At 34.5% G+C, this 72,089-nt stretch overlaps 2 protein-coding genes and 1 pseudogene across 7 annotated transcripts; 2 read left to right on the top strand and 1 right to left on the bottom strand.

Annotated features, from left to right (window-relative positions):
* The first annotated feature begins 21,910 nt into the window (after positions 1-21,910).
* On the top strand, positions 21,911-31,278 carry LOC101890512 (CLIP-associating protein). Of its 3 annotated transcripts, XM_005189989.4 has the most exons (3): positions 21,911-22,353; positions 22,468-22,778; positions 25,341-31,278. In XM_005189989.4, the coding sequence occupies exon 3, from the start codon at positions 25,393-25,395 to the stop codon at positions 29,872-29,874; it is 4,482 nt and encodes a 1,493-aa protein (XP_005190046.1). In that variant the 5' UTR covers positions 21,911-22,353; positions 22,468-22,778; positions 25,341-25,392; the 3' UTR covers positions 29,875-31,278. The 3 variants fall into 3 exon arrangements, with proteins under 3 accessions (XP_005190046.1, XP_019894644.1, XP_058987862.1); XM_020039085.2 differs by lacking the exon at positions 22,468-22,778; XM_059131879.1 differs by lacking the exons at positions 21,911-22,353; positions 22,468-22,778 and adding an exon at positions 25,179-25,200.
* A 6,419-nt stretch (positions 31,279-37,697) lies between these two features.
* On the bottom strand, positions 37,698-38,845 carry LOC131806840 (KRR1 small subunit processome component homolog; annotated as a pseudogene).
* A 1,957-nt stretch (positions 38,846-40,802) lies between these two features.
* LOC131806824 (uncharacterized) lies at positions 40,803-54,536 on the top strand. Of its 4 annotated transcripts, XR_009344188.1 has the most exons (7): positions 40,803-41,070; positions 41,321-41,513; positions 49,960-50,097; positions 50,152-50,317; positions 50,675-50,817; positions 53,954-54,182; positions 54,236-54,536. XR_009344188.1 is itself a non-coding variant. In XM_059131568.1 (5 exons), exons 1-4 carry the CDS (start codon positions 50,253-50,255, stop codon positions 54,059-54,061), a joined length of 540 nt encoding a protein of 179 aa, XP_058987551.1. In that variant the 5' UTR covers positions 50,159-50,252; the 3' UTR covers positions 54,062-54,182; positions 54,236-54,536. The 4 variants fall into 4 exon arrangements, 2 of the variants coding, with proteins under 2 accessions (XP_058987551.1, XP_058987550.1); XR_009344189.1 differs by lacking the exons at positions 40,803-41,070; positions 41,321-41,513 and adding an exon at positions 43,199-43,218; XM_059131568.1 differs by lacking the exons at positions 40,803-41,070; positions 41,321-41,513; positions 49,960-50,097 and adding an exon at positions 51,318-51,541 and having other exon boundaries at positions 50,159-50,317.
* The last annotated feature ends 17,553 nt before the right edge of the window (positions 54,537-72,089 follow it).

Raw genomic sequence — 72,089 nt, 5'->3', positions numbered from 1 at the left:
ACAATGGTAAATAGTGCCACGCTTAATGAACTCTCTCTCTGATTCAGATAAGTCGTACGTCGGTCATTCGTATTTTCTGTTTATTATAACCCGGAAGCATTGAGTACACTGGTCAACAGAATGAAATGTTCTTCATTTTTTTTTTTTTGTCATATAGTAATTGTCTCTTTTTTGGAAATCTGGCATCATTTAGGTTCTCGTTTTTTAAACCCTACACCACACTGTGGTCAGGGTGTTTCGTCTTTGTGCATTTGTTTGTAACATGGAAAAGGAAGCGAAATAGTTACTTTTGAGGATCATCATAGAATCGCTTTCTGAATCGTTTCATAGATGTAGTCCGTCCGTCTGTCTGTCCAAGTATTTTTGTGTACAAAATGCAGGTTGTATTCATTGTCCGGTTGAGATGAAATTATCCACAAGTCATTTGTTTGGCCCAAGGATGAACCTGATTTAAATTTTTTTGTGCGCCAAATGTGTACTATTCGTCTAAATGGTTTGTATTTCGGCACATCCGACCATGGTACAATGATATCAAGGTAGGGCTATGATACCATATGATTTCAATTTTTTTATTTTCTTGGCTTAATATGTCATCTTTATTTGTTTATGTATGTGTTTTCTTTTCAATAACAAAAAAAATTGTTCAGAAAACATTCAAATTCGGATGTTTTCAAAATGTTTATTTCATCGTATGCATACACAAAATCTAGAGTTTTTGTAGCGAAATAATCCTTTAGAGATATATAGAACCTGGTTTTGAAAAGAACCTTTCATTCAGTTTTCGCGGTTTTCAATTATTTATTCAAAATAAATGCAACAAGTTGTTTGATTTTTTATTGTTTTGATACTAATTCAAGCCAAACAGGTAGACCTCTATACTTGCAATTTTTTCAAAGTTGACCTACCTTCTCTTCATTGTACCATGCATCCGACTGAATTCAACCAAACAAATATTGTAAATCGGTTCAGATATAGTCATAGCTCCCATATATGTATTTCCTCTGATTTGTTATTTAAATCCCTCACATTCGCAATATGCGCCCCACAACAATGATGTTAGGTACCAGATATCAGTTGTAGCTCAGAAATACCTCTGACAAATTTTTTCAAATTGCTTCCATATATATCATCATCCGATTTCGCGGTTATTGTTCACCATATATGCAAGATCAGATCAAACTCAATAGATTTTTTCAAATTCAACTCAATTTTTCCATTTGGCTCCGATATATATTTTTTAAAATAACCCTCTATCAAATTTTGTGAAAATCGATTCAAAATTGGGTATACATTCCATTATACCAATTCTGAAACCAAATTATAACTGCACTAAAGCCATGATAAGCAATTAGAAATGTTCATAGTTGGTCTACTTCACTTTAATTCCCAATATAAACTTTTTGTTGCGGCAGCTCTACCAAACATGCATAGTGGTGCATAGTATAATATAGTCGACCCGATACAAATCCTATTAATCAGAAGAGGGCAACCATTATAGAATAAGTAGCTGAACCCGGCGCGCTTCGTTAACCCTTTGGATTTTGTATGCATAGAAAATTTTATATACGAATATTTGTTGGTTTAAACAAAAAAATGAAACAAAAACGCTGACCATGAGAAAAGGATAAAAACATGCAAAATTTAATCCACGTACACGAAGGGTTTGTCCTTCGGACTTATTAATTTTATAGCAAATGCCAAGTATGCAGAAAACTGGAATCTTTTGAAGTTGAGTGGCATTTTTGTTGCTCTAAGGGAATTAACGGTAGCAACATACTTCCCTTCCCTACTTCAAGGAAATTATGTTAGTCACTACGCTTATAACTCAAGAACCTACATCGTCCTGCTGCTAAAAGTAGATCGAATTGGGAATTTAGTAAGGAAAGGATCCTCCGAAAATTCTTCCGAACCCTTACATTATATTATACTTATTATTATTATTATTATTATTATTATTATTATTATTATTATTATTATTATTATTATTATTATTTTTTTATTATTATAATTATTTTTATTATTATTATTATTATTATTATTATTATTATTATTATTATTATTATTATTATTATTATTATTATTATTATTATTATTATTATTATTATTATTTTTATTATTATAATTATTTTTATTATTATTATTATTATTATTATTATTATTATTATTATTATTATTATTATTATTATTATTTTTATTATTATTATTATTATTATTATTATTATTATTATTATTATTTTTATTATTATGTGGAAATCACAGCAATTTCAAGGCTAAATACAACCTTTAACAATATGTGGTCTAAACCAGATTTTCGATCGCTTATAAGGCAAACAGTTCATAAATATATAGGGTGAGATGAAAAAACTGCAACCAACTTCAGACTGCTGTCATATCTAAGCCACTCGTCCGACAGCTGTTAAAATTATTCCAGTGACAGCTCAGTATATTGTTTACAAGAGAACAAAAGCATTTTGGTGAGAATTTTCCAGAAAAAAAGTCATTCGTGATGGAATTCAAGCGTTATTTCTTTATATTTGGATGGAAAACCGAGTGGCTATCGTTAGAGCACTCCAGCATTTAAATGTGAATAAATCTTTTGTGTCTCTTTACCCCGTGAATGGTAGCGTAACCCGGCGTTAAGAAAGTGGACGGAAGAAAACAGCAACATCAGCAGAAGTGGTTCGAAAAGTTAAGTAGCGACTTGATCGAAATCGCGTCGCAGTGGCCAAAAAATGGCTCGTGAGCTAAACATATCGCAATATTCCATTCGGCAAATATTGAAAAATAAGCTCGGGGTAAAACCATTGCAAAATAGACTCAAAAGAGCTAAATAGTCGCTTCGCTTGGCCGAAAGTGGTGAACTGCCGAATTTGGTTTTCTCCGATGAGAAAACATTCTTAGTCTAGCAGTTTGTAAACAAACAAAAATATCGTGTTTACTTGTCAAAGAGGTCAGCTGAAAATGTGCACCTTCGGTTGGCCATCAGAACTCAAGCGCCGGCCATGGTAATGGTGTGGGCCGCCATAACAGTCGCTCTCCGCTCGTAGTAATCGACCGAATATTAACGCGAAAATATTCTGGAGGGTGTATTAAAGCCTTGGTGTATTAAAGCCTTTTGGTCACAGACATTCCAACAGGACTCCATCACCATCGCACTCAGCACGCGCCACGGAAGAATGGGCAGCGTGTGACGGTTTCATACTTCATACAAAAGGTGATCAATTTGAACAAATCTAAACTTATTCTTAATTTTTTTGCTTTCATTCAATAAAATTAAAAAAAAAAAAAATTAAAAATTATGGCGTGTGACTTTGTTGCAGTTTTTTAATATCACCCTGTATAATTACATAATAATTCACAGATCTGGCTCATGAAAGTGGCATGATCTATTAAAAAGTGTATATCAACTGTTTAAAATAGCCCCATATAAGAGCTCATCTCAATGGGACTTGGGGGGTACTGTTATATAGGGACTATACCAAAATATATACCTATGTTAAAATTTTTCTGTATGATGGTTCACTACCCCAAAAGTAGCCTAAACACAAATTTTTAGTCAAATCGAATGGAAAATGTTTCAAGACCCTAAAAATAGGTAAAATCAGGATGTACCTTTATATGGGCGCTACTTTGAAACATTGCCATTATCTGCGAACCTAAGATGTCAAATAAAGGCCAAATCAACTGAAAATGTGGCCAAGGCACCGGAAATATCTCAAATCAGCGGATAACTTCATTTGATAGTTATAACAAAACGTGGGTCTATACTTATAATATAAAATCTCAAATTACCAAAATTTGAAGAAATTAGTTCGAAAAATATTGATAAAATAAAAAATACGTGAAAGCGGGGTAAATTTTTATATAGGGGCTATATCAAAACGTAGACCGACTGACCCATATTTTGAACAAATGACTCTACATGTAACCCATAGGACTGCATTAAATATAAAACTCTATCGTAACTTTAGCGGAGTATAGAGCAAAATATTTGTGACCCTTTGTGTATTGTAAAGCCTAAATAATGGGCCTTAAAAAGTTTGTCTTAGGAACATAAAATTCTTTTGGGATTTTTATCTATTAACCGAATACTATTCACTTAGAATTTCCCAACGTCAAGATTGCCTGTTGCGCAGTGTAATTACTCACGATAGCGCATAGACCCCGTATAGCGGTGCCTGGAATTTCAGGTATCTATAAGGGTTCGGAAGAATTTTCGGAGGATCATTTCCTTACTAAATTTACAATTCGATCTACTATTTTGTATAGTCCGCATATTACAGTGCCCCTTAATTTCGCATTTTTAGCAGCAGCACGATGTAGGTTCTTGAGTTATAAGCGTAGTGACTACCATAACTTCCTTTAATATATATAGATTGACAAAAAAACAGTAAAAAAAGGAACAGTCGGGCTGGGCCGACTTTATGATACCCTACACCACCGTGCATATATAGTAGAGCTACATATAACAAATAAACGTTTTTTTTTTTTTTTTGAAATTTAGGCAGGCATTTCTTTCTGAGCCGATATCTATTTAAATGATCCTATTAGAGCTGATATTACACTTTTTAAGCACAATAAACGTGAAATCGGATGAAGGTATATATGAAAGCTATATACAAATCTAAACTGATCTCTATAAAATTTTGCTGAAGTATTTCTATGCTGTATCTGATAGTTGGCACCAAATATCGTTGTTGTGGAAAGTATTTTACAAAATCGGATGAAACGTTTGCATGGGACCTATATCTCAACCGATTTTCACCAAATTTGATAAACTTCTGCCAGGCTAAATTAGTTTGTTTGTGCCAAAATCCATTCAATTCGGGCCTATATTTACTGTTTGGTGCACAATAAACTGGAAATCGATGGGAGCTGTATCCAAATCTGAACGGATCTCGATAAAATTTGGCAAAATTATTTCTGAGCTGTATTTGATATACTTCTCCGAATATCGCTGTCAACAAATCAGATGAAGAATATATATGAGAGATATAGCTATTTCTCCACCGATTTCGAAAAAATATGACACACTTGTTTCCAGTTGAAACAATTCTACTAGAAACAATGAACAAATTCTACTAGAAAATTTGGCTTAAATCGACAAAATACCGAATATCGTTAGGTTCCGTTATATGGGGGCTATACGAAAACCAGAATCTACCATCCTAGAACTCGCGACATAGTGCGTCGGTCCGACAAGTCGGACAAAACTACAAACTCTGAGCAGATGTGTCGGACGTCCGACATTTGGTTTGCTGGGATGATTCAAGCACAATCAGAAATAATTATGTGTTAGTAATACCCTTTTTATACCCTCCACCATAGTATGGAGGGTATATATTAAGTTTGTCATTCCATTTGTAACATCTCGAAATATACGTTTTAGACCCCACAAAATATATGATCAGCATAAAATTCTATGCCGATTTAACGATATCCGTCCGTCTGTAGAAATGACTCTAGCTATCGTACGAATTGAAGTAGGTTAATAACATCTTACTTAGATGTGTGTTTGGTCTGCTGGACATTTGGTATTGAAAATGAAGTATATAGGTCAACGTTTTGATATAGCCCGTATATATCAGTACCTCCCTGTATTCGGTACTTTGATGATTTTAACGATATTGCCTAACAGAATTGTTTAAAATTTCGTATTTGCAGTTCGCAATAGGCACATAGTCTGTGACATAAAATTGTCCCTGCTGTTCGTGTTCTCGTATAGCCCCCATATATCGGTACCTCCCTATATTCGGTATTTGGATGATTTTGACGACATTTTTCCGGAATAGTTTCCAAAGTTCCTATTTGCACTTCGTATATAGCTACTATATAGTTTGTTACAGAAAAATGCGCATATGGTCCCCATGTAACGGTACGTCTCTATATTCGGTATTTTGATGATTTTAACGACATTATCTACCGGAGTTGTTTCAAATTTTGTCTGTGACAGAAAACTGCGTATGCAGGTCCACGTCTTCGTATATCCCCCATATAACGGTACGTCCCTATATTCGGTATTTTGATGTTTTGGCGCATTATTCCCCGGAATTGTTTTAGTTTCGTATTTGAATATTGTAATGCCCCATGACAAAACTTGCCTATGCTGGTCCACGTCTTCGTATAGATATAACGGTAACACAATATGTTCCACATTTTTATGATTTTAGCAGTATTCTTCAACGTAGTTTATTTATTTTGGAAATTTCCAACTTCATTCTAAACGGTGGAGGACTTGGTTGTTTTTACTGTTTTACTTGTTTTTAAAAACCTCTATAATTTATACAGCTTTTCTACAAATAGTGGGATAACGATACGGGCATGTAAAGTAAATAAAAGAATCGCCCTGTAACGATTGTGTAACTTATCAATGACACAAACCTTGTCATCTTCTTTGTGACAACGATGTACAAGGTTGGGACACTGCATTGTTGTTTTGTATTGCTAGATGGCGTTGGGGTATAACAAATTAATTCTCACTGTAACTTCGTTCCTTAACTTTCAATACCTTCCACCATTTAATGGTGATTATATCAAATTTGTCATGTCGTTTGGCACACCGCAAAGTATTTATAACAGGGATGGTTTTTTTTTTTGGGTATTTTAAGAAAAGCTAATTTTCTCACATTGTGAAGGATATAAAAAGCTCGGACCTACCGCGGGATCTTACTTTTAAGGACGGAAAAGAACCACCTTTACTTCAAAATGCGGCTGCGTAAATGGGCCGAAACTATATAACCTTATAATACTTAAAAATCGACAAATCAGTCAAAAAGTTGACAATCATGCTACTATTTCCTTAATTCAACAGAGAAAGTATAATATAAGAACAACTCTGCGGGATTCTAGGGCTGGATCTAGAATTTTGAAATTTGTCACGAGGGTTACTTATGGTGTGAAGGTGTGTGGTATGACTGGATTTTGGAAATTATGTTCAATTAACGCAAAAACGTCAGACGGGTTAATTTTTCAACTCTACAAAAAATGCAATACGTCTTGTAAAAATAAATATGAAATAAATTTTAAAATTAATAGAAAATATTTCACTATAATTATAATTGCGGAATTGGCAAATGAGATTACCGCTTTAATATTGCACTTGTATACAGCAAGGTGTATTTAATTAAGAACCGATTGCACATGTTAAATTCATATGTAAAGTGACTTTTCCACAATTATCTGTAGCATTTGCATAAATCTGAAAAGAAACCATTTATATTATTGTAAAAATTGATATGTTATAAAGTATAGTATACAGTTAATATGATATAATTTTTTTCTTGTAATGTATATTATAAAAAGTTAAGCTATAAAATATCAAAAAGTTACTTTACTGTTGATGGTGATATGTCTAAATTACTATCAGCCATAAGGATTTTACTACCCATAGGCTTTGACGAAAGATGATGGCTGATTATACGCCACACCATATGGTTACCATATGGTTTTAATGGAATAACTGTGTCGTGTGGGCCACACTTTATGTACAATATTCTATATATGAATATTATTAGATCCGGTGAGTTAATCTTGAGTGTTTAGATCAGGGGTAGGCAAAGACCATCCCATGGGATGTCTGTGTGTTTACCAACACAATTGAAAACAAGTAAAAAAGCAGCTAAGTTCAGCCGGGCCGAACTTTTTATGCCCTCCACCATTTCGAAGGAAATTGAAAAATTTCAAAAAAAAAAAAAAACTACCAGTTATATGGGGACTATACGAAGACGTGGACCTGCATACGAAATTGTTTGTCATAGGCTGTAGTGCCCATTACGAACATCAAATATGAAAGATCTTACAATACGAAATTTGAAACGATTCCGGTCAATAACGTTGCTGAAATCGACAAAATACCGACTATCAGGAGGTACCGTTATATGGGGGCTATACTAAGACGTGGACCAGCATATAAAAATTGATGTGATAGACTGTAGTACCCGTTACGAACTTAAAATACGAAATACGAAATAATTCCGGTAAATAATGTCTCTGAAATCATCAAAATACAGAATATCGGGAGGTACCGTTATATGGGGGCTATACGAAGACTTGGACCTGCATACAAAAATGTTTGTCATATGCTGTAGTACCCATGGACCAGCGTAGACAATTTTCTGTCATAGGCTGTAGCATCCATTACGAACTTCAAATATGACATTTCAATCATTTTCGGCGAGTATTGTACCTAAATTCATCAAAAAACCGAATATAGGGAGGTACTAGTATATGAGGCCTATACGAAGACCTGGACCTGCATAGACAATTTTCTGTCACAGACTGTAGTTTCCATTACGAACTCTAAATGCGTAATTTCAAACAATTCCGGTGAATAATGTCGGTGAAATCATCAAAATACAGAATATCGGGAGGTACCGTTATATGGGGGCTATACGAAGACGTAGACCTGCACAGACGATTTTCTGTCTTAGGCTGTAGTATCCATTTCGAACTTCAAATACCAAATTAGAAACAATTCCGGCGAATAATGTCGGTGAAATCATCAAAATACCGAATATCGGGAGGTACCGTTAAATGGGGGCTATATGAAAACGTGGACCTACATGGCCCATTTACGAACTTAACCTGCCTACTGAAAAAATAAACATGTGTGCATGTTTATTATTTATTATTTTATCTTTCATTCGAAAGATTACAACAGACAGACGGACAGACAGACGGACATCGCTATATCGACTTAGAATTTTAAGCTGATCAAGAATATATATACTTTGTTGGGTCGGACATGAGTATTTCGAGGAGTTACAAACGGAATGACGAAGGGTGAATCCAACAGCACTGGAGGTGGTATTTTTAAGCAACTGATTTGTCGCTTTTGGGGGAGTCATTCGCGAATGTAATGCTGTTTCAAAAGTTACTGAATTACTTGGAGTAAAAAATACGGAAAACATAAGTGTAACAGACGTTATAGATCATGAAAATGAGCCAGTGGACAATGCTGTTAACGAGACCGATGAAACTACTATCCAAGCTTCTCTATCGCCCAGAAAAAACAATCGGCCCTATTATGGTTATCGTCGGCGTCGCAAAATGAAGTCGAGGCGACAATAATGATATTAGGGTTGACGTTTTTTGTCGATAGCGACAAATGGTTGCCATTATCATTGTCGATACAACAGTCGACGTGAAGTCGATTTTTGAGAATATCTGTCGCCGTAAAAAATTGTGACGACATAGTACTTTTTAGTCGACGTTGATATTGTAAGCATTTTGTATTTGATATTTGACCATGAAAATAACAACAGCAAAACAATTTGAACTTTTGGTTTCCGAATTGATTGAGGATTTACCAGCAAATTTTAATTCACATTGGGAATCCATTACTACAAAATTAAATGTAAACGGGCCTCCGATTAGAGACTCCGATGGCTGGCAAAAAGTATGTAAAAATTAAAATTATTTTTGTATGTTTTTATTAGTTGGTTTTCTAAAATTCTTCTAGGTTTGGAAAGATTAAACCAGCAGCAATGGAGGTGGCATTTTTAAGCAAATGAGTTTGTCGCCTTTGGAGGAGTCTGTCGCGAATATAATGAAGTTTCAAAAGTTATGGAATCCACCAGGTCGTGCACTTGGAATAGAAGATAAGAAAACATAAGTGTAATAGACGTTATAGTTCATGAAAATGAGCAAGTGGACAATGCTGAAAAGACAATGTTAAAAAGTCACCAAGGAAAGCAGAAACTATTGAACTCTTGAAAGAGCGGCGTAAACTTTTGGAACAACACAATCAAGAGCCAGGCAATGCAAATATGTTTGTTGGCTGCCTTAACACTCGCCGCTGCACTACAAATACATTCTTCTCTTCATCCTCACTTGAACTTTTTCCGAAAGAGTCCAAATTAGAATTCAAAATACCAAAAAAAATATATTTTTTTGTCAATAACAAGGAAGTGTTGCCAACGTTTTTTTTAATTGTTGCCAACTTTTATTTTAAACTGTCGATGTCGCTTCTATGCCTTACCATAATACCATTTTTGAATCGAAGCGACGGCGAGGGCGACTCGCACATAAAGTCGATGACGACTATAGTAACGACAACCGTAATTGGGCCGAATGATAAAAAGTCATCAAGGAAAGAAGTAACTATTGAACTCTTGAAAGAGCATCATAAACATTTTGAACAACACAATCAAGAGTCAGGCAATGCAAATATGTTTGTTTGCTGCCTTAGCACTCGCCGCTGCACTACTAATACATTCTCCACTTCATCCTCATTTGAACTTAAGATATGTAACGCATTTATAATATCCATTTTTTCACTATATTTTTTTATTTTTCCGAAAGAGAAGAAATTAGAATTCAAAATACAAACTAATTTTTTTCTTTTTTTTTTTTTGGATTTTGGTTGATTGTTGGATAGGTACCCGTAGTACCTATGTACCAAGGCTGGTTATTTTGGTTATGTGAGTATTACAAAATGAGTAATCATGTTGGTTCACTTTGTGAATATATTGATTGAAGATTTGAGAAGAGCGATGACGTATTGGTTTGTTTACAATTCTAAATGTGCTGAGTGGATAAAGTTGCAAAGTTCGTTGATACTATTTTTGGTGAGGTTTTTCAGAAGATCAGGTAAGTTGTTGTAATTGTTGAAAAAATTGAATTCACTTCTCAGGTGGTCATATTTCTTGCATATAAATATTGAATGATTTTCCGTTTCAGTCAGCTGCTTTTATTTGGTGAAGGTATACTTTTGAGTATGTGTGACCAGCAAGTAAGCGATTAATTAGTTTTATTTCTCCAGGTTCTAAGTGCCAATCAGAATGCCAGTGCCTTTTGGGAGGCGATGGAAAAAATTGCGCAAAGTAAGTGCCTTTTGAATTTGATAGTAATCTGTATTTGTTAACCCATTCATTCCATAGGGCATCGTAAATTGTCGAACAGGCGTCTTTGATAGCTAGACTAGATGGAATAACACATCCAACATCAGCGGCTTGCTTGGCAAAGTAATCAGCACGCTCATTTGAGGAGATTCCAACGTGTGATGGGACCCACACCAAGGTAAGATGATTTAAGTTTGAGGAGTTAACTTTTTTGTTGATTATGTTGACTAAGTAATTGTGTGATGTGTTGTTCTTTAGTAGCAAACAGGCATTTTTACTGTCGGTGAAGATTACTGCTTTTTGTATGCCGTCTTCAATCATGAGGTCAACGGCTTTGTTAATGGCGTTAAGCTCACCCATCAGGGAGGAACATTTAGAGTTTATTTTGAAAAGAAAGTTTTCATTGGATGAAATGTTGCAAACTCCGCAGCCAGTTTTGTTGCCAATGACCGAGGCATCGGTTGCCCAAACTGATGTTCCATTTGATTTGAATTGGCTGAGATGTTGAAGATATATGCTATTGAAGAACTCTTTAGCTTGTGATTGTTTTGGGGCATTAAACATGTTCATAACAAATGAAACTTTCTCCCCTGGGGATTCGGACGGACATATCATAGTATTGTCAAACACGTTTTTGAATTTGTTGTATATCATACCAAGACTAGATTTATTCGATGGGTTTGACGTGAATTTTTGATATGTTTCCTGTTGAAATATTTTGAATTTGGCGGCAAGGTATTGCGAGCGAAATTCTGGAGGCAGAACAATTGCCAAGGCGTATATTACATGAATAGGTGTTGAAGGCGTTAATCCTAGGCTTTTCCTTAAAATTTGGTTTTGACATATTTTCAGTTTTTTATTGACATGATTAGGCATGTGTGCCATAGATGAAATAGAGTATTCCAATTTAGAGAAGAGGAGTGATTTTGCCAGATTTATTGATATTTTGGGATGAATTCCACCTTTGAGAGAATTTATCATTTTTAGAGCATTTAAAGTTGTGTTGCAAGACTTGATTACTTCATCGTAATGATTTTTAATAGTCAGACTATTTTTGATGTGTCTTCCTAAAAATTTTATCTTTTCCACTGCGTTTATTAAAGTCCCTTGAAGTGTAATTTTTGGTATTTTTCTAGCACCCTTAGCAATATACATTACCGCTGTTTTATCGATGTTGACTGAAAGATTTAACTTGTTAAGAATACCACAAAATTCATCCATTTTTATCTGAAGGTTATCATTGGCGATATTAAAATCTTTATGTGTTGACAGAATTATAAAGTCATCTGCAAACTGGAATGTTTTCGTATGTTGATTGCTTATGCCATGTAAACCGAGTGTGTATATATTAAAGAGTGTGGGACTTAGACAGCTGCCTTGAGGGAGACCATTGTAAATTTCCAGACTTTCTTTGCCCATGACTAGAGTCCTTTGTTTTAGAAAATTTATAATCCACATAGAAATTTCTTTAGGACAGGAGAGCTCATTTAAAATTCGGAAAAGTAATTCTATTTTGACACACTCATACGCCTTGTTGATGTCTAATGATACAATGATGACTTTATCACCTTGCTCTTTTTGACAGTTAATTGTATGTAACAAATCGTTTATGCACATAGAGGCAGATAGGTTTTTTCTATATGCATATGTGTTTTGTGGATAAATTCTGTTTTGGTCTAGAAAATCCTGAAGTCTTTCCTTCACCATCAGGTTAATAATTTTGGCGAAAACCGATATCAATGCAATTGGCCTGTAGTTTGTAAAGATTTCCAAGTCTTTACCTCTTTTTGGGATAGGAACAATTTTGATTTTCCTCCATTCCATCATAAAATTGCACTTTTTCCACGCATTGTTCATGGCTTTTAGCAAATTTTTTTTGGCCATTTCCGACAAATTGTTGATCATTTCATATGTTACCCCGTCTGTGCCTGCTGCAGATGGTTTCTTCTTTTTGTTTAGAACATTGTTAAATTCATCATAGGAAAAAGAGTCCGGTGTATTGGAACTGGTAAGCGGGAGCAGTATAGGGGAATTATTTGGGACTTGGTCCCTTAGATGTATTAAGAATTGTTTATCATTATCGGAGGACCATTTGGTTTGATAGAGTGTTGTTGAAGAGTTTTTGCATCCTCTAACAAATTTAAAGAGTGATTTTGAATCTGGTTCCCTGTTGAGATCATGAATTCTCGTTTTGAATGCTTTGTTTTTGGCAAATTTAACAGCATTTTGAAAGGCTTTTTTTGCGTTAATGAGATTTGAGGCGTTGATGTTGTTGTTGAACATGTCATACGTCTTTTGTGCTGCAACTTGAAGTCTGTGTGTTTTTTCCACAATGGGATCCCACCACACTTTGGGTGATTTATTGGAATTTATGATGTACGTAGATTTCTTAATTTCATCATTGAAAGTTGCGTGTATTTCATCAAATGAGTCGGTAAAAGTAATATTATTGAGCGATTTTAACAGTTTCTTTTTAGCTAGAAACTTTTGATTTTTGACCTTACTATTGCCAATACTTATGACTATGGGGTAATGGTGGCTACCCCCAATAGTGTACGGTTGTACTTTCCAAGTGGTATCTAAAGCCGTGTTTGTGAAGGACAGGTCCAGCACAGAACCAGTGTTATCATTGAGACGTTTTTTAAAAGTAAAATGTCCATTATTGAGATGATAGAAGTTAGATGGATCAAAGAAACTTTTTACGATGTTACCTCGATATGAGTCAAAAGAATCGCCATAAAATGTGTGTCTTGCATTAAAATCGCCGCAAATTAGTACATCAGATCGTGATTCAAGAAATGATAGCAGTTTTTCAAGTTCATGTTTTATTTCGCTGGCTTTAATGGAATGAGGGAAATATACAGACGCTATTGTCAAATTGTTTGAGATATTTGTTGTTTGGCAGATAAGTATATCCAATGGTGTTTGAAATTTTATTTTTTTGAACTTGATGTTCTTTTTAAAAAGGATGGCAACTCCACCGTAGTTGTCTGTTCTCTTTTTTGACACTATATTATAATTATATATATTTGTGTTGTTTGAGATTCATCTATGTTGAAAATTTCACTTAAGACACAGATATCTATATTGAATTTCTTTAAATAAAATTCAAGGTAATGCTTGTTCTTATTAAGGCTCTGTATATTATATTGTAAGATATTCATGAATGCTTTTTATAGTTTTAGTTTTGTAAGGAAGAGCTTGATATTGGGATTTCACTGTTTTCATGATCATTGTTTATCTTTTTTATATTTTTTTCAGTACGAGATAAGACTGTTTTTCTGAAGGTTTCTAGGATGTCTAAACCTTCCGCGCAGTTTAAAGAGGTGAGTAGTTGAGACATTTGGTTTGTAAATGCTGACATAGCTTTTTCCAGCTCAGACACTTTAGAGAAGGATGGCTGTTCATACACTGGAACTGAAGGCGTAATGGTAATGGGACTAGCAACCGGATGATTAGATTTGATCCGAGGAGCAGCTACTTTACTGTATTTAATTTTTGTGATCCTTTTGTTTATTTCATCATTAAAATTTATTTTTGATTGATTAGCAGCTTTTCTTAATGGAGGAAAATCTGAATTATACTTCTTATCTGCCAAAATTGCGTAAAAGTTTTGGGTTTCGGGATACTTTTGTATAACTTATTTCCTACTCAAATTAGAAAGAGTCATAATTGATTTAATACTCCTTTCGGTTTTCCATCTTGGACATATTTTGTCGTCCATAGCGTTGTGATCAACACTATTGCATAAAATGCATTTAGTTGAATCACATACTTCTTTGCATTTAATCGTAGAAAGGCATTCCTTACATTTTTGCTCCTTGCATTGATTTGGGCAAATAATTAACTTGCCACAGTCAAGGCAACGTTTGGTAGACTTGCAACGCACAGCAATGTGACCAAGACGACCACAATTTTTGCACAGACGTACAGGGGGAACATATAGATCGGGTATGACTCTAGTACCACACATAAAAATGTACTGAGGAACACCATCGCATATGATTCCTACTTTTATGGTTTCAGTTTCTTCGATTAAATCATTTTCGTTTTTTCTGGTGAATCGGTAGACCGATATCACATCTATATCATTATTCTCTTCAATAGAATTTTTAATGGTTATACCATCAATTGACTTAGGAACATTTTTGATTACGTAAAATTTTTGGATAAATCTCTCAGGAATTTCGGCTTTCAGGCCAACTTCTTGCAGTCTTTTGTTTTGTGCAAATGAATTTGCCAAATTGCAGTTGTTGAAGGTAAGACGGAAAGTATTGTAGCCAACGTTTTTGCAAACATATGTAGTTGGCATATTAATTTTTTGCAAAAGGACATATAAATGTAGTTCACAGTTTTTCCTCCTGGAACTTATAGGAGTCTCTGACGTGACCATAACGTAAAAAGGCCCTGGGTGGTGTTGTGGGTAAAAAGTGTTTGCCTTCATGGCATTGTAGTTTGATTCAAACTTTTGGGAAGATTCCGACTCATTGGACGAAGCCTGAGACATGTTTGTACTAATAGGTTCACCATCATTGTTTATAAATTTTTTGTTTAGATTTGCAATTATATTTGCACGGCGTTTGTTGGGGTCCCAAAGTGGTTTTGGTTGGGGTGGCGGATCCCCATCCGCATCCATTTTTGAAGCACTATATATTTAAATGGCTTTTAAATTAGTTTCCAATGAGAAAAAAAAAAAGATTTTAAAATGTCGTATATTCAGCAAAACAAAAGTGTGTTTGTGTTCGTTTTGTTGATATGTTTTTGTGTATATGTTGTTTTTGCAACGCAAAGCGAAACGAAAGTAAAAGCGCAGTCTAGCATCAACAGTTGTTGAGTAGCGACTGAATTTTTTTCTTATTTTGTCAATAACAAGTGAGTGTTGCCAACGCTTTTTTAATTGTTGCCAACTTTTATTTTAAACTGTCGATGTGGATTTCATGCCTTATGGTAATACCATTTTTGAATCGAAGCGACGGTGAGGGCGACTTGCACATAAAGTCGACGACGACTATAAAAACGACAACCGTAATTGGGCCGATTGTCGGTACAACAGTCGACGTGAAGTCGTTTTTAGAGAATATCTGTGGCCGTAAAAATTGTGACGTCATTGTTTAGTCGACGTTGATATTTTAACCATATTGTATTTTATATTTGACCATGAAAATAACAACAGCAAAACAATTTGGAAATATTGAAGTCATTTCCGACATTGGTCTAATAAGATCATAGCGCAAAGTGAGTTAAATCGATTTCTTGGAATTTTTTTCAGATGAATATGAAAACGTTTTCGGATGGTTGTTTCGAAGAACCTTTAGACACTTGGTCAGCCTAAAAGCTTTCGAATAATAGAGCCAGCTAGGTATTCAATGGCATCCTCTTTGAAGTCATCAATGCCGTCCAGGTACTCATATTGAAATTGGAAAAAGTAGGCAGGTTAAGTTCGTAAATGGGTCATGTAGGTCCACGTCTTCGTAAAGCTCCCATATAACGGTACCTCCCAATATCCGGTATTTTGAAGTTTTTTTGCGTCATTATTCGCCGCTGTAGTTTCCAATTACGTATTTAGAGTTCGTAATGGGAACTACAGTCTGTGACAGAAAATTGTGTATTCAGGTCCACGCTGACTATTTCGTTAACGCTGATTTCGTTGAAGAATGTCTGTATCTCATATAGATGCGTTTCAGTCAAAAATCAATAATAAATGTTAATCTTTTGCCACTTCTGAGAGATTATACATCTTTGGGAAATATTGGTTCCAGATCTAGGAAGACCATTTAAGTGCAACATCTACCAATAAATAGGAAATGAGCAAATTAGTTTAAGTTGATATTATTCGAAGATTAGAGAACGAAACCTGATGGTTTTCTTTTATTATTTGTCACAATATCTTGTGGAATTCTTTCGAGTATCTCGCCTATATAAACTGTATCATTTATTATAGTGTTGTAGGGTATTCAACGGTCGGCCCCGCTCGACTGTAGCCTTTGCCTACTTGTTTTATCATAGTATAATGCAATGACGATTAAACACATGTTCGGTCCAGTGTGTAATGAGGGCCAGTTTGACATTTCAGAGTTTATTTCATATAGACGTACATCCAAAATCTACTTTCCCAACCAATGTTCTCTTGGGGGTTACAAATTCAATAGAATACACAATTTTCTTTTCTGACCACACATTGGTTGGCGTACACTAATGTGGGGACTATACTTAAATAAATGCCTACGTGGACAATTATCTATAAGTTGGTTCTCTACCCCAGAATATCTTAAATACTATTATTTACCCAAATCAATTGATGAATGTGGTCAAGACTGAGATGGGCCCTACTTCGAAAATTGAAAATTTTATGCGAATAGGTTTTCTACCCCCTTGGAAAGAAAAATGTCAAAAAAAAAAAATAAATAAATAAATAAAGTGGCCAAGACCCCGAAAATAGCTTAAACCATATGATGGTTATATTACCAACATTTACCGAAATTAGTATGAAAAATATGCTTAAAACGTAAAATATATTTGAAATCGGTTTGTACCCTCATCCGGGGGTTATGACCCATATCATGACCTGCAAGAGCGATTTAAGGTATCTTAAAAGTTTAGGAAGAAATCCATTTCATACTAAATGTCCAATTCGCTCTACTATTTTGCACAACTTATATTCGGCATTTTACTGATTGCAGTCACAACTTCGTTTGTTTAAATGTGTTCGCATTTTCCAGCTGAAGCACGATGTAGGTCCTAGAGATCGCCATTTAATATCGTATTGCGTACCATCCGAAATTTAATGAATTCTTAAAATCCGTCAAACCGTTGTTGAGTTATAAGCGTAGAAACTGACATAATTTTCTTTTATATGGCGAAAATAATTCTTTATTTTGTTCACAAAAAAATGATTGAATTCAATATGATAAACTGAAATCGTACATTGACAAAAAAAAGAAAAGCAAATTGAAAAAAGAAAAAAATCTTCAACTTGTTCGCTGATTTTTTACAGCAAATGTAAAAAGGTCCTTACGAAGTTTTTCAATGGAATGTACAATTATTTTGAAATTCGATCCAATTAAAATTTTTTCCGATTTTTTCCCGATTTCAGAATTTTTGCGATGAGAAAGTCTTTTTTTCGTGATTTTTTAGCGATTTTAAAAAAGTAATTTAAATATTGATTTTTGTGTTCATAGATTATTATCTTCTAAAAAATCTATAAATAACAGTTTTGTCAGTTGTCGTTTAATACTCCCCATGGTACAATGAAGAGAAGGTAGGCCAACTTTGAAAAAATTGCAAGTATAGAGCTCTACCTTTTTGGCTTGTAATGTCAGAATTAGTAACAAAATAAAAAATCAAACAACTTGTTGCATTTATTTTGAATAAATAATTGAATGAAAGGTCAACACTTATTTCTAAAATCATGTACTATATATCACTAAAGGATTATTTCGCTACAAAAACTCTAGATTTTGTCGATGCATACGTTGAAATAAAGATTTTGAAAACACCCGAATTTGAATATTTTCTAGGCAATTTTTTTGTTATTGAAAAGAAAACACATAAACAAATAAAGATGACATATTAAGCCAAGAAAATAAAAAAATTAAAATCATATGGTATCATAGCCCTACCTTGATATTATTGTACCATGATACTCCCCAAAAAGACTACAAATCATGGTACAATGAAGAGAAGGTAGGCCAACTTTGAAAAAAATGCCTGTTTGGCTTGTAATGTCAGAATTACTATCAAAACGATAAAAAATCAAACAACTTGTTGCATTTATTTTGAATAAATAATTGAAAAACGCGATAACTGAATGAAAGGTCAGAACTTCTTTTCAAAATCATGTACTATATATCCCTAAAGGATTATTTCGCTACAAAAACTCTAGATTTTGTCGATGCATACGTTGAAATAAAGATTTTGAAAACACCCGAATTTGAATATTTTCTGAACAATGATGATTTTGTTATTGAAAAGAAAACACATAAACAAATAAAGATGACATATTAAGCCAAGAAAATAAAAAAAATTGAAATCATATGGTAGTTCTGCCCTACCTTGAATTCCTTGTACCATGCTACAAATCATATTAGAATTAAAAAAAAAAACTACAAATATACAATCGAAAATAGTAAGTCAAAATGGAAAAAAATCATGCAATATAAAACATTACTATTGTACATTTCAAAAGTCAAAATGAAAAAATTTCATGTTTCACATTTTCCGCGATTTTTTTGGTTTTTTTCCTTTTCTGCCAAGAGACAATTCCGAATTTGTTTGGATCGCTAAAATCAGTTAAGCGGTTCTTAAGTTATAAGCGTAGTAACTAACACAACTTTCTTTTGAATGTATAGATATATTTAGACCAAAAAGTAGGCGGGGTTAGTTTCTCAGCCGCCAAATAAATTCGCAGGGTTGGATGGAATAATTTTCAAACCGATATCTTCCTTATTTTGGCAAGTATAAGGATTTTAGATAAATCGAAATAGCGAGCGTAAAATTAGGCGTGGTTAATATTTTTTTCTTTAAAAACCTAACTCGGGGTATGACGAACGTTTGTACAAAAAATTATGCAAATCGGTCCAGCCGTTCTCAACTGATTCCATTACCAACGAACAACAATTGATTTTTATATATATAGAAGAAGATTCAGAACAATACACACACATACACAAAATGTGTATATGTTTGACATAATAAGGGCCGCGGTAAAAGAAATGCAACATCGCTTAGGAATATTGATATGTCAAATTTTTTTAAATGTTTCTTCAAAAATAAGTAGATTTTTATGTTTCCTTATACGACTCCAATCAGAGTTTGTTATGATATGCATTTTACAACAGTTTTAACGAATTTGACTAAATTTTCATTTTTAAAATTGGTTTTTGCAGTTCATTGTCCCAGCAGCTGTGTCGATGCGACTATATATATTCTTCTACCATGTTAAGGGCACCAAAAAAAAAAAAATTATATTTGGGGGTACCTAAATTCAACTATTTCAAGAAGTTTTATATTACTTTTTTTATGTCCTCTAAAAGGAATGAAAATGCCAGAATATTTGATCGGAAATTAGTGAAATTTATTTCCAACCGTGCGTCTATATTTAAGAATGAACTACAAAATATAAATTCGACAATTAAGAAACATTATATGAAAAAATTAATGTATGATGCATGAGATTACCTGGTAATTATCAAGCATGTCACAATATCGTATCGAAATGGTTTGAATTTCGCAATTCAAAATCGTACAATTTTGTTTTACCTTCTTCAGATTTCGTACGATTTAGTGAACTACGAATTCAGTGTAAATATGGCAACATTATATATTCAATTTGGTAACAATAGGGGAATGAGAGAACGAATGAATGAGGAATCAAAACAAAGTACATGATTAGAAACATTGTAGAAGTGTAACTTGTGAAAAATATTCTGTTAATGAGAGTTTTTTGTGCAAAAATAAAGTTTATTTCATTATTTTTTACGCAATGACGGGAGTTTCGATTGTTTCTGTAATTGAGGCGCAAAGTAATGAACACAATACTGAAGAATACCCCGTAGAAATTTAAGAGATGCTTCGGACCGAATTCCTGTGCCTGCCCCTAAAATATTAATTAATGATTAATTGATTAAACGGCATTCCACAATACATATTTCACATACTTTAAGATTCATTTTTGTACAAAATTCTTTAATAATGATTTTTGTTGACGAAAAAAGTGATTTGGCAAAACTTTGTTAATAATTGCTTTCGTCAATTGAGAAACCATTAAAATTTGCCAATTATTTTGAATAAAATGATTAAAAATGTAAATTTAATTGTGTATATGTCATTAAGACAACATTTTTATTACTTAAAAGTATTTTGAGAGTGTTTCAAAGTCAAAATTTTCCATAAAAATACAATTTCACTTGCAAAAACAAAAGTGGTTTTAGATCGAAAAAATGTTGCGATTTACATTTTCTGAAGAAGCTAAATACGAAATTAAAACCACTTTTGTACCGAATTCATTCTTGTGACATGCCTGTATATCATGCAAGAGTTGAGTTACCGTCAAAAACCGATAGCTTTGAAACCCATTATTATGATAAAAAAAATAAGTTAAAGTTGACAACAATGGGTTAGAAAATTTCCCTACTAGATACAATTTTTCATTTTGGTAGTCTTATAGTACGTTTATATATATGAGGGTTAACCCACTGGATTTGGATTTAAATTGTCATACCCATTACTTTTACTTCAAATAAATCCTCTCAAAGTAGGTTAACCCTTCAAAAAGTTCTAACGTAAACATGGCATTATAATGTCATAACATGTATACAACTTCAGAGTTGTTTTTTTTTTCAAATTTAATCGTTCTGCCCTACTTTAGCTGTAGGTATAAATCTCTCACCACTTCAACAATCGCAAGAAAATCGCGGAAAAACAATGTCCTTTTCAAATTAAAACTAAATTGCATGTACATATACATAAAGTATCCTACTTTTTGCAATATTAGAAAGCATTATATATATATAATATTTATATATTATTTGGCAAAAATATTTTTAATATGACATTTTATTTAAAAAATTGTATACCTATTGCATATCAAGAAATGAAATGAAATCATAAAACGTCAAATCGAATTTGACACTAGTATTACTATAGAGTAGCTGGGGTTTGCCGCTACCTGTAATAATTATATCATGGGGTTAACCTATGGTAAAATTAAGAAGATAAAGCCATTTCAAATAAGCATACCCATCTCTGCATTTTCTGTAATTTACCTTGTCAAATTTCAATGCATAAAAACCAGATTTCCATCTCTGATTTGTGGGTATACAATGGATTTGTAAATATAAATTTTGACAATGAGATGTAGTCAAGTTAATAATTTTGAAACAAAATCGTACACATATGATTCCATGGCTTTACCTTCTTAATTCTACCATTAAAAAAGTACGTGTAAATTGAGTCTTATCCGTGTTATCATTTTTCAGTGATTAGCAGGGAACCCGTTGCTGCAAGGTAGATCTACCTTGCGTTGCTGCAATGATCTGTGAATTAATATCCCGATTTGGACAAAGGCATTTTGACAAACAAAATGACATAATTCCATTAGTATCTACGAGCAATTTTTTCCACACAACACACGCAGCGTAAAGTTAAAATCATATTGCAAATTGTATTAAGAAATTCATAAAAATGTTGGTGAAAAAGACCTATTTGCGAAAAATTGTTTAGTTTTCGTTTTCATTTAATGGATTCGCGACTAGCAACACAAAAATGAATTGAAATTATCGGATACATTTTGCAGCGTCGGAAAAGTTGGTGTCACACCAGCGAGGAAAAAAATACGAAAACGATTAAAGAGAAACACAAAAAAATCGAGAAGAACGCGAACGAAAGAAAGTGCAAAAAACAGTTGACAATAAATAACAGTTAGAAAGAAATACACGGAGTGAATCGCTCGCCCAAGAAAAGAAGAATTGGAAAAGGAGTACGATAAGAATAGTTTGGAATTTTTATAAATATTGTGAGTATTGAAGACAGAGAGTGTCCACGGCTTATGGAAGTGAAGAAATAACGGCACACATATGGTTTAGTACAAAACTATTGTCCAAGTCTGAGGGAGTCTTATTATTTGCAGGAAAAAATCAAGTGGAATTTCGATGAAAGTCACTCTCTTCTGTAGTTAATGTAACAGTGCTGACAGGAAAATCAATTTGCATACGGTCTCAGAAAAGCTGCACTGCTCTGCAGCGTAAAACGCTTGGTCGTTTTGCTTGAGGCAGACACACAAACAAGAAGTTAGCTGTCACAAAGTTTGCCAACTAACTGCCATCGGTGGAAAAATTCAATCGACCCAGTTGTAGCCCTTGCGACTCCTTACACCCATTGGCTCACATGTTCAAACCGGCCAAAAAGAGTGCAGACCATCCGAAATAACACTTTGCTGAGGTAAGTTTCAGAAGCAGGAAGTAATTATATATCAGTCGCCTCGTAGTTTCATAGTTCATGCATATTCGCAATCGTTTGCCGGTCTTCTTCGGTGGATGTATTCTGCCGAAAATTGATTAGCGTGCCAATTGCTGTACGTGCGTTTGTGTGATGTTGTTTTTGATATATAGTCTTGGTTGCTGTTTTATTTTAACGTACGAATTTTTGTTTTTATTTCGATTTTGGCTAATTCGCCAAATGACATCTTCCTAATGCCGTCGACTCGAAAACCATTGATCAACTGTGGGGCGAAGCAGCAGCAGTTGCTGCTGCTTTCTACCAGCAGCGGCCAGATTCTTTTGACGCAGAGTGACATTTATTTACGGCAAACGATAACAACGTCATTGTTCCCCTTGTCTATTGGCTGAATCCACTCGACTTTCTGATTAGTTTTCCATACGAACTCGTGCGAACCGAAAACCGATGGAGTATTTTTATACATTACTTGATACCTACAAAAGCAAATTTATCTTTGCATGACCAAAGAAAAGTCGACATAATCGTCTCCGCCATGGGTGAAATTTTCTCTCATTAAAGGCAGAGGTAATCCCCTCTTGATAACATGACAAATATTTTCTACCTACTGACATCATCTGTGCGTGAATTTTGTTTACCAATTAATAATATCCACATACGGGTCGTTGCTAAAATGAGATTGCCTGATGTACCGCATAACTGGGACATCTATGGTGTGGCCCCAAAGGGAAACAATACATGTACTTGCGTGCATAATGTTGGACATTGCCTTATTTTATTACAACAAGTGCAAGCTTAGTTTGCTAAAATGATTTTTCGTGTGTTTCTTTCAAGTAGTTATAACATTGTCGTCATAAACATATGAGGGAGTTGCTTGACGGCCTTTCTTACTATTAGTTTCTCTTTTTCTTGTTCTTTTGTTTTTATTTTTATATTCATATTTGTCAAAAGATGATTCACATACTCCTAACCACTGACATTCGCACAAATACTCTTATAAAACAACACTGGAGAGATCTATAAAGCAGCGACTAGCTATGGATTTCAATAACACATAGACGGACGTAGCAGTCGTTCTCTGTTTATAGCAGATACTGGTGTGTTGGTGTTTTCTACCGTTTGTTGTCACACTTTGTACGATGCTGTCACTTGGACGCTGTTGTCACTCCTAACCTTGCGCACACACCCACCCATTGTTGCCATACTTTCTTTGGTTTTTCGTTTTCTCGCAACGTATCTCTCTTTCTCTGTCTTTTCTTTACAACGACTAACCCCCTCCTCGTATAAAGTCAGTAATGGAATGTCTACATGAAACTCACAGAAGAGTGAATCATGAGTAATGGGTCACTATATTTCTCTATTTCACTCTCCATCTGTTATCCTTTGGACTGTAATTTCAGGATGTATGTTTACGAACAGTGCGCAATGTGAGAATAATGAGTTGAAAAGAACGTTTAAGAATATTCCAAACTCTGTGTGTCATCAGGGAAACTGAAACTATTATTGAAGTTGAGATTTCAAAGCAACAATGTGAACGAGGAGTTTCATTTTTAAATACCTCGTCACATTGCGTTTGGATAAGATTTTAGAAAAGTGCTATGGAAATGACTATCGATGGTTGATATGTTGATCTTTTCGGAAACCACGTATTGGTCTGTAAATTGCTTCTTAAGCACGTGAATACCCAATAGGCCCATTGCGGGGCAATGAAAACAATATAAAAAATTAAATTATACGCTCTAGTCCACCCAAAAAGTATCGTTTTGGATCCAAAGATATTAGATTCACTTATATAGCTTGGAGAAAAGTCGAGTTTTGTGTCGTATAAAAGGCTTAGTTTTCTAGCACTCCATAAAAAGCTTTCAGAGATGAAAACCTCTATATCTTCACTTTTATGACGATAAACTAAATGCGATATGCACACATAATGCCCCCTTTTTGCAAAAAGGCAAGGGTGTGTAATTATTATTTAGCTCCTACTCCCACATAGTAGGCTCATTTTCAAATTCTGGTGGATTTTCAAAAATAGTCCAAAATAAAAATATAGATTTTCTTGTATTAATTCTGAACCGCTTATATCAAATGCTACCCATATTGTATTTTTCGGTTCGTTTATGTTGAAAGTTCTCGCTCAGGATGTTAGTTTGTCTACCCCATCCATTTCTTCATGCAAGCAGATCATATTTTCTCTATTCTGTCTTAGTTTGGAAAATTAATTGATTTTTGTTTAAATGAAAGTTTCTTAGTATTTACTTTCAATTCGATAATTGCGAAAATATGTTAGGCTTTCGGAGTCAAGATTGTTCATCCTTAAGAGAGGTGTCGATTGGAGAAGAAAATAAGGAAAACCATTTGGCTTTTGTACATGTTGGTCTGGTTCGCCGGTTACACGTTCGTGATTTGAGAGGTAGATTGTAGCACAAATGAGGAAAAAGATCGATCATGTCATCAAATAAAAAAAATTGCATTATTTGCTATTTGTAAAAATCTTTTACATTATTAACTTTTATCTAACAGAATATCTTTGCTCCCACTATCTATTTTTAGATCTATTATTTTTTCACCTCCAGACATTCGCAAGGATTAATTTAAACCCAACATGGCGTATCGGAAACCAAGTGATTTAGATGGCTTTATTCAGCTGATGCCAAAAGCAGATATGCGAGTCAAAGGACAGTTAGCGGAAGATCTCGTTACATTCCTGAGCGACGATACAAATTCCATCGTTTGTATGGATATGGGCCTTCTGGTTGACGGCCTTATGCCTTGGTTAACAGGAAGTCATTTTAAAATTGCACAAAAATCTTTGGAGGCTTTTACGGAACTCATCAAACGGTTGGGCCCTGATTTTAATGCCTATACGTCGACAGTATTGCCGCATGTTATAGACCGCCTAGGGGACAGCAAAGACACAGTACGGGAGAAGGCGCAGCTGCTGCTCCAGACTTTAATGGAACATAAGGTTCTTACCCCGCAGGTCTTGCTCGACAAGTTGGCAGCTAGCTGCTTTAAGCACAAGAATGCAAAAGTCCGAGAAGAATTTTTACAGACCATTGTGAACACGCTCAGTGTCTACGGAACATCGCAACTTAGTGTACGGAATTACATACAATCCATCTGCGTTCTGTTGGGAGATCCCACAGTGTCGGTACGTGACTCAGCCATACAAACCTTAGTGGAAATATATAAACACGTAGGTGATCGCTTGCGGCCCGATTTAAGACGGCGAGATGATTTACCAGCTTCCAAATTGGCCATACTAGAGCAGAAGTTTGATCAAATAAAAAACGATGGACTTTTACTAAAGTCGGCGCAACTATCCACACAAACACACAACAACAACAATGGCCACGATGAGGCAGACAACATAGCGGCTCGAGACAGACCTACAAAAATTGTAAAACGAACTGTTTCGGCCACGATGAGAAGCAAAAACAATATTGCGGCGGACAGTGCGGCCGATGCAGGCGCTGTAACAATGGAAATTTTTGAGGCCTCTTTTGAAGCCGTACCTCATCTAAATATTTTTCATCCAAAGGACATGGACGACATTTATAAAAATATATTAGCTATCATAAGTGACAAAAATGCCGATTGGGATAAACGCGTTGATGCGCTAAAGAAAATACGCTCTTTGCTTCTACTAAATATACAGTCACAACCCCAATTCGTGACAGTTCAGTTGAAGGAGTTGTCGATATCATTCCTAGACATACTGAAGGAGGAATTACGTTCGCAGGTTATCAGAGAGGCTTGCATTACCATAGCGTACATGTCAAAGGTACTGCAACAGAAGTTGGACAAATTTTGCGAGTACATTATGGAACAGTTAATACTATTGATTCAGAACTCTGCAAAAGTCATTGCTTCTGCTTCGACGTTAGCTGTGAAATACATTATAAAGTACACGCATGCGCCAAAGTTGGTAAAAATTATAGCAGATATGCTGCAGACGTCCAAATCCAAAGATATTCGTGCTGCTTTGTGCGAAATTGTCTGCCTGTTGTGCGAGGAGTGGCCCACAAAAGCTATCGAAAAGAGTGCTCCGCTTTTGCGCGACACCTTAAAGAAATCCATTTCCGATGCTGATAGTGAAGCTCGACGGCATTCTAGACGCGCTTATTGGGTATACAGACGCCATTTCCCTGACTTGGCCGATCAAATATATGGCACTCTCGATATAGCAGCCCAAAAGGCTTTAGAGAGAGAAAGAGATGGTGGGACAAGTGGCGGTGGAACAGATGAGCGACGAGCAACAGTAGCAACTGCTCGCATTCAACGTTCTCCAGGCTCTATTCAGAAGCCCACACCGGGAATGCGAAGTGTTTCTGCAGTGGATACAGCTGCAGCAAATCGAGCAAAGGCAAGAGCTCAATATGCGTTCCTTGCACGCAAAAAGGCTGCAAATACCGCTAGCACAGCAAATTCTACACCCAGTAGTGCAACTGGATCTTTACCACGTTCAAGACTGGGAACTGGATCACAACCACAAAGTTCTCAACAGCCAGCTGCGACAAATAACAGCAGTGTTTCTCCCAGGGTTCGTGGTCGAGCAGGTGTCTCACAATCACAACCCGGGTCCAGGTCCACATCACCAAGCTCCAAACTACGGGAACAGCATGGTATTGCCTCATATTACAGGCCTACTGGCACCATACCCAAGAAAGCATCAGGCATTCCCAGATCTCTGGCCAGTTCTCGGGAAACCAGTCCCACGAGGGGTGGAGGTGGAGTGATTATGAAACGCAGCATGTACGCAACTGGAAACTCGCGTCGGACGCCGGAGCGCAATCAACCCACGCGACAATTGGCAGCAGCTCGTTTGCTTCAACAGAGTCGGGATGCCGAAAATGCTCTTGCGGACGCTTTATCCCCCGACGGCAGTGGTGGAGATTACGCTTCCATGGGTGACTATAGTCGAGATCGTGGTTACTCTGCTGGTGCTCGATTGAGCAGAAAGCTAATGAATCGTGATGAATCGGATGATTCTGAAGCTTCATCGGTTTGTTCCGAAAGATCCTTTGACTCGTCGTACACAAGAGGCAACAACTCAAATTATTCCCTGTCAGGCTCGAGAAATCGTTTGGACTGGAGTTTCCTTAGGCCTCCATTCGAAGATATAGATACTATTATTCAGTACTGTGCTTCGACTCACTGGTCTGAACGCAAAGATGGTCTCATTAGCCTGACGCATTACTTGGCCGACGGCAAGGAACTTACACCACAGCAGCTGCAATTGGTATTGGATACGTTCCGTAAGATGTTCATGGATACGCACACCAAAGTATACTCGCTTTTCCTGGAAACAGTAACAGAATTGATATTGGCCTACTCTAACGATCTGCATGATTGGTTGTTTATCTTACTGACTCGCCTTTTTAATAAGTTGGGCACTGAATTGCTGAACTCAATGCATGGTAAAATCTGGAAGACACTGCAAGTGGTTCATGAATATTTTCCGACAGATCTCCAAATGAAAGACGTCTTCCGTATTCTGTCTGACACGGCCCAGACTCCATGTACCAAAACTCGTATTGCAATTTTGAAGTTTCTTACCAGCCTGGCAAATACCTACTGTAAAAATACCGACTTTCCAGGATCAGATGATGGCACTGTTTTGCCAATCGTCGAAAAGGCCCTTCTGAAAATCGTTCAAATGGCTGGCGATCAAAAAAGCCTCGAGCTGAGGAATCAAGCACGACATTGCTTGATTGCCTTATACAATCTGAACACTCCACAAATGACAAGGGTGTTGTCAACCCTGCCCAAGGCGTGCCAAGACTCGGCCAAGGTTTGTATTCAGACACACTTGCGACGCAGTAGTACATCTGGCACAAATTCTCCTTCATCTTCGCCTCTATCGAGCTCAAGTCCGAAGCCATTGCAAAGTCCCAACGTGAGTGGCCCATTTTCCTCACTACAGCCACAATTTACTAGTCCTAGATCGCGCCAGTCCTCTGTCACCGACAATGACTTATTGGGTTATTCAGAAGTCGACGTACAACAGAATATCCAGAAGACAACAGAAGAAATTCGAAATTGCTTTGGTGGCTTCGACACACAATATAATTCTTTGGCCAACAATTCCAACGGCGGGGCGGGCTACAATGGCCACGCGAGCGAGGCGATCGACTCTTGTGCGTCGTCCAATTCCAAGACTCAATCGGCAACCACAACCGAATCTAATACTCCGGAAAGCACCACAATGCGTCTGGACGGAAACCTTCTCGAACAGCATCACAAAATGACAACTAGTGCTCTAGGCTCAGCTTTAGCCCAAACAAATTCTTCGTCAAATTACGTAGAATTTAAGTTTGCCGACAATGGTGAAATAATCTTGCAGAATGGCGTTCAAGAAAGTGAAATAATTAAAATAGCTCTTAGTCTCACGCCCGACATGCCTGCCCAACAGGTCCAGTCGTCATTGTACAACCTGTCTGTCTGCATCAAAGGCGGAAATTGTGAATTGCCAAACAAACACTTCCGGGCGATCATGAAGATGCTGCTTAATATGTTGGATGCCACTTCTAACGAAGTGGTTGTGGAGGCCCTTCACGTTCTCAGCAAGATCTTGCGTCGTCCTCATATGAAGCCTAACTGGATTAATTTCGTTGAGCTGATACTCCTGAAAATTATTAACTGTTACCCTAAGAGCAAAGAGACAATGCGGGAGCTAGACATGATAATACCACGAATCGTGCCAGCGCTTCCACTTAATCTAACCATAAACATCGTTAATCCTGTGATTGCCACAGGTACGTATCCAGTGAATCTGTGTGCCTTGAAATTGCTTACCGAGTTGGCAGATCGCCATGGCTCCGAGTTGACAGAAACCCAACTGGAAATGGTGTTTCCACATTTGGCCCGACTTACAGACGATTATCAGTCAATGGTACGCAAAGCAGCCGTATTTTGCATCGTCAAGTTGTACATTGTGATGGGCGAGGAGAAAGTAAAGCCAAAGTTGACCATGCTGAATCCAAGCAAAGTTCGTCTACTCAACGTCTATATTGAAAAGCAACGCGGGATAACTAGCGGTGGCGGCAGTTCAACAAAGAATTCTTCAGCATCTTCCTCATGATTGTCGCGCGCCCTCCAACAACAGCAGCAAATGGATATAGGCGACGTTAGATACTAAATCGTGTTTTATTTTCTAGGTAGAAACAACAGTAGTTGGCGAATGTCAGACACACAATCAATACGTACGGAACTGTTTCCTTTCAACAGTCTGAGGCTGAGTACACGGATGCGTTTTAAGAGATTCCATCGACGACCACAATTGCTTTGCTGTGGCCCCCTGTTTTCTTTTTCATCTGGGCCCTGCCAATAACTGTGCATCAATTTAAATTGTTATCGGTTCTAAACCATCCTAAAATCACAAAAAACGACGTGTTTTTGTTGTCACTGCAACGGAAAATAATAACGTAACCATTATTGGCATTAGGCGGCAAGAGACGTCGTCAGTCAGCAACTCTATCTACCTTAGTAACAATTCACCACAACTCTCGGTTAAGTGCATTTTGTTTTAGTTACTCGCTACTAAGTTTTAACTTCTTTTTATACAGACTTCTTTACTTTATTTAACTTTTTTGTTCTCTGCTCTTTTGTCTTTCCTAATTTTTACGTTTAACTTCCCTAAATCATATTTATATATGTTTTATTTTTTTATTATAAGTGAAAAATCCTACAATAATGCACCTCTTTATGTTCGTCATATAACAAATTTATACGTTTTCTTCATATGCCTACAACTCGAAACCCTACTACGAAAATAACAACTCAGACCTTTGTAATTAATTTTGTCTAAATTTATTTTAATTCCTTTTTTAATTTAAGTTATACATCTAATGGTAAATACATACATAGTATAATATTAATAATATAATAAAGAAAAAAATTATTAATAATAAAAAATCTCAAATAATATTTATAGTGAAGAAAAAACGAAAACCAACAACAAATTATGAAACTACTTCATTTTAAATGTTTGAATCATTCATATCGTATCGTTCATATATCAGACGAAGTTGCAAATAAGTTCAAATTCAGCTGGATGGATAAAGACGCCTGTACATTCGAATTGTCAGACCGATATCTAGTTGTCTTGTACGCAAAACATTTACATGATTTTTAGATATTTCATTAAGGAATTGTATACATTTGGAAATTGTTTTGATTTTTTGTGTTTATCCGTCTTCGATGCGTACGGCTGCAGTTCATATATAGGAAAAGCTTGCATTTGTGCTTTAGTCATTACAATTGCTTGTGCAGTGGATAGATCATCGGACCAGTTTCTCCCCAACATCATATGATACGAAAAACGTCAATGGTTGAATCATCCAACGGTGATGACGATCCAAAGTTTCATAAGTTAGCTTTTTGCATTATTTATTTAAAATTTATGAATTAATAACATATATGTCCTGTAGGTTAGCAATGCAAATATATAAACCTAAAACTTACTATGTAAACACATGCAAACGAATATTGTTTTATTTGATTTTTTATTGATTTTATTAACCAATTTCTTCTTCAAACTAATGCTAATGTAAATGTCAAACAATAAAAGAACAAAACAGTTTAGCAAAACGAATAACCGTTACAAATTTATAATAATAACCAATGGAAAATATATTTAATTAACTGAAATACAATTTATAGCTGTTAAATGAATAGTAATTTCCTTAGATTTTTTTTCCATAATTTTAAGAAACTATTCGCACGAGCGATTAATTTTTATATCATATATTCTTCCGTTAACAAAATAAATCTGAGATCGTTTGTCGTAAGTAAGTTAGTGGTCTTGTCATCCATGTTAGGTTAAAGGGCATGAGGTTAACATTATAAACTATCAGGGCACGTCGGGCCAGTTTCGCTACGTCGGTACGATATTTAATGCGAAAGCACTTGCATTTGCTTTCAAATTGATACAAAGAAACTCCATAATAGAGGTTCGGAGCCTCTTTGTTAAATGGGTTTGTCCTTAAGGATACTGGCTGACTTTCAACTTATTTTGCATGTAATCAGTCTTGCCAGCTGGTACAACGAACTGTCAAAAAAAAAAAGAATTCAAACTTTTGAATGAAGATATATTTAAAAAATAGTTACATTTTTTGAAAATAATTTGTTCTACCTTCTGTAATTGTGCCATGGATAGTACCATGGCAGAAGACTACAGGTAAATGCATCAACGCTTGGGAGCATTTGTATGTCAAAAAATGTAAATGTTTTTCAAATATAAGTAGATTTTTATATGCTTTCTTATACTACGTCATTCGGAGGCTATTATAATTCGCATTTTCAACAATTTTTACAAATTTAAATAATTTTTCATTCAACATTTTCAAATTCAAAATTGGTTTGACAGTTCATTGTCCAAGCAGCTGTGTCGACGCGTCTGCCTATATTCTTCTACCATGGATAGTACATGGTACAATGAAATAAAGGAAACCTCATTTCAAATTTACTTTGTAAAATTTCAATGCATAAAAAAACAGTTTCCTCTGATTTTTTGTGTATACAATGGATTTATGAATATAGATTTTGACAATGAGATGTCAAATGCATTGTAAAATTAAGAAGGTAAAGTCATTTCAAATAAACATATCCATCTCTGCATTTTCTCTAATTTACAATTTCAAATTTCACTAAATAAAAAAAGAGGTTCCCATCTCTGATTTCTGTGTATACAATGAATTTATAAATATAAATTTTGACAGTGAGATGTTGTGAAACGAATAATTACTTTACCTTCTTAGTTCTACCATGGTACTAATACTAAAAACAATAAAATGTTCACTATGTTCATATTTCGTGCCATTACCTGCGGCATTCGAGACGGCTCGTACCGCAGTTGTTATTAACTTTTGACTAGAAATACATTTGAAATAAATTTATATTTAGTGCTTGAGTTTAAAATCGACAATGGTGGCCCTACCTACTTTCATAAAAGTGCTTCCATGGCTCAATAAGAAAGGTTTCTCAACTTAAAAAAAAACTAGAAAAATGAAAATCTGTGTTGGAGTCTTGTGTCAAAGAGACCTTCGAATATGCAACAGTTGGTTTTCATTTCATTTTTTAACAAATTTATTATATTGGGGAAAACCTGCGAAACAAGAATTTAATTTTGGGGTTATTCCACAAGATTGAATCTAAAATAGAAAAAAATTGTATTTTTGCGGCTTCTGCCAAATTTAAATATTTTATTTTTTTTCGTCATTCGAGAAAGAATGGGTCTGTTCCAGAACTGCAAGAATGTAAAAGTTTTCACTACGATAACAGTTTTTCCTTTATGATATCGAAAATGCTAGTAAATTCTTGCAGGTTCTGGAACAATATGTGCCCTGTTAATTTCACGCCTTTTAGAGGGTATAAAAGTCAAAGAAGAATAAAACTTAAAATAGGAAACTAAAATATTGGTCTGATAAGACATGACAACTTAATTATGGAAAAGTTGCATTTGGGTTCGCTTAGTATTCCTTGTATTCAATATTACGCCTTGTATTCCAAAATACTACTAAAAGATTGTCATCTCTTTTTTCAGTTATTGGCATTAAATTTGTTACAGAAATAATCAGCGTAAGGTTTCGTTCTCGTTCCATATAGCGGGTATTGTGAAGATTTTAGCAACAATTTTCAGCTGGTAAATCTGGTGGTTTAATCCTTAAGGCGGACCTAAAGTAAAACGTCATTCGAAACCTACACAAGAACGAACATCACCGAAAACGTTGTTTTTTATATGTTTAATTCCAAGAACAGACAAATAAACGTAATATTCCTAAGATATGGAATGTATATGTTTTTATGTGATAAGATTATTAATTATTTTTGTAAAATCTGCCACTCGCATACGAAAATATTTTAGATATGAAAATTGATTTTATTTTAAAAATGACAAGGTCGAGTTCGCCAGAAAAGGGTTGCCATATTAAATTTAACAATTGACTTTTAAATATGCAACAATTGGTTTTATTGTTTTAAATTTTTGAAACAGAATTCTTATATCGGGGAAAAACCACAAAGTAGGGAACTATACTCAAATCTGGACCGATCTTGATCAAATTTGGCAGAGGTATTTCAGTGCTGTATCTGGTACTAAATATCATTCTTGTGGAGTGCATATTACGAATGTGGTATGGTAAAATTACAAGAAAACCGAACGATTATGTCCAATTTTCTCAGGTTTTTTGGTTAAGAGATATATTTAGATATAGCAAGTTGAAAGGAATCACAGACTTGTATCGCGAGTTATGACAAATAAAAGTAATTAAAATTGTGACGGGTGAGTTACCATGTTCATCAAAATAACGGTTTTAAACGCTAGGTCTCTCCATGGTATAACGAAATGGTAAGGTAGACCTAAACGCTGATTACCATTTTTTTTAAGTGTACACGTCTTCTGCCAAGTTTGTGTATGTATTTATTGTTCTGAAACATAAAAACAAAATATTTTCAAAATTAATGATTGGAAGAAAAATACATTGCGGGACGCGCATTAAAGCTATTCGCCAATTTTGCCATGGATTTGAAGTATCAGACTGCTTAGATTATATTTTTGAAAGAAAATCCAGACATTTAATTCATTTTTCGCGCTATTTATCTCTTTTTAAAAATGAAGAAAAATATAGAATAAATAGAGAAACTTGTTGCATGCAAATTTGATAGGAAGCGGACATGGCCTCAGGTGTGTATTTCTGTAGTTTAGCGAAACTTTTCTACCTCCTTATTAAACCATGCCAAAACCGTTTGAGGACATTTGGAGTCGATCTTCCGATGTCCGTCGGTGTGGCTGGCGGATGCCCACGATAACCCTTGAAGCGGGTATACGATTTGGGCAAAACTTGGTAAATCGTAATATATCGGTCCACTCCTTCTGGTACTCCCCCACAAAAGGTTAAATATTAATATATATATATATATATATATATATATATATATATGTCCAGCGATAGTTCTGGGGACATGTTTTCGATACAATGATATTTTTAGGGACATTTTAGTTTTTTGGGGACAGTCCCCGATAAATTATAGATCTAGCGGAAGTTTTGGGGACATTCAACTTTTGGGGACATTTTATATACAAATTGAGTTTGATTGCTTTTTAGGAATATCTGCTTAATATTATTCCTTATGTAAAAGAAATACCTTTATATACATCGGTAATATCAATTTTTTTATAAAATTAAATATTTTATGTTGGGCAGAGTTGCCGTGTTTCGGAAAATTTTCCGAGGCCACTAACACCGTTCTCAAACGATGCTAACGCCGTTATCAAACAAACTAGCGCCGTTATCAAACAATACAAACGAGCTTTGCCATACATGTTTACATTATGTTAAAAAGTAGTAAATAAACATCAAAGTCCCTAAGTTTGACATGAAATTGCATAGATTGCCGATATATGTGATGTATATTGGTCAAGGTTTGTTTATATGGTTTGCCGGTAAGGCCAGCTGTAGTCTTCATTGAATGTCAAAATTAATTTTTCGAAGAATAAATATACGAAAAATATATTTATTCCAACAAAAGTATACGTGCACAATAATACTATTGTGATATTCCGAAAGATATTTTGTATTTTTACCTTGTTATGGTTGATTTTTCGCGATGTAAACGCTTGACAGCACAGGAAAACTAAGGCATGAATTCGCCTCCCGGTAGACCTTATATATAGGCAATGAATCAAAGCAAAAATAAATGAAATATTTTTCAAAACATCGGAACTGTTTAGTCGTAAGTCACTCGAATAAGAATCTCTTTATGAGTCGATTTACGCATGTCCCTCTGTCCATGTATTATTGTAAACCAAATGCAGGTCGCATTTATGATCTGAATGAGATGAAATTTGGCACAGCTCATTTATTTGGTCCAAGGACGAACCCTATTGAAATTGGTGGAAATAGGTTCAGATTTAAATATAGCTCCCCTATATATTTTCGTCCGATTTCCCTAAATGGTGCACTAAAGGCCCAATCTTTCTCCGGTTACGAATTTTTGCACAACATACCAAATTGAGCCTATAATGACGTGTGTTTAGTTTTGTTGAAATCGGTTTAGATTTTGATATAGCTCCCATATATATTTTCGGCCAATTTCTCCTAAATGATGCACTAATTAACGCAAATTTTTCCCGATTGCGACGAAATTTTGCACAACGTATCAAATTCAGCATATAATGACATGTGTTAAGTTTTGTTGAAATCGTTTCCAATTTTGATATACCTCCCATATATATCTTCGGTCGATTTCTCCTAAATGGTGCACTAAGGCCCAATGTTTGTCGGATTAAGTCGAAATTGTTCACAACGTATAAAATTGAGCCTATAATGAATCGAACTAGCTTTGGAAGTTGGGTTTACCATTTATATCAAATCGGACAAAAATGTGTATGAGTGGTATATCTAGATCGGAACTGATTTTGTCCAATTTCCTAGTTCCGGGGTCAAACAAATAAGCTTTACCAAATTTAATCTCAATCGAATCATAAATTAGACCTGTACTTTTTTTACAATTTAACAAGGACGGACAGAAGACAAACGTATTCTATGTATATTCTTAAAAGTAACTAAACATTATCTTGTTAACTTTTGCTTGTTACAAACATATGCAAAAAGACATAATACCTCTTACCACAAAAAGTGGACCAATATCTATAATTTTGAAGGAGGATTTGCCCAACACCTGTATTATACAACTCTTACATACATTTTAGACTGATTTCATCTAAATGGTGTACCAGATACCTAGTTTTTTTGTGATTGAAACGAAAATGTACACAGCTACACAATTGAACCACATGTTTTAAATTTGTTCTAATATAAATGGTCATATACATACCAAACCATTTAATATAGCTTTGTTGAAATCGGTTGAAATCAGTTCCGATTTAAATAAATTTTAATCGAACAAACTTTGGATGTTGGTTGGGTTTACCATTTATACCATATCGTTCGAAAATGTATATGAGTGGTATATCTGAACTGATTTTCTCCAATTTCAACGAACGAACCCTAGTTCTTGGGTCAAATAAATGAGCTTTACCAAATTGCATATCAATCGGATCATAATTTTGCCCTGTACTTTGCACGAAATTTGGCACAATGTACTGAATTAAGCCTAGAATGAGGTGTACAAATTTTCGTGTTAATAGGACAAAAATATACGTGGGGGCTTTATCTAAATCTGAACCGATTTTTTTAGCACACTAGCACACATCATTCTAGACTCAATTCCTTAGCACACATCTAGACTCAATTCAGTACGGATGAAAATATATATGGGGGCTATATCTAAATCTGAACCGCTTTTCACGAAACATAGCACACATCATTCTAGGCTGAATTCAGTACGATGTGCCAAATTTCGTGCAAATCGAAAGATATTTAGGAACTTTGGTGCACCATTTACCTTAAATCGGACGAATATATATATATATAGGAGCTATATCTAAATCTGAACCTATTTTCACGAAATTTCGCACACCTCATAGGCTTAATTAAGTACGTTGTGCCATATATGGGAGCTATTTCTAAATCTGAACCGATTTTTCCCAATTTCAATAGGGTTCGTCCTTGGGCCAAATGACTGAGCTGTGCCAAATTTCATACAATTCGAATAATAAATGCGACCTGTACTTTGTTTACAATTTAACATGGACAGACAGACGGACGGACATGCATAAATCGACTTAGACGTGATTCTATGCATATTCTCAAAAGGAACCATGTGTCTATCTCGTTTCCTTTTGCCTGTTACAAACATATGCACAAAGACAATACCCTGTACCACAGTGTGGTGAAGGGTATAAAAATAATCAATCATTCCATATACGAAGCCAATTTTTACAAAAATTACAATATTTCCAATTTCTATCTACTATCCTTCTTCAAATAAAATTCACCTCAATCACAATTCTTTACACAAACAGTAAAAAATCTCTATTATTTATTTTCCACTAAAGTACATGTAATAAGAAAGGTATAAAACTTAAATACTACGATTACAAAGAAATCCTTTTGAAAAGCTTAATTATACTACGCCTTTTTCATTTTCTTATTAGCGTTGGCCAACTTGGCTTTAAGCGCCTTAACTTCCAACTTATTATCATGCCCATCGGCGGAACGTTTCTTTGCCGCTGACGACGGTGAATCTTCTGTAGGCGGGATAAACTATTTTTGACGTTTCTCTTCTTGTTTCTTCGCAGCCTCAGATCGTTTGGCATTACTCTCCTCCTCTTGCTTGCGTTGTTGTTTCTGTTCTTTGCTAAGGAAATATTCAGCCGAAGCCGAAGAATTGTTTATCGATTTTGCTTTCGGGTTGTGCCGGTGGGAATGGTGTGTATTCCTTCTTTTGTTTCTTAACCTTGGTTTGTTTACGTTTGCTGATATTCTTGTTCTAGAATTTGGGCAGGAAACGCGACCAATCCTCATTGGCCAATTTTGGATATTTTATAAGTTCCCGTTTGATCATGATTGCCTTGGTGTTGTAAATGGGATGCACATTGTTCATGGTATCGATGACAATATCACGAACCTGTTGTAGACCCTTATAGGGACCCAATGTCGAGACCGTGTTACCTTGAACCAAAACATAACAATCAGTTAAAAGTTCAATGGATTTCGAAGTGGCACCACTGGGACCAATTAAACGTTGATGTCTTTTGAAGAATTTTTCTTTCTACCAATCTCGTCCAGTAGCACACGTTTGGCCTGTTCAAAGGGTACACTATGAGCCATTAGCTTAATCATATCACGTGCCTTGATGACAATGTAGGGATCCCAGGTTTTACGTGTTGTCTTCACCACCATACTGCCTTCAATTAAATCCAGTTCAGCTTTCAGATAATATTCAGCAACAGCTTGTTGTACCAATGGCCAGACTTGTTTCAAATACCTCTCACGATATTTCGGGAATAGTGTGGCAAATTAACTCTCCTCCACCAGTCCATTTGGATTATCCACTGGCTTGAAGGCTGGTATTTTCATGGCCCAAGCATTTTCGAAGGGTTCATTTGTTTGCTTAAGCTCCTTTGATTCACTGCCACACCCTAATCGTCACTTCACTTTAAGTACCTTCGTTATTGTCAAGTTTTTCTTCTTCCTCCTTTGTAGCAGTTGGAACGTTTTTAATTTTGATTTGCCATTTGCAAACATCAAAGACATAGAAACGTAAAGACTTGACAAAATGCATTTTGGAAAAATAGTTTATCGAAACATATGTAGGGGGCACCTTTTCCCTCTTATTCGCGTTTTTATTATTTACATGCCTCTGTTATGCCAGAAGCCCCCTACATATGTTTCGATAAACTATTTTTCCAAAATGCATTTTGTCAAGTCTTTACGTTTCTATGTCTTTGATGTTTGCAAATGGCAAATCAAAATTAAAAACGTTTGAAGATTTTTGGTAAGTCTTTGAAGCGAGAATTATAAATGTTCATCTACTTTATAAGATAGCCCGAATTGACTTTCAATCGAATTGATTGTAATTCGGTATTTTGAATTTAGATAGGGTTGCAAATCTTCCCACAAAAAATATCATATAAAAATTTACGACAGCCCCAATATAGCGGTACCGGTATTTTGAGGATTATGGCCCCGTTTTTTATGCAAATTGGCTGTAACTTCGTTCTCGCCGTGTGTCAAATCGTCCTATCAAAAAATTACCATGGCACAACCAACGATATATATAAAAGTACCGATCGATTACATGTACTTTTAATGTCCAGATCATGGTGGCGAGTTAATAAGTTCGGCTCGGCTGAACTTAACGGCGTTTTTACTTGTTTGATTTTAAATGACGATTTCTTATGGATTGGATGTAAACGAAAAAATTGTTTTGTAAAAAAATATGTGCATTTTTTTCTTTGTAGGCTTGTAGCGTAAATTTACATAAATTCCTCGCTGCAGCCATAAAATGAAAAACAAAATATAATTTTTGTCGTTGCTTTTTGTGATTTAATAAATGACATTATCGATATGACTATCCAAATGATGATTAAATGACGATTAATCATTAAACACGTTGGGTATAAATGCTGCAATGGTTTAGCTAATAAATATATTGGCTATTTTTTTCTTTTTGTCACACTAAAACAGAATGTACATTAGAACTTTTTTAAAACCCACTGAATTTTCTAAATCCAGAACAATGTAAATGCCCTCTAAAGTAATTTCATGATAAAGTAGGCGACCTTACATCGAGTTCAGCACTACATTAATTTAAAAAAAATGTTCAGCTGAGGAACTCGATCTAAGAACTCATAATTTCGTGTAATTTGTTTCATGAAATCACTTTAGTGTGGCATTCGACTTTACAAGGCATATAAACGGTTCATATTTTGTATATTAATCGGCACTTACAAGGTAATCCTTTGCCAACATACGAATACAATTTTTTCATAAATTTGACTTTGACAACATTCTGCTTTCAAAATGTAAATGGAAATATTCTTCTTCGAAATGTACGCACAACATGTGCTCAGTGGCAAGAAGTATTTTTGTTACAAATTTTGAATTTCATGATCATTATATAATAATATACATATGTATATATGTAATAAGCATAAGTATTTGTAATTTTAAAATGGTTTATCCAAGAAAAAGTACGCGGAACTGTTAGACAATATTATGTTTCAAATATATTAAAAATATGCCACTGGTCGTGCACAAAAGTTTATGGTAATATTTTTTAATTTATTTGAAAATGATAGATGATTTCCAAATTTAAAAAGCGCTGCCAATACCGATATCTTTAATGAAACTACCTTCTATAATTATGCCATGGTTTTAACCTACATTATGGGGATTTATTTGGCATATAACAATTTAAACCCACTTGGTTACGGAATCCGGTACAATGTAAACGTACTATTAAATTTTTTGGACTGGTGGTAAATATACAAATTGTTTTATAATAAGTAATGTTAATTTATATATCTTCTTTGCAAATATAAGAAATAAATTTACATAATTTTTATCGTTGCGTTTTGTGATTTTGTAAATATTCTTTTCGATAGAGGGGGTGATTTATCCTCACTAGAAAACTTGAACAATTCCAACAAGATAAATCGATACAGTGCTTCATATTATGAAGCTTTAATGTGTAAATGATTACAGGTTATTAGTCGAAAGTAGTCACAATCGTAAATGGCTACCGGTTAATAAAATCAATTGACCTGCATCAACAATCATTTTGAATTCAAGCAGCAACGATACAATTCAAGCATCAACGGCGTACCTTTCTATTTTGTGCTATTAGCATTTTTTTTTCTTTTTACAAGGTAAGTAAACGTTTTATATTTTATATTATATTTTGTATTGAAAATGTTGACGACATTTTGACGGCTGGTGGTAAACAAACAAATTGTTTTGTAAAAATTATGTCAATTTATAACTTTGCATATGTATATATATATTTGCAAAGTTACAAGCCTACAAAGAGGAGACATACATTTAAAGCAGCCATAAAATAAAAAAATACACAATTTTTGTCGTTGCTTTTTGTGATTTAATCAATTTTCTTTTTGATAGGACGAGATTTATCCTCACTAGAAAACCTGACAAATTCTAACAAGATTAGAAAGATTACATGTCTGGCACATCCATAAAATTGGATTTTTAACTTCGCAGACAAATTAGCGGACCTTTGAAAATTTTTCTTTGAATTTAATCAAGTCAAGCATCAACTATCGGCGTACCATTGGTATTTTGTTCTTTATACAAGGTGAGTAAAATATTTTATATTATTGGCCTCTTCCCGTACTGCAAGAATGTACTATGTTTTACTATTTTTGATGTCATAAAGGAAAAATTCTTATCGTAGTAAAACATTTTACATTCTTTCAGGTTCTGGAACAGACATATATATTATATTTGTATAACTTTGTAAATTTGTCATTCTGTTTGCAACACCTTCAAATATTCTCCAAAGACCCCATAAGGTATATATTCCGTCTGTTAAAATCACGATATCGCTCGCAAGATTAAAGAAAGAACATATATACTACTCCTGGGATGTTTGGTATTGAAAAAGGTTTTTTTGGGTCCACGATTTGGTAAAGCTGCATATAGCGGTAGCCCCAAATTTTCGGTATTTTTGGAAGTTTGTTCAACCGAATTTGTTTTTGGTTTCTTGTTGGGCCGCAATTATCACTATCAAAAATTATCATAATGGTTCACTCTTTAGACGCCTACGTTGAAAAAACATTAAAAAAAACACGTATATGATGAAAAAATAAATTAATAAATCCACGCCTAAGTTGAAAAAATATAGACCAAAATATTCTCTTCTTACATGACCTCAAGGCTCATATAACAGATCATGTAAGAAGCGAATATTTTCTTCCATTTTGATTGAAATACCCCCGTAATGTAAAATTCGTTGTTTACGCTTTCAAACGATTAATTTAAAATAGAACGCATTTTGACAGCACTGATGAAATCATCTGGTCTTACTGTTTGACCTTATAAATGGGCCTTACATGACCTGTTAAATGGGCTATGTGTCTGACAAACCAAGAGAGTAATCCCCCGCTCTATTCAATTTCAAAGAGATCACACAATTGATAGTAACAGCCTGTGTTTACATAAAGTTGTAGATAAAATATCTGTGTGTAAAAGAATTCTTAAACAAACAAAAACACATTTAATATTTCTATTAAATTACAAAAATAACTTGAATTGCATCCGGATAATATTAAAGCATTTGAAAATCTTTAAGTGTAAACAAAGAAACCCAGCGAAGAAGAAATGCATAAATTTGATGAAAATGCACCGCTCAAAATCAGCAGCAGTGGTGGATGTGCTGGTGCCAATAAATCCAATTCAGCAAATGGAAAACCAAATCCTAACCATCCAACATATTGAACTGTACCGAAAATTTTCCATGAACCCTAAGGCAAAACCTACGCAAAAACGTCACAAGAACTGCTGGATAATGAGGAATTGAATACGTTGTGGTCGATATTGGAAAAATATTGTGCACAAGTGACACCAATGGGTCAGCAATTGATTAGTTACAACGACTACTTGAAAGTTGTGCAAGCTGCCACTGCCAATGTCGCCTGTTTGCCAAAGTGCAATGCCATTCCGGTTACCCCCTATTCAGTTCAGAGTTTCTAAGTTTGTACGGTGGTATAGTCTTTTGATGAATGTCGTACCTTTGATGGTGAATACCTTCCTAGATTTCGTTCTGTGTTTGCATAATCGTCATGAACTACAATCGTTACATTATTTGTTTCGCATATTAGATGTCCAGCACAATGGCTATTTGACTGTCCAAACATTACATTATTTCTTTAGTGGTATTCTTGAACAAATTCGGGCATGTAATGCTGTGGCGGTCAATTTTGAAGATTTAAAATATGAAATATTTGATATGGCAAATCAAAGGATCCGTATAAAATTACGCTGCAAGATTTACTGAATTGGTAAGTGAGAGATGGAACTTTGACAATGATATAGTTATACCCTACACAACTAGGTTGTATAATAGCTTTGTGCGGCCCCAAAAGTTTGTAACGCCGCGAAATATTGGTCCTAGGCCCACCTTTTGGCATATCGATCGTCATATCTCGGCTAGCTGAGTCGATCTAGACATGTGTGTCCGTCCGTCCGTCTGTCTATTATAATTTGTAAACACGATACAGACCACAGTTATGGACCAATCATCACGAAATTTAATATGTATTTCCGGTATTGGCTAAAGAAGACCCCTACTGTTTTTGGTAATGATGGGTTAATGTTTTGGGGTTCAAATGGACCAAAAAGTTTATTTTTGTCTATTTTTCTGGTCGCTCCAGAGGCCACAATTATGACCCAAACATAACGGAATTTTACTCGGAGAAGGGGATATGGTCAACGAATAAGTATAGCTGAATTCATGATGATCGGTCAATATTTAGCGGGTCCAATTGACCTCGACTTATGTGTGAAAAATAACATTTGCATTCTATGGCGTATATATTTACTCCAAAAATATTTTTTCAGCGACTATCTAATGCCTACAATTTGTTAATACTATCTGTTTAATCGACTTCCAGAGGCCTAGAATTGTTTAAGAATATTTTTTATAGATTACCGGAGGCATATAATTGTTAAATAATATTTTTCCGCTACTACCAGATACTTTCAATTTTTTAAAAATATTTTTTATGGACTACAACATTCTAAGAATGTTTTTTTTAGTTCCTTCCAGATATCTACAAATTTGTAAGAATATTTCTCATCGACTACTAGGAGCCTATTAAATTTTTAGGAATATTTTATCAGAGACTACCAGAGACGTCAGTTTTTATACCCTCAGCCTTAAGGCTTATGAGGGTATATACACTTTATTACGACAAAAATGTGCCTCATTGAAATATTGGTTTAAGACCCCATGTTCCTTTGGACCAAATCCGTTTCAGACAATTTGGAGTCGATTTACAAATGCCCGTCCGTCTGTGTGCCTGTCCGGCTGGCTGGTGCGCACGATAACTCTCGAAGGCAGTAACCACTTTCATCCAAACTTTGCACATCGTAATATTTCTTCCAAACTTGAATCAAGTTCAAAGATGGGGAATATCGGTCCACTCCTGGTACCTCCCACACACAAAAAGTCACAATTTTGCTGAATATGAATTTTATAACATCATGCGAAAGGGTTATCCGATTTGAACCAAACTTTGCGCAAGCTAATATTTTAACCAAACTAGTATAATGTGGGAAGATGGGACATATCGGCCCACTTTTCCAGTACCTTCCCCACAAAGGGTCAATATTTTGGAAACTTATAAATCTTATATGAAGCGAACGGAATATCCAAATGCGTCCAAATTTTGTACTTCGCAATTTTTTTAACAATTTTGAAAATTTGTTAATCGAATATCAAGCCTTAACCCGAGATTTAGTGCAATTATTGGGTATATATGTCAGTCATATCTGGTAAGTTTGAAAAATTATAAATTTAAACAAAAAATACTTTTGTATGTTACAAACATATGCACAAAGACATAATACTCTGTACCACAGTGTGGTGTAGGGTATAAAAATATTTTGTCATCATCTACATGCTTCCTGCAATATGTTAATATATTTTTTCAATGTATACCAGATATCTACAATTTGTTTAAGAAATTTTGATCATTGACTACCGGAATCAAGAAAATTTGTCATCGACTTCTTGACAGAACCTTTCGTCCAATATAGGTTCATAAGATTTTTTAAATAGCTAAAATCTATTCATACCATTAAAATTTGGATTTTTTAAGATTTCTAATGGAGGAGGGTACAATCAGTTATACCAGGCCTGCCTCATTGACATTTTTACACCCTACACCACACTGTGGTACAGGCTATTATGTCTTTGTGCATTTGTATGTAACATGCAAAAATATACGAGATAGACCCATAGTTACTTTTGAGGATATACGTAGAATCACTTTCTAAGTCGATTTATGCATGTCCGTACGTCCGTCCGTCTGTCCATGTATTATTGTTAACAAAATGCAGGTCGCATTTATGATCCGAATGAGATGAAATTTGGCACAGTTTATTTATTTGGCCCAAGGACGAACCCTATTGAAATTGGTGAAAATCGGTTTAGATTTAGATATAGCTCCCATATATATTTTCGTCCGATTTTACGATAGTGTACCAAGGACCCAATGTTCGTCAGATTGCCTCGTAATTTTGCACAGAGTATCGAATTTTAATATAGAATAACGTGAAATAAATTTTGTTTGTGCGATTTTGCAGAACGGATGAAATTGGGCCTAGAATGACCTGTGTTAAGTTTTGTTGGAATCGGTTCAGATTTCGATATACCTCCCATATATATTTTCGACCGATTTCATCTAAATGGTGCACCACAGACCTAATATTTATCCGATTGCGACAACATTTTGCTCCACGTACCAAATTGAGTATATTATAACATATGTTAAGTTTTGCTGAAATCTATTCAGACTTTATCTAAATCTAAATCCATATATTTTCGCCCGATTATACCTAAAAGGTGTACCAATGCCTAAAAACTTTGTCCGATTACGACGACATTTTGCATAACACTAGTTTTAGCCTTGAATGACGTATGTTAAAAGTTGTTGAAATCGGTTCACATTTAGATATAGCTCCCATATATATTTACGGCCGATTTCTCCTAAGTGGTGCACCACAGAGCCAAGGCGTGGATTTTTTTTTTAATTTATTCATTATTATTTCATTATTTATTCAAATAATATACAATAAATATACGCCTTCAGTTTGCCATTGAAAATCAGGACCCAGTCGTAATTAGGACCCCATGTGATAAAAATTTAAAAACCATCCTCGAGGGGCCTAAACTAGACTAAGGCCATTTTCTTCAATAAATCCACGCCTCAGTCGATCCTTGAAAAATATTCTTCAATAAATCCACGCCTTGTTTTGTATCAGAAATTTATTTTCATTTTCCAGACAAAAAAAAAATTAATAAATAACGCAGGATTTATTTGTTTTACATATATGTATAAATATATACATACATAAATAGGGCGGCCCCTAAACCAAAAAATTACATGTGTTGTGATATCGTTTTAACGGATGGAATTCTTGGTGTGGGCTTCATCTATTGTAGAATAAAATTCAGGAATAAAAAAATCACAACGGCAGCACAATGCCCATTCATATAAAATTTACTTCTATTCCCTACTGGGAACGTTTGAAGCAACAAATCCCATTTCATTGAACTATTGCCGATTACCAGCATTTTGGTAAGATTTGCACATATCGCTGGAAATGTCCTAATCAGAGGAATGACGGTGAAGCTACAGAATTACGAATTTTTAAGATTTTCATTCATGTTTTTAAATTTTATTGTGTAAATGCCAAAAATATATGTTTTTAAAATAAATAAAATTTTTGATATTTTGTGTATTTTGTTTGCATTTTACGACATATCAAACTGACACTAGCTTTGCATACAAAAACAATTTTCTATGTGTTTGTTTTTGTAATATTTTGTCTGGAAAAGTATTTTCTCCCTTACTCTCTCAAATGAAGTTACTGAGTAAATATTACTGGAAAAGTACCCAGACATACCTATTCTATACGAACTTATTCGAGTGCCTTACGACCAAACTCATTGGATTTGAAATATGTGTCATTTAATTTTGCTTTGAATCGAAATACATTTTTCTGCAATACTATTTTCAAGTACCAACTGAAGGCGTAGATTTTTTAAAGAATAATTTCAAGAGCTAACTGAAGGCGTGGATTTATTAACTAATATGTTCCAAGGACCAACTAAGGCTTGTACTTTTTATGAATATTTACCGAGGACCAACTAAGGCTTGTATTCTTTTATGAATATTTTCCAGGGACAAACTGAGGCGTGTATTTTTTAAAGAATAATTTCAAGGACTAGCAGAAGGCGTGGATATATTAACGAATAAGTTTCAAGAACCAACACTTAATTTATTTAATATTTATTCAAGCATCAACAGAAACCGAACATTTTTAAAGAATAGTTTTCAAGGACAAACTGAAAGCGTATCTTTTTTTAACGAATATTTTTCAAGGATCAACTGAGGCGAGTATTTTTTAAAAATATTTTTCAAGCATTAACGTAAATTTTTTATGAATTTTTTAAAAATTATTATTTAATGCTTGTATTTTTTAATGATTTCAAGATTTAAAAATATTTGTAAGAATCCTTCGACAAATATTGTGTAATAAATCCTTGCCTTCAGTTGGTCCTTGAAAAATATTCTTATATAAATCCTCGCTTCAGTTGGTCCTTGAAAAATATTCTTATATAAATCCTCGTCTTCAGTTAGTCCCTGAAAATAATTTTTAATAAATCCACGCCCTTGAAAATATTATTTAATAAATCCACGTCCTTGAAAATATTATTTAATAAATCTACGCCCTTGAAAATATTATTTAATAAATCCACGTCTTTGAAAATATTCTTCAATAAATCCACGTCCTTGAAAACATTTTTTTAAAAAAATCAACGGCTTCTGTTGATGTTTGCTTCTTAAATTTTTAAAAAAGTTCACGCCTTCTGTTGATGCTTGATTTGTATACCTTACACCACACTGTGGTACAGGGTATTATGTCTTTGTGCATTTGTAAGTAACATGCACAAATAGACGAGATAGACCCATAGGTGCTTTTACAGATTTACTTAGAATCACGTTTTAAGTCGATTTATGCATGTCCGTCCGTCTGTCCATGTATTATTGTGAACTGATGCAGGTCGCATTTATTGTCCGAATGAGTTGAAATTTGGCGAGCCTGCTTATTTGGCCCAAGGACGAACCCTATTGAAATTGATAGTATACCAAAGATCCAATGTTTTTCCGATTGCGACGCAATTTTTCACAGCGAATCAAATTTTAATCTAGAATGACGTGAATTATTTTCTTTTGAAATCGGTTCAGATTTAGATATAGCTCCCATATATATTTTCGGACGATTTTATCTAAACGGTGCACCACATACCCAATATTTAACATATGTTAAGTTTTGTTGAAATCGGTTCAGATTTAGATATAGCTCCCATATATATTTTCGCCCGATTTTAACTAAATGGTGCACCACATACCCAATATTTATCGGATGGTCCAAAATATCCAAAAAATTTGTCCGATTGCGAGGAAATTTTGTATAACCCACTAGATTGAGCCTTGAATAACGTATGTTAAAAGTTGTTAAAATCGGTTCAAATTTGGATATAGCTCCCATATATATTTTCGCCCGATTTCATCTAAATGGTGCACCACACCCCCAATATTTATCCAATTGCGACAAAATTTTGCTCAACGTACCAAATTGAGTATATTTTAACATATGTTAAGTTTTGTTGACATCGGTTCAGATTTAGATATAGCTCTCATATCTATTTTCGGCCGATTTCATCTATATAGTGCACGAAAACCCAATGTGTGTCAGATTGCAACGACATTTTGCACAGGCTACTGAATTTAGTCCAAATTGCATTAAGTTTAGTTTGTTTTTAGTTTATGTTTTTATTTGAGTTTATGTTGTTCCAATAGCACCTCCTGCATATACACAGAGTGGTGTAGGGTATCATATAGTCAGGCCCGTCCGACTTTCGTCCTTTCCTTACTGGTTTTATTTAAAAAAAGATTTTTTTAAATATTTTTTGATACGTATATTTTTTTAAGAAGATTTTTCAAGGAATACGTAAAAATATTTGTGAAAAAATATTTTTCAAGCATCAACGTAGATTTTTTAAGAATTTTTTAAAAACTATTTTTTGATGCTAGAATTTTTTAAAGATTTCAAGAATTAAAAATATTTATAAGAATCCTTCGACAAATGTTGTGTAATAAATCCTCGCCTTCAGTTGGCCTTGAAAAATATTCTTATATAAACCCTCGCCTTCAGTTAGTCCTTGAAAATAATTTTTAATAAATCCACGTCCTTGAAAATAGTTTTTAATAAATCCACGCCCTTGAAAACCATTTTTAATAAATCCACGTCCTTGAAAATATTATTTAATAAATCCACGCTCTTGAACATATTATTTAATAAATCCACGTCTTTGAAAATATTTTTGCTTCTTAAATTTTTAAAAAAAAGTTCACGCTTGATTTTTTTATTAAAAAAAAAGGATTTTTTTCAATATTGTTTGATGCGTATATTTTTTTAAGAAGATTTTTCAAGGAATACGTAAAAATATTTGTGAAAAAATCTTGTAAAAATATTCCTAAAGAAATGCACGACTTTTGTTGATGCTTGAACAAATATTCTCAAAAAAAACATCTATTTTGTTGATGCTTGAACAAATATTCTTAAAAAAAATCCAAGTCAATGGATTTATTAAATATTTTTTAAGGACAAGGAGAAGGCTTGGATTTATTAAAACTACTTTTCAAGAACCAATACAAAGGATGGATTGTTTTAAAAATATATTATAAAATATATAAAACCAACACAAGGCGTAGGTTTTTTTAAAATAATTTTCAAAAAACAACACAAGACGTGGATTCTTTAAAAAAATTTTCAAGCATCGACAGAAGGCGAAAATTTTTAAAGAATATGTTTTCAAGCATCAGGAGAAGCCGAAAATCAACCTAAAACATAAATTTTTTGAAAATATTTTAGTTTGGTTCTCACATCAATATTAACAGCATTATTATCGCTTTTCGATTATATTTTTATTTTTTGTTTTTATATAGTATGTTTTCATTAGTGTCATATAATTATGGCGAGTTTTGTGTCGTAGACACAAAAAAAAACCAAACCATTTGACGGGGACGGATATATTTTTAAATACAAAGGCGGATCCTATCTGGGAACGATAATAGCAAAAAGCGGTAAATTAATGTAAGAGGTGTATTTAAAGTTATATTGACAGTTTCATTTCCTAGACAACAAGGAAGAACTTTCTAATTTAAAGAATATAAAAGAAGACGAAGCCAAAAGGCAAGAAACACAGCCAAAACAAAAGAATACTTATTCATCACAAGCGATGGAAACTGTAAGGGATTCTATACAAAATATGTCATCGTCCATAAATAATGAAATGTTACAAAGGTAAGTTAGTATATATATTTTTACAAGAACCTGCACAATTTTTCAGTTAAAATAAATTATATTCGATTTAGTTATAAATTTGCACGAATTGGTATAGATATGCAATAAGTTTAGATCAAATTGGTTCATATATAGATTCCAAATATGTGTAGTTCTTCTCTTGTTTAATACATATAAGAGATATTTGAAAAGAAAAAGAAGTAGTTTTTATTTACCTTCTTATTCTAAATAAAATAATCAAACAAGAACCACCTGATTATAAAACCTTACTTGGAATATGTTATATAACCCATATCTATGCCTACCCATGATGTAACTGTTGTTGCGTAGTTTTATTAACATTTTCATTGTTTACAGCCTAAAAACTTTTAGCTTGGTTGCTTACGACACTGATGATTATTTTGTTATTAACTCAAAAACTATAACACAACTCCAAGGCAGTGATTGTGTTGTGAAATATAGAGGTGGTTTTTATTCTGCAAAACTAATTGCATCTTATGGTGAGTTCGTCAATCAATATATGGATTTTGTATATTACTTTTAAAAAATAAGACATATACACTATTGAACAAAAACATATATTGCTTCCCAAACAGTTATTTAGCGTAGACATATTCGACACAATGATGATAATTTTAATTCACAACTAATCATTTTACTATATTTGGAAGTACCATGACGTTATCGTTTTGGAATTTAATTTACACTACACATGTTTTACATACACATATGATTACTTCAAAAATATAAATACAAGGTGTCTGAGATTGTCATTAATATACAGAAAAATGATAAAACATTTATAAATTTATATATAATTTTCCACATTTCATAATATAAATTTGTTATGAAGAAAACACTACTTTGAAAATAATTTTTTAATTGCATACTAGCGCATAACCCTTTTGTTGTTATTGACGATCTTAAACATTTAAAGTATTTGAATATCTGATGTAAACAAATTATATACGAGCAAAAATAAAAAAAAGTTTTTCTATAGATGACAAAAAGAAACTTCTGGAATTAAAGCGAATGAAAAGAAGACAAAGTCACTCAAAACATGTAGACCAAAAGCCTACATATGAAGTAAATAAATGTATACCAAATTCTACAACAAATGTCCAGAAGAGTTCAGAACCAGAAATTATAAATGACAATTCAATGGAACTACAAAATAAAAACCATCACGAAACATCGGGAGAAGATTCAAATTATTCATCATATGTAAGAAATCACGAAATAATATATAATTCTGGTAGTGAATGTTCTTTAAATGCTTTTGACGTAAGTTTGGCAAAAAAACAAGGGCATCTTAAGAACTCTACAGTCTTACAAAAAAGCACGATGAACTCGAAAGATTATAATCCCTCTAAAAGTAACAAAAATGACACACTACTAGACGAATCGGAGCCTGTTATAACGAAAGTGACTGGTATTGAAATTCCTTCATCTGAAAATCATTCCAAACAAAGTGATCATATATTGTCGGACACTTCAGAGTCAACGTGGGATGAAACTTCATCAAGTGGCGAATCTGTTTCTTTTAAAAATGCAGTGCTTAAAACCCAACGACTAAAAAATTCTACTGCTATTAAATCATCAGGTAATAGAAGTACGTTGGCTACAGAAAGTTTTGATTCCTCTATGCCATATAATGACAAATCTGTGTCAGAATACCTACCGGATTCATCTTTACAAAATACAACAGTAAATACAAGTTCCATTGTAGAAGTTAACACCGCTCCAATTCAGATAGATTCGTTAAGAGTTCCGTTTTCAAAATCAAAACTAAAAAGACATTTTTGCATGTATTGCAAAACATTGCAGTGCAAAATTGCTCGACATTTATTCTTAAAACATAAAAACGAAAATCTAGTTAAACAAGCAATGGCACTTCCCAAATTGAGCAAAGAACGTTTAAAATTAATTGAAGACATTCGAAAACAAGGAGATTTCATACACAATACATGCAGTGATCAGAACACTGGTATTTTAATTGTATCTAGACGACAACAACAAAAAACAAACCGAAAAGCCGACGACTATATATGCTGTCCAAAATGTAAAGGATTTTATACAAAATTTGCATCACGACAACACAGTAGGAAATGTGTTCAAAAACACAACTCCAGATCAAATTTTATTGAAGGGCGAAAATTAACTCAATATATACACCATGTTGCGAGTCCTGCAATGAAAACAACGATATTTCCTGTTCTCCGAAATGATAACATAACCAAAGCAATACGTTTCGACGAATTAATTATCCGATATGGTAACAGATTATCCGAAAAACTTTCTCAAAGTCACCACCATGATCAAATCCGAGCAAACATGCGCCTTTTGGGTAGATTTAAAATAGAATTTATGAAAATTGTGCCGGAGATATCCGAATTGAAAGATATATTCAAACCATATTTGTTCGATAATGCTATTGAGGCACTTCGAAAAACAGCAAAGTGGACCTTTGATAAAGGATTCGCAACGCCAGCTGTTGCCACATCCTTGTCATCTTTAATAAAAAAATGCGCACGGATACAACGAAATGAATTTATTAAATGTCAAAATGAAGATTCTAAATGTAACTTAGACAATTTTATTTCTCTTTGGGTAGAGGAAACACCCGTACAAATCAACAAAAAAGCTCTGGAAGATCTCGAAAATCGGAAAAGGACAAAAACTAATGACTTGCCAAGTAAAAACGATATCAAAATTTTGTATGATTATTTAAGAACTATAATGCTTGATTCCTTCGCCGAATTATGCTTAAACTACAATTTCATTTCCTGGAAAAAACTTTTGGAATCTACATTAATATTTATCCAAGTATTCAATCGACGAAGAGCTGGGGAAATTGAAAGGTTAACAATTGAAAACTTTAATAAAAAGGAACAAATAACTGATTGTGTAGAAGCTGGCATGTTGGAAAATATCTCTAAACAATCCATTAATTTCGCCAAACAATTCGTTCGAATCACGTTACGGGGAAAGTTAGGAAGAACCGTGAGCGTTTTGCTCGACCCACTGTGTATTAAGTCCATTAACATTATTCTTAAATTCAGAGAAAAGGCTGGCATTTCCAAGACAAATCCATATATATTTAGTGCGCCTGGTAAGTCCAGCTTAGCAAAAAGTTACTGCAGAGCATGTCCTTTGCTGAGAAAATTTGCATCAGAGTGTGGAGCATTGATTCCCGATACACTTAGAGGCACAAAACTGCGAAAACACATAGCAACATATACCTCATTGCTGAACGTGCAAGAATCGACGGTTGATAGACTTGCTAACTTTTTAGGCCACCACAAAGACATCCACAAAAGCATATATAGGGTACCGGTGCCAGTAGCCGAAATTACAAGCGTGTCAAAAATTTTATTATCGGCTGCTGGGTGCAATTTGCAAAATAGTATCGAAACTAGTAATTCTAATAGAAATATAGTTTCTGATAACGAAGGGAGTATGCAATATGAAGGTTTGGAGGAAAACTCTGAAGATTCAGAAACAGATATGGTAAAACCGAAGAGACGTAGTAGTAAGTAAAAATTGTAGAAACTATAATTCTTAATATTTTTGATTACTTAGCTGTATTTTAACCAACTTAGTACTACACAAATAACAATATTTTCAATATTTTAGCATCCCCTTTCGGACGGACAATACGCAAGAGGTGGAGCAGTGCTGAAATTGATTCCGTTAAAGAAACATTTGGAGATATTTTGGCCTTGGAGAAGTTGCCTTCCATAAAGCAATGTGCAGCAGCTATAGAAAAAAATATCTGCCTATGTAAAAGAACACCGGCTCAATTAAAAACATGGATAGACAACCAGCGAAAAAAAGTTGCCGTTCGAGGAAATTAAACAATTTGGTAACAAGTTTTAGTATTAATTTATAATCTGTTTCTAACAGCTTGTTTTTCAGATTTCCCCACTTTCAACACACAGTCACCGCCACAACATTCCACGGACCCAGTGTTTTCTTACTTTTTTTAGTGATATAAGCTTTTCATGCATATGAAATACTCTTGCCCATGTATGGGATATGTTCACACACACGCACACACAATTACAATAATTTTATTTCAAAATATTTTTATCATGTTTTATTAATTCTATGAATGCTGTAAAATTTTTATTGACGATTAATTTAAATTTAAAGCCTATTCTTTAATAAGTATTGAAAACGTGTTTTTTTATGAATAAAAATATTCATTATTAATTTATTTTGGCTTATGTTATTATTATAGTACTTATATATATTTTTTTATAAAATACATCTTTAGCCGTTTTCGTGTACTCATTTCATTTAATTTGTCATTTCTTAATTCACTTCATGGTAATATAAAACCGACCGAAAACTTATAATAACTAAATACAGTACCCAAAAAATACTTACTTATTTACAATAACTTAAAGAAATTAATACTTATGAGCACTAAATGGTACTATATTTGGTACAATTTGATTTTTAGGTGAACTAATAGAGCTAGAATCATTAAATTTGGTGTCAGGATCACTGTTGAGGTGTAAGCTTGAGATATGTAAAAGATTTAGAAATTTGTATTAATGTGTACTAAATTTGGTACAATTTGAATTATGAGTGAACCGATAGAGTTGAAATTCTGAAACTTGAATTTGGGATCACTGTGGGGTTGGGTATGTAAGAAGTTTTAGAATTTTGTACTAAGTGTACCAAATTTGGTACAATTTAAATTGAGAGTGAAGCGATAGAGTTGGAATGTTGAAATTTTGAGGTGTAGGATTGGGGTATGTAGGAAGGTTTGGAAATTGGTACTACTATGTACTAAATTTAGTACAATTTGATTTGTGGGTGAACAGATAGAGTTGGAATCCTGAAATTTTGATTTAGGAACACTGTGGAGGTGTATTATTGGGGTATGTAGGAAGGTTTAGAAGTTGGTACTACTGTGTTCTAAATTTGGTACAATTTGAATTGTGGGTGAACATATAGATTTGGAATCAGAAACCTGGATTTTGTTTCACTGTGGAGGTGTAGGATTGGGGTATGTAGAAAGTTTTGGAAATTGGTACTACTGTGTACTAAATTTGGTACAATTTGAATTGTGGGTGAACCGATATAGCTGGAATCCTGAAACTTGGATTTAAGATCACTGTGGAGTGTAGGATTGGAGTATGTAGGAAGTTTTGGAAATTGGTACTACTGTGTTCTACATTTTGTACAATTTGAATGGTGGGTGAACAGAACAGAGTTGGAATCCTGAAATTTTGATTTAGGAACACCGTGGGGGTTTAGGATTGGGGTATGTAGGAAGGTTTGGAAATTGGTACTACTGTGTACTAAATTTGGTACAATTTGAATTGTGGGTGAACCTATAGAGTTGGAATCAGAAACATGGATTTTGGGTCACTGTGGAGGTGTAGGATTGGGGTATGTAGGAAATTTTGGAAATTGGTACTATTGTGTAGTAAATTTGGTACAATTTGAATTGTGGGTGAACCAATAGATTTGAAATTCTCAAATTTGGAATCATTGTGGGGGTGTAGGATCGGGGTATGCAGGAAGTTTTGTTGGATGGTTGCGGAGTACTAAATGGTACTCAAATTCATTTTATGGTAGATATTAATGTGCAGATTTATTTGTTTTTCTGACATATGCAGTATTTTGTGAAAATAACATAATATGTTAATATATGTTTAAATTATTCCCACATTCGCTAACGAAGTAACAGGTATATGCTATATATGATATATGTAATGAATTCGGAAATTCGTACTAGAATGGTACAAAAAGTACTAAATAAGATAACATTTGTATTTGGCGAACCGGTAAAGGTAGAACTCTTAAATTTTAAATGAGGGTCACTGATGGAGTGTAAAATATATATAGCAAAGAGTTTTTTGGACATTCGAACTATAAGTATGCGAAAAGTTCTAAATTTGGTACAATTTCGTAGCATGTGAATGAATTGAGCTAAAAATTTGAAATGCGAATTAGGGTTGAGATGTAGGGTCTATTTAAAGAGATTGTTTTTGAAAGAGTGACTCATGGGTACGAAAAGTAATATATTTGGTACAAATTTTTTTCGGAGGAACAAATCGAGCTGGAATCCTGAAATTTGAAATTAACATTACCGTCGGATTGAGATTTGTACGTAATTTTGGAATTGTTTACTTATGTGTACGAAAAGTACTAAATCGGACTATAATTGGTACAATTTAGATTTGGGTGAACCGATAAAGCGGGAACAATGAAAATTGGAGTCAGGATCATTGCAGAGGTGTAGGATTAGGTTCAGGATTCGGTTTAAGAAATTAATACTTTTGGCTACTAAGGAGGAGGTGTAAGATTGAGATATGTAGGAAATTTTAGAAATTTGTACTAATGTGTACTTAATTTGGTACAATTTAAATTGTGGGTGAACCGATAGAGGGAATCCTGAAACTTGGATTCAGGATCACTGTGGGTGTGTAAGATTAAGATATGTGGGAAGTTTTAGAAATTTGTACTACTGTGCACTAAATGTGGTACAATTGGAATTGTGGGTGAACCGATAGAGTTTGAATCCTGAAACATGGATTAAGGATCACTGTGGCGGTGTTGGTTTGGTTAAGTAGGATGTTTTGGAAATTCGTACTACTGTGTGCTAAATTTAGTACAATTTGAATTGTGGGTCAACCGATAAAGTTGGAATCCTGAAACTTGTATTAAGGATGACTGTGGGGGTGTAGGATTTGGGCATGTAAGAAGTTTTGCAAATTGGTACAACTATGTACTAAATTTGGTACAATTTGAATCGTGGGTGAACCAATAGAGTTGGAATCCTGAAACTTGGATTTAGGATCACTGTGGGGTGTATGTTTGGGTTAAGTGGGTTGGGTTCGTACTACTGTGTACTAAATTTGATACTGTTTGTATTTGGTTGAACCGATAAGACTGGTATCCTGAAATTGGGGAAATAAGCTTTTCAATGGATTATATGAAGTATATAGTAAGGGAAAGCAATGGAAATGAAATCGATTATATTATTTCTGTTGGGTGGTTGAGGTGGGTACTTATGGAATTTTATATGAATGTGTATTAAATGTCGTTTAAAAACGACAACTTATTGAACTTTGTATACACACGTGGTGTTGTGTGATTATTGTGAACCCCCGATGCAACGAAAACACAATGTAAATAGTGAAAAACCGCGAAAAAGCCTTTCAATTTATAAACGTAAGAAGGGAATATATATTCACTACTTATTTCAATCAACTTAATAAAAATCTGGATACTATAAAGAGACTTTGAAGACCGCGAAAAGAAAATCAAAGTCCCTTCATATATTTCGATTTGCACGAAATTTGGCACCGGGTAGTGAATTAGGTCCAGAATGATATGTGCTAAGTTTCGAGAAAATCGATTCAGATTTTATATAGCTCTCATATATAGTTTTGTCAGATTTTATGTAAAAGGTGCACCAAAGCCCCCCATTCTCGGTGTCATATTTTTTGTTATTCCGATCTACTCTTGAAGATATAGCCGATTAATTGAGTCAGCATCAAGTGACGGCAATAGTGATTCTTAAACGCATTTCTCGAATCCTAATAATCCAATCGGTTTATAAATGTCAAAAATGTTGTTGTAATGTTGAACCAAAAAATTAAAAAACAAAATTATAAATGAAAATATATTCACTACTTATTTCAATCAACTTAATAAAACTCTGGATACTATAAAGAGACTTTGAAGACCGCGAAAAGAAAATCAAAGTCCCTTCATATATTTCGATTTGAACGAAATTTGGCACCGGGTAGTGAATTAGGTCCAGAATGATATGTGCTAAGTTTCGAGAAAATCGATTCAGATTTTATATAGCTCTCATATATAGTTTTGTCAGATTTTATGTAAAAGGTGCACCAAAGGCCCCCATTCTCGGTGTCATATTTTTTGTTATTCCGATCTACTCTTGAAGATATAGCCGATTAATTGAGTCAGCATCAAGTGACGGCAATAGTGATTCTTAAACGCATTTCTCGAATCCTAATAATCCAATCGGTTTTTTAGTACCCAATTAATAATAATAAAACATTTTTTATATTTTTTTGTTGTTGTATAATTAATTTATTTATTGCCATAAACTTAATAATTTTGTGTTTTTATTTTTTTGGGAAGATTTTTTTTGAGGCGGAAATAAAAATTTTGAAGTGACGGAGGATATTTTAGCCATAAGTAAAAAAAAAAATAGATTAAAAACAAGTGAGCCGAGCAGTATAGTCGAACGGGGCCGACCATATGATACCCTACACAACTTCAACGAAAATTTGAATTCCTGTAGTTCTATATTCTGAGCTTGAGCAATATTTCGCAATATTTGCACCCTCTTGGCCGACTAGAGGTAAACAAATATTCAGTACAGCCCTTCTAAGTGCTTGTCTAGATTCCCTTCACCGTGGGTTGTGTTGTGCTATTCGGCCTGTGGCCTACAAATCGACTCGTAAAAACACAAAAAAATAAGTTTTTGGTCCACTTCAGCCCAAAATTATTATCTGATCATCACCGAAAATTAAAGGCGTTGTCCTTGACCATAACTGCAACCTCATGGAGCATTTCAAAGCGATCACCCCTATATTTCCGCCCTCCAGTGTGGTAATGGTTTACTAAATAATATTTGAATACCTAAGCACCTGTTAATAATTAAGTGTAACTCCCGCATCCGAGCTATATCTAAATCTGAACCGATTTTCACGAAACTTAGCGTACATCATTCTAGTCTTAATTCAGTGCGCTGTGCCAAATTTCATGCAAATCGAAAGGTATATAGGAACTTTGGTGCCCCATTTACATAGAATCGGACGAAACTATATATGGGAGATTTATCTAAATCTGAACCGATTTTCACGAAACTTAGCACACATCATTCTGGACCTAATTCAGTACTATATGCCTACTATATACTATATATAAATTTCGTGCAAATGGAATGATATATAGGGACTTTGGTGCACCATTTACCTTAAATCGGACGAAACTATATATGGGACCTATATCTAAATCTGGACCGATTTTCTCAAAACTTGGCAGACATCACTCTAGGCTCACTTCAGTACGTTATGCCAAATTTCGTGCAAATCGAAGGATATATAGGGATTTTGGTACACCATTTACATGAAATCGGACGAAACTATATATGGGAGCTATATCTAAATCTGGACCGATTTTTCCCAATTTCAATAGGGTTTGTTTTTGGACCAAATAAGTGACTTGTGCCAAATATCATCCAAATCGGATCATAAATGCGACCTGTACTTTGTTTACAATTTAACATCTACAGAAGGACGGACGGACATGCATAAATCGACTCAGAAAGTGATCCATGCCTATCCTCAAAAGGAACCATGTGTCTATCTCCTTTCCTTTTGTCTGTTACAAACATATGCACAAAGACATAATACCCTGTACCACAGTGTGGTGAAGGGTATAATAAATAGGGGATGTTTTTCTGTATTCATACACAAGAGAAAAACTTGTGAATTTGCAAACAAATTTTTTGATTATTTCTCAACATTTATTTTAATAATATATCAAAATAAAGTTCTCCGATTTATACAAAAACTAAAGAACATTAATTAATTCACACAAATATATAACAAAAAACCAGTAAGGAAAGTAGTAAAGTCGGACGGGTCCGACTTTATGATACCCTTCACCACTATGGGTATATTAAACAGGACTATTAACATGAAATTGGATGAAATAAAATATGTGATATTTATCTAAATGTGACTCTACCTAGATCTATCCATAAAGTATGTAAATCGACTTCAAACAAATATAAATAGGTCATCCGTTGGGCTATGTCTGTACTTCTACAAAACGCAACTACGTAATTCTATGCTCAATTTTGTACGTTGTGCAAAATTTGATGTCAATTTACTTGAAATCGGTCGAAAATATATATATGGAAGCTCTATCCAAATATTAAGCGATTTCAAACAAATTTGTCACAGGTTAGGTTATACTAATTTCAGAACGTTTTGTTCCTATCAGCCTATTGGTTCCTTGGTGCATCAATTACTTAAAATCAATATATAATAAAAGGGAACTATATCTAAATCTGGACCGATTTTCATGAAACAAGGCAGACATCACTCTAGGCTCAATTCAGTACGTTATGCCAAATTTTGTGCAAATCGAATGATATATAGGGACTTTGGGGCACCATTTACATGAAATCGGACGAAACTATATATGGAAGCTATCTCTAAATCTGGACCGATTTTCTCGAAACTTGGCAGACATCACTCTAGGCTTAATTCAGAACGATATGCCAAATTTCGTGCAAATCGAAAGATATATAGGGACTTTGGGGCACCATTTACATGAAATCGGACGAAACTATATATGGGAGGTATAGCTAAATCTGAACCGATTTTCTCAAAACTTGGCAGACATCACTCTAGGCTCAATTCAGTACGTTGTGCCAAATTTCGTGCAAATCGAAAGATATATAGGGACTTTGGGGCACCATTTACATGAAATCGGACGAAACTATATATGGGAGGTATATCTAAATCTGAACCGATTTTCTCAAAACTTGGCAGACACCACTCTAGGCTCACTTCAGTACGTTATGCCAAATTTCGTGCAAATCGAAGTATATATAGGGATTTTGGTACACCATTTACATGAAATCGGACGAAACTATATATGGGAGCTATATCTAAATCTGGACCGATTTTCACGAAACTTGGCAGACATCATTCTAGACCTAAATGATTAGGCTGTACCAAATTTCGTGCAAATCGAAAGATATATAGGGACCGTTTACATTAAATCGGTTAAATATATATATGGGAGCTATATCTAAATCTGAACCGATTTTTCCCAATTTCAATAGGGTTCGTCCTTGGGCCAAATAAGTGACTTATGCCAAATTTCATCCAATTCGGATCATAAATGCGACCTGTACTTTGTTTACAATTTAACATGGACAGACAGACGGACGGACATGCATAAATCGACTCAGAAAGTGATTCTATGCATATTCTCAAAAGGAACCATGGGTCTATCTCGATTATTTTTGCCTGTTACAAACATATGCACAAAGACATAATACCCTGTACCACAGTGTGGTGAAGGGTATAATAAAGACTCAAGAGTATGGTTTTAGTTTGAAAACGCATACGTTTGGTATTTTTTATAAAACCATTAGTGAGAAGATTTTTTCCAACTGTCGGACATGGCAACGCATTCCATATAAGTTGAATTTGTACAGCCACAGTAGCATTATAGTCAATGGACTTTTATATAACACCACCACCACCAGTACTTTGTGGTGAATCATTGGAATCTACATTGATTTTATGCAGCTTTAAGGTAGGGACTTTTTTCAATAAATGGTGTTCCGAGTGCATACCACCATCGTCGAGTGAGTTTTCCATTTCCAAAGTATTTGAAATTGTCGCATCATCCCGCAAAGCTAGGGAACAACCACGTTTTTGCTGTGAACTTTCTGAACATTCGGAGGATTTTCTCTTCAAATATGTATATTCATTAATGGTGGGTGGTGGCGCTGGACAAATTTTGTCCGGGTACTCTGGATGACAACCGTAGTCAACACCTCTCAACCAATTATCGGCTGAAAACGTTTCACAAACGTTTCCATTGAGATTTTCACCATGTCCTTGCGGCAGTGACATATTGAAGCTCTTTTGCCATATTCAATCCAACGTTTCAATGCAAAATTTGTAGATTCGGTTCCATTGAAGCCATGATTAAAACCAGCGTGATAACGGAAGGAAAGGTTATCATTATTTCACCAGCTTCCTGGGTAATGCCATTGTAGGGTATTTTATTTTGCTTCAACACCTGCGGACTAGTTTTAATTGAATTTATTTTATAAATGTTTGTAAAATGTTGTGTTGTGTTTTGATAAAACAAACGAGTTCAATTCATTTCCGAGAAAGGAACGATGTGAACTAGAACCAGACTAGTTCAGTTTGTCAGCTGTTTGTCTAATTTTCTCAGCGCCTGATTCGTTTTCTATCAACGCCGATAATAAAATGACGCAATGCTACATAAATTTAACAATTTGGTGGCAACCCATTTGATCTTATACGTTGTGAATGTTTGAAGGACAATGGTTCAAAATTACCACAACGTATATAATGTTCCCAAATATGTCACAAGATATATCAAGGGCCCCACAAGCCTAGCAATTAAAAATGTTGAATCGAAATCGAGTTAGACCTGTATATTGAAGAAAGTACTATTATAAAATCCATTCAAATTCTAATTATTTTGCTGTCCCCGAAACTGTCTCTGGACATATATATATATATATATATATATATATATATATATATATATATATATATAAGTTAACACCAGACATATTCAAATTCAACATTAGCAACCCAAAGAATTCATCAACCAAAGTATAAGCGTGTCATTTTGCTGACACTGCAGTTCCCACCGAAACACTGACAACAACATCCAACAGGCAGACAGCAACGTTCCATCGCCAACACGAGCAGGTGTCCAGTATCATCTGGGTGCATGAATCCAAAGTATAAGTTAGGGTAGTTTTATTTCATTATTCACTTTGTAGTCCGGAACCTTAACCGATAAAGACGTGATTGCTTGCAGTAAGCAGCAATCACAAATTTTTAAAAAAATAAATAAATTAACATTGAATTAATTGGCGCCCGAGCAGGGACCTGTTTTTAAACAGGTACTCGAAACCCGAAGAAAGGATTTCCGACAAAAGTCAAGCCTTCAGGTGGCGCCCCAGTAACTTAATTGTGAAAAGGACGTAACGTTATGTTACAGCCCCCAAAGGCCGCGACGCGGATCACTAGATTACGGTAGTTTACAAATAAAAATTTTAAAAAAGTGAAAGTAAAATAAAAACATTGATACAAGAATTGTGAAAAATGAAAAACTATTAAAGAAAATAAAAAAAACTCCTGAAAAATTAAAAAACAAAGTAAATTAAATTAAATAAAAAGTGAGAATTTAAAAAAAAAAAATAAAAAAAAAAGTATCAAAATAAAGGAAATTTTAAAAAAAGTGAAAGTAAAATAAAAACATTGATACAAGAATTGTGAAAAATGAAAAACTATTAAAGAAAATAAAAAAAACTCCTGAAAAATTAAAAAACAAAGTAAATTAAATTAAATAAAAAGTGAGAATGTAAAAAAAAAATAAAAAAAAAAGTATCAAAATAAAGGAAATTAAAATGATAATTACAAAATGAAAACTTAAAAAAAAAAAAAAAAAACTTGTGAAAACTTAAATGCAAAGTAAATTAAATGAAGTGAGAAATAAAAGAGAAACAATTGTGAGAAATTATAAAAAAAAAGAGATAAAAAATAAAGCAATTTAAATAAGTTTGAATGAATATAAATAAAAATAAAGTTAAGACAGAAATAAAAATTAAAATAAAAAAATTGTTTGAACAATATTAAATATTTTAACAATTTATAAATAAAAGTGAAAAAAATCGGACACAACAAAACTTTGAAAACTTTGAAAGGACTAAGAAAAACGATCATCTCATCTCATCTCATCTCATCTGTACTAGAAGGATGCTACTCCAGACTCTAATGATGCTGCTATTGTAAGAATAACTTTAAGAATTCAAATTAAGAACAAATTTAGTTCCTAACATTTTATAGTTATAGTTATTTGTTACCTATGAAATATTTTTTTGTTCCCAATACTGATAAATAACGTAACTTTGATAGCTCCACCTTTCCTTTTGATAAAGAAAAAAATGTTAGAATCAGTGGATGATATTGCCGAAAAATTAAATAGAATTACGATGAATCCATCTTCAAATAACATGGAGACTCAAACAAGGGCAAACACCCTTACATCAGGTAGTTCAGCACTCACGGACAGACAAAGAAATGAAATCACACGAATGATTACAAACCTTTTGGCCGGACGAGACGAAACGTTTGACGATGGTAGTGACATACCGGTAGGAACAGTCTCCTCGAGACTGGAGGAACTGGACAAAGTTCCAGATATAGTGAAATCCTTGAGGGAATTTTCGGGAAAACCCGGAGAATTCAGCTCTTGGAGGAAATCAGTCGAAAGGGTGATTGATTTATACTCATCACTTCGTGGTACCGGGAAATACTACGCAATTTTGCATACAATTCGTACGAAAATTATAGGTGAGGCCGATACTGCTTTAGAATCCTATAGGACTCCATTGGATTGGGCCAAAATACGCAAATGCCTGATGGTGCACTACGCGGATAAACGAGATATAGGTACACTAGAGTACCAAATGAATGTTTTGTGTCAGGGGCACAGAGGTGTCACAGAGTTCTATCAGGACGTCTATCAAACACTATCTCTAATTTTGGATAAGGTTTCCTGCCTGGAATTGGACGACGGTAGTCTCAGAGCCATGACGAATACATATCGAGAGAAGGCACTTGATACCTTCATAAGAGGCCTGAACGGCGACCTTCCTAGGCTGCTCAGTGTCAAGGGTCCTACATCTCTACCAGAGGCTCTACATCTTTGTTTGAAGCTAGACAATATGGCATTTCGGAGAGATTATGCCCAGAAGGGAGGCCATAGACAGGAACCATTGAGGATGTCAACTGGTTCGAAATTTTACCCAGAATTGGCAAATATTCCGACTCATAGGCCTAGAGTATCCCCAGCTTTTCCATTTCCGAACAATTTGAATATGCAGAATCAGCGTCCTCAGTTTGGGGGACAACCATTTGCTCATCGTCCTCAGCAATTCTTTCAACGAAATCAGATGGGAGGACACCAAATCACTCGTCCTTATACGGGAACCCAGAATTTTCCTCAGAACCAATTTAGGCAATTTCCCTCACAATTTTACAATAACCAGAGTAAGCCAGAACCCATGGATATTGACAGGTCAATACAAGTAAGACCCCAACAGAACCAGAATTTTAAAAGACCTGCCCAGTTTTCGGTACAGACTCCTATGAATAAGATTCAGCGTAATTTTCATGTAAACGTGGATAATCAATACCCAGATATTGAGAACCAATCCCCAAATATCGACGATTACCGAGACAACAGTGACTATCAGCCAGTAGACGAAAATGACACAGGGAATTACGGACAACAGGATATAATACCGGACGATTACCAGGAACGTAACCCCGATGACATTCCAGCCAACTTCATAGATATGAATTTTTTAGATTAAACTGTTCCTCGTTGCCATACTTTCAAGTCAAAACGAGGGAGGGAAGACATTAGACTTTTTATTGGATACAGGAAGCAGTAAAAATTATATAAGACCAACTTTGGTCCTGAGACCCAAGTTGAATGACAATAGGTTTAGCGTAAAATCTGTAGGCGGCGATGTGGAAGTTTCACACCACACTCTTCTTAACATGTTCGGCGTCAATGACGTCCCACTAAAATTCTTCCTTCTACCTGGTTTGGTATCTTTCGACGGGATTTTGGGGAATGACAGCTTGAAGGAATTATCGGCAGTAATTCATACTTCCGAAGATTATTTCCAAGTAAGAGGTGGCAAGAAAATTGCCATTAGACAGAGAATATCCCAGAATGTTAATAGTCTGGAGCTGGAGGCTGATCATCTATCATTAAGTCAGAGGAGTTCTCTCAATAATATTGCAAGGCAGCACCGGAACCTGTTCTCAGATCCGGATGAGAGATTAACATACACCTCTGTTGTGGTTGGAGAAATCCGAACTGAAAACGAATCTCCAATCTATACGCGAAGTTATCCTTACCCAATGGCATTAAAAGATGTCGTGGAGGAAGAGATTCGTCGTCTCCTTCGGGATGGCATCATAAGACCATCCAGATCCCCGTACAACTCCCCTATTTGGGTAGTGCCCAAAAAGGAGGACAGTTCTGGTCGAAAAAAATATCGTTTGGTCGTTGACTTTAGAAAGCTCAACGCCGTCACCATACCGGATAAATATCCGATTCCCGAGGTGACGGAAGTCCTATCTAACCTAGGGGGGAATCAATATTTTACGGTCATTGATCTTAAAAGCGGTTTCCATCAAATACCCCTACGGGAGGAGGATAGACAGAAAACCGCATTCTCAATCAACAATGGCAAGTACGAGTTCACGAGACTGCCATTTGGCCTGAGGAACGCGCCAGCAATATTTCAGCGAACGCTGGACGATATACTCAGAGAATTGATTGGAAAAATCTGTTTTGTTTACATCGATGATATTATCATCTTTGGCAAGGACGAGAAGTCACACGCCGAGAACATAAAGAAAGTTTTCCAAACACTAGAGTCCGCTAATATGAAGATCCAGTTGGACAAGTGTTCATTCTTTAAACAAGAAGTGGAATTTTTGGGATTTATTGTGTCAAGGGATGGTATAAAAACCAACCCAAAGAAAGTGGAAGCCATTCTTAATTTCCCGATTCCTAAGACACTTAAGGAACTTCGTTCTTTCCTTGGCCTCTCGGGCTACTATCGAAGGTTCGTAAGGGGATATGCCGATGTAGCAAAGCCGCTAACATCGCTCCTCAGAGGGGAGGAAGGCAGAATTCCAAAGACAGCTTCCAGTCAAATTCCGGTGACATTAGATGTTTCCGCCGTAGAAGCTTTCAACGAGCTAAGAAATGCATTGGTTTCAAACGATGTGATACTTGCGTATCCAGATTTCAGAGAAGATTTTGACCTAACGACGGATGCCTCCAGTGTCGCTCTTGGAGCAGTGTTGAGTCAAAAGGGAAGACCAATTGCATTCATTTCAAGAACTCTGGATGAAACAGAGGAGCATTACGCCACAAATGAGAGGGAAATGTTGGCCATCATATGGGCCCTCACTACCTTGAGGAATTATCTATACGGATCGAAGAAAGTTATAATTTATACCGACCACCAACCCCTCACTTACGCCATTAGTAACAAAAATAGCAATGCGAAGATGAAACGCTGGAAATGTACTCTGGAGGAATATAATTACGAATTGCGGTACAAACCCGGAAGACAGAATGTCGTAGCAGATGCTCTGTCTAGAACGGTACAGAAGGACAATAATGCTATTACTCCGATTAATTCACTGACTCCCACACAGCATAGTGCGGAGAGCTCACCAGAGACCCTTATACCCAGTGTTGAGTCACCCATTAATGTTTTCAAGAACCAGCTTCTCATAAGTGTGGATGACACATCAACGTACCAGTTCAATGTTGTTTTCCCAAGCATCCACCGACACACAATTACTGAATCACATTATGACGAACGAAAACTTCAAACAATCTTGAAGAGGTATTTGAACCCGTCTGTAATTAACGGAATCAAGGCACCCGAACAGATAATGGGAAAAATTCAGAACATTTACCCACTCCATTTTAGCCAGTACAAATGCAGGTTTACTCGGAAGGTAGTAGAAGATATATTATCAGAAAATGACCAGGAAAGAATAATTATTGATACCCACAATAGAGCCCATAGGAACGACAGAGAGAACAAAACACAGATTTTGGAAAATTATTATTTTCCGGGGATGTCGGGAAAAATAAAGCGAATTATAAAACTGTGCACGACGTGTAAGAAAAACAAATACGAGAGACATCCCAATGAACCTTACCTTTGTGAGACGCCTATTCCAAATTACCCAGGTCATACTATTCATATTGATATATTCTCTACAGATAGGAAATTAGTTCTGACCTCCATTGACAAATTCTCAAAGTACGTTAAAGTGAAAATACTAGACGGAAGATCTACTGAGGCTATTAGAAGACCACTGAGGGAATTATTATTCTCTTACGGAGTTCCGAAGAATGTGGTAATGGACAACGAACCGTCTTTAAATTCCAGTTCGATATTATTCATGATGAAGGACGAATTAGGAATAAATATTTTTACGACCCCATCCTACAGGAGCGAGGCTAACGGACAGATAGAACGCTTTCATTCTACCCTCGCTGAGATAATGAGATGTTTGAAAAGTGATGGAACATCCAGGAATTTTGAGGAATTACTGGAGAGGGCTGTTAATGAATACAATCACTCGATTCACTCCACGGTGAATAGAAGACCTGTTGATTTGTATTTTGGACGCACAATTGACTTTTCTCCACAAGACATAGAGACTACCAGACGGAATATTGTTGACAAACTCAGACAGAAACAGGCCAACGACTTGACGTATCATAACAAAAAGAAACGACCAGTTAAGGATTATATTCCCGGACAATTAATTTATGTAAGCAACAACAAAAGGTTAGGAACGAAACTAAGCGACCGTTACAAAGAGGAAATAGTTAAGGAAAACCGGAATACCACCGTTTTGACCGAAAGCGGAAGGGTGATTCACAAAAGCCATATTAGAAATTAATAAAATCCTAAATTTTACAGATTGTTTCCTGGAAACACCCTGGCTGACTTCAGCATCCTCGACTACTCGAACGCAAGACTCATTTCAATTCATAATGGAATAGCAAGGAAACAGAACGGGACATTTAAAGTAATTCATTCAATAGATCTTGAACAGTATGAAAACCTCACTCGTGAAACCGAACACATTCTAGACAAATTCGTGAACCTAGACCATCCTCTCCGTCCATTTATGAAGCAACAATTAATTGACACCAATGGACTATTAGACCGTCTGATGCCGCACAGAGAGAAAAGATCGATAGACTTCATAGGAAGTGCTTGGAAGTGGATTGCAGGCAGTCCAGATAGTCATGATTTTCAGATCCTAGAACAGAAAATTGGCAATATTTTGGAAAATAACAATAGACAGCTGATAATAAACCAATTAATTTCGGAAAGAATAACCGAAATAACTAATAAGACGAATGAAATAATAAAAAGGGAAGGGTGGAACGATGAAGTAGTATCCAAAATCGAAAGAAAACTTAATTTTATTGAAAAAGAGTTACAAAACGTAGAGTTTGCAATACAGTGGGCTAAAGCTAATATCGTCAATTCATTTCTGCTTTCTAAAATCGAAATCGATCAAATAAACACTGTTTTTGAAAAATATAATATTCCTACTTATTCGATAGATGAACTATTAACTTTTGGATCCGTAAAAATTGTTACAAATAAACGAGAAATTTTGTACATCCTTAGTATCCCTGTAACTCAAGAAGAAGTTTGTAAAGTATATTTCATAAAACCTATAAAAACTGGAGATGTAATTGATAAAATTGAATACGAAAAAATTTTGGAATGTAATAAAGAATTATTTGGAATAAAAACAGAATGTAAAAGTAATTACGACATAACAATTTGTAATAGAGATAAGCTTATTTCATTAAGAAATGATAATTGTATAACTAATTTGTTCAAAAGTAGAGTAGGGAAATGCACCCAAATAAACAACGAACACATACCAACAATTGAAGAGATCGGATCGGACTTGCTCTTGCTGAACCAATATCAAGGCGCTATCAGTGTAGACAACGAGCAGATTTTTTTAAACGGGACTTATCTCATCAAACATTTCAACGTCACTATAAGAATCGATGGCCACAGTTACAGTTCAAGAGGAATAAGTGCCAATAAACCTCTTCCCGCCTTTTTGCAACCAAAAGGTCCAAAAGACAAATTAGAAGAAGTAATATCATTGGAGCTGCTTAAACAGTTGAACGTAAAGAACATCGAACGAATACGATCTATGGAAACCAAAGGTACCTTAGCAGTCGGCATCGGTTGTGTTTCTGCAATAATCCTTACAACTATAACAATAATATCACTGAGAAGAAAATATGCAAAAAACTCCGAAAATAATAATCTGAAAATCGAAGATGCCCCAGGAGATGAAATAGAGATTGCGGAAGTAAATTTACCTACAACTTCGAAAGAAACTAAAACATCCAGCATTTACAATATTCATTCATTTTGAACAATCGGGACGATTGTATTTAAGAGGGGAGGAGTTAACACCAGACATATTCAAATTCAACATTAGCAACCCAAAGAATTCATCAACCAAAGTATAAGCGTGTCATTTTGCTGACACTGCAGTTCCCACCGAAACACTGACAACAACATCCAACAGGCAGACAGCAACATTCCATCGCCAACACGAGCAGGTGTCCAGTATCATCTGGATGCATGAATCCAAAGTATAAGTTAGGGTAGTTTTATTTCATTATTCACTTTGTAGTCCGGAACCTTAACCAATAAAGACGTGATTGCTTGCAGTAAGCAGCAATCACAAATTTTTAAAAAAATAAATAAATTAACATTGAATTAATTTATATATATATATATATATATATATATATATATATATATATATATATATATATATATATATATATATATATATATATATATATATATATATATATATATATATATATATATATATATATATATATATATATATATATTTATCTTTCTGTGCAGTAAGCACTACGAAATCGTAGTGTTCCGCAGCCGGACCACTACAAAGTCGTTGTATATTTTCAAAGTAATTGTGATTTATTCAATTTAAAATTTCCTCACGGGTCCTTTTTTATCCCTTCGTTACATTTTGTCCACTACTCATTTATACGTCTTTGTTTATTTCGTAGACAAAGACAAATGTAGTAACAAAATGTAACGAGTAGCTTTAAACCCCGCTTTGCGACATCTTAGCTTTTTTAATTCGCTAAGATCTCTCGCTCCTTGGTTCACGACCAGAAAGCATCAATCCCCTACATCCTGTAAAAAAGGTAATTTAATTGTTCCACGAACAATTATTCAATAAAATATACAGTCCACGACTGCATTGAAATAAAATTCTAAATATTGTGTTTTATTTTCTTTTACTTTCATTTTGCAACGCAAACATTGGTCCAATCGAGCCGGATTATTTTCAACGAAAATTAACCCGTCTCCCTTTTTCTCCTTTTACAAAGGCATCTACATCGACTTCGTCGAGGACAACAACAACCAAACACAAAAGATCAACGATCACCAACATTTATTTTATTTATTTATCGAAATAAATTAATATCAGCAACACAGGTATGTACACATCTTTATTTATTTTACAAATAAATAGTGACATACCGTGATTCTCGTGTTGTGATAAATAATAATAAAAAAAACCGTCGGTCGTTTTGCAGCGCGTCCGTCCGTCCATTTGCCGTCGGCAAATTGCAATTTAAAAACAATAAGTGTCAAGTCCGTCACTCTCATTTTTGTTTACAACAAAAATACACACACAATCACAGTAATTTTCTTTCGTTTTCATTTGCATTTTATTGTGTTTTCGCGCATTTTCTTCTATTTTTCATTTTTTTTTTGATCTATTGATATTTTGGTGTTTTGTTTTTTCATTTATTTCTTCTTCTTTCTCCAAAACACCAAAATCATCACAACAACAATTACCATATGTGAGAGTAATTGTCATCTCTGCTGATTGTTGCCACCTTGTGACATATTTGACACTTACATATAAGTAACATATGATCATATTTATTAGGGGTGTTCACACTTCCTAATATTATCCAATAAATTGATCAAAATATTTTAGTGCCATTTTTGGGTATTTTTTGTGTTGAATCCTACGGATATCAACTTAAATTAAATTTAAATTGTGTTTTCGACACTGTGCACCCTATATTCGGTCTTATTTATTAAAATATTATTATTTTTATATAAATAAAATATAATATATTATATATTTAATCGAAAATTATTAAATTTTTATAAAATATTTTTGCTTTAATTTTTTTGTTGTTGTCCGCTACCGATTGAAAACGTGCATCCTACAGTCCGTGCACCCTACAATCGGTTTTATTGAAATTTTTAATATTTTTTCGAATTTTTGATTTTTTATTAAAATTTTTT

The sequence above is a fragment of the Musca domestica genome, unplaced genomic scaffold (genome assembly GCF_030504385.1).
Source record: "Musca domestica strain aabys unplaced genomic scaffold, Musca_domestica.polishedcontigs.V.1.1 9, whole genome shotgun sequence".
Taxonomy (NCBI): domain Eukaryota; kingdom Metazoa; phylum Arthropoda; class Insecta; order Diptera; family Muscidae; genus Musca; species Musca domestica.
The sequence above is the reverse complement of the archived record's forward strand: the minus strand, read 5'-3'. Positions and strand labels throughout refer to the sequence as shown.

Bases quoted from the DNA above. Each gene is read 5' to 3' on its own strand.
- LOC101890512 (XM_020039085.2), top strand. From the start codon at position 25,393: ATGGCGTATCGGAAACCAAGTGATTTAGATGGCTTTATTCAGCTGATG.
- LOC131806824 (XM_059131567.1), top strand. From the start codon at position 52,205: ATGGCACTTCCCAAATTGAGCAAAGAACGTTTAAAATTAATTGAAGAC. The intron at 53,850-53,953 runs GTAAGTAAAAAT...TCAATATTTTAG, and splicing joins AAAACCGAAGAGACGTAGTA to CATCCCCTTTCGGACGGACA.